The sequence below is a fragment of the Melanerpes formicivorus genome, unplaced genomic scaffold, assembly GCF_026170545.1.
Source record: "Melanerpes formicivorus ecotype bairdi unplaced genomic scaffold, bMelFor1.0.p_v2 SCAF_1, whole genome shotgun sequence".
Taxonomy (NCBI): Eukaryota; Metazoa; Chordata; class Aves; order Piciformes; family Picidae; genus Melanerpes; species Melanerpes formicivorus.
The window spans coordinates 29,589,206-29,661,294 of record NW_027142353.1 but is presented as its reverse complement, the minus strand read 5'-3'; the positions used below and the strand labels follow the sequence as shown (position 1 = coordinate 29,661,294).

General features: G+C 43.6%; 1 protein-coding gene across 2 annotated transcripts; it reads right to left on the bottom strand.

Moving 5' to 3' along the window:
• Positions 1-20,840: 20,840 nt before the first annotated feature.
• On the bottom strand, positions 20,841-58,959 carry LONRF2 (LON peptidase N-terminal domain and ring finger 2). Of its 2 annotated transcripts, XM_068138511.1 has the most exons (12): positions 58,018-58,959; positions 40,902-41,020; positions 37,167-37,289; positions 36,016-36,177; positions 35,324-35,549; positions 33,266-33,362; positions 32,795-32,909; positions 31,527-31,648; positions 30,569-30,727; positions 27,331-27,493; positions 25,137-25,286; positions 20,841-24,784 (listed from the first exon to the last, which is right to left on the bottom strand). In XM_068138511.1, exons 1-12 carry the CDS (start codon positions 58,772-58,774, stop codon positions 24,626-24,628), a joined length of 2,352 nt encoding a protein of 783 aa, XP_067994612.1. In that variant the 5' UTR covers positions 58,775-58,959; the 3' UTR covers positions 20,841-24,625. The 2 variants fall into 2 exon arrangements, 1 of the variants encoding a protein (XP_067994612.1); XR_010987360.1 differs by lacking the exon at positions 27,331-27,493 and having other exon boundaries at positions 24,698-24,784.
• Positions 58,960-72,089: the final 13,130 nt, after the last annotated feature.

Sequence of the window (72,089 nt, the reverse complement as noted above, 5' to 3'; positions counted from 1 at the left end):
TTGAACTTGGTTGGAGGGCTTGTTTGTTTTCAGTGTTATATTAGTTACATAAATCTCCATTTTATATTCCTGCATGAAAACTTCACTGTCGACTAAGACTGTACACAAAGACTGAGTCACTTCCTTTGAGGCACACTATGCTAAAACATGAGATGAGTGTCTGAGATCTCCATTTTGTTGTGAAGAGCTAAAATAAAGAAATCTTCCAAGAGCAGCTGGCAGAAAATATTTGTAATGAGAGCTGCCAGCTACTAGAGGAAAGTGGCTTATTTATACAGGGGCACCACTGAGACAAACTGAAGAGACAGACTGTGTTGGATTTAGAAAATGAAAATCACCAGAGTGGACAAGGCTGTGAAAACTATATAATATAAAAAAATTAATCTTGTAACCCAGCAGCACCTGCATCTGGCAATCATGCCTTCTGCAGGAGCTAAACCTTCTTGCTCTATCAAATAAACCCCATAATTACATTGCTTAAGTAGGATATTAAGTGGCATCATATTAAGCCATTATATGACCCTTGTCATCATCAGCTCTGCCAGGCAGTGAGGAGAGCTGTTGCTCCCTGCTGATTTCTCTGGGTATCTATCTAAACATACTGTGGTAATTAGAAACATCTAAATAAAGCCCTGCCCGGGATTACAAAGGCTGAATGGAAGAAACCTTTCTGAGCAGTGTTTACAACCTGCTGTTATGTGTGTGCACACATCCTTGCCAATATCCCTCCTTTGATATGATCCAAAGCTCTACAGGGTAAGAAAGTGAAAGGTTCAAGGGCAGCATCCTTTTCCTCCTCTGATTGATAGAACCTGTGCCACTGGTCAAGAAGATCATTCCGCAGGGCTTGAAAGACAAATCTGCTAATTCCCCCTGATTTACTCCTTTATGCCTTTCTCTGAAGAGAAACCTGCCGGTTTCAGATGCCAGCTTCATTCTAGGCATCCTTCCTAATTACCTGAGCCACTATCATTAACTGCAGCATGTATATTGATCACTATCATGCATGTTGCCTTTCTAATATTCAATGACAGTGAATCAAACTGTGTCGCAGATGTGGATTTCAATGACAAGGTATGTCTGAGTGCACCCCGCAGATTTCCTTTCCTTATAGTTGAATCGGAAGAAAGAAATAAATAAACCTCTCAAATTTCCATCTTTTAGCTCTATGTAAGGGAATGATTAGTTCAGGAGCACTACTGTGGACCTAGTCCTGTGAAAGATCTCAGCTTCAGGTGGGAAAAACCCCCTGCTGACAATGAAAGGTGTTTGGGAACATGCTTCCAGACTGGATTGCCTCCCAGATTTAGGGAACAGATGGCTTAGAAAGGTTTACGTTCATTTTTCAAAGCCCCAGTTCTAGCATTTGTCTTTCACTGAATTGTGTTTCAACAGAAAATGTCTTCGCTTTCCACAGGAAAACTGCCACAAAAGAATTTCCAACTCTGTGCTGTGCTGCCGTTCCTGCTCATCTCTCACTCACAAGATTTACCCTTGCAATGCCTTGGCTCAGATGCTTCTGTGCTTTCCAGTGGCTGTACAAGCAGTACTTCATGTCACTGTCAAGTAACGTTAATAGTGGACACAGTTCATAATGATGCCTTTCACGCAGAGAAAAGTCACAGATATCAAAGACCTTTGTCAAAAGAGAGGTTTAAAGATTTTAAGGTACATAAGGAAAAATAGAAGTTGTCCACTTCAGTAACAAAAGCAGCCTTATATTTTATAGCCAAGGGTGAAAGCACAATGGGTTGAGACATGTCAGTAATACAAAGGATTTTGCCTAAACTATTTGAAACAGTCACATGAAAAGGACTCTCTGAGAAATATTTTGATATTAATTAATTGTCTGTTAACAACCCATGCTTTTGTTCCTCTCCTTCATGAGTGGGTTGTATTCTAGATTGGGAGGGCCCACTTCTATCCATGAGATGGTCCAAACGACATATGAGGCACTACAACATTTGACAAACATCTTACCTTAGATACATAGTATCTGCCCCTGAAAGGAGGCTGTGAACTAGATTAATTGGTAATCCTCTGGCCTTTTTAGACCAGACTAGCTATTCCAAAACAAACAGACTGCAATAGCTGCTCTGGAACAGCTCACCAGGTAGCTTTGCTTCCCTGAAAAAGATTATTTCTCCTGAATAATCACAGACCTCTGAAAATACAGTGGCTTTTCTTCAAATAGCATGCCCTAGTGGGAACTACTTCCAAGCTGCTATTGGGAGATGATGTATTCTGCAGCAGTTATTATAGCAAATTTAGTCAGGTAGAGAAGGTCAGTGGAGGTGTTGACTAAAAATGCTCTTGGACCAACTTACCTGGAGGTTAAGGAGCAATTTTCTTTGGTATGGAGTGGAAGATTTTACCTAAGCACTTTTCATATGTGCACAATTGATGCTGAGAGAAAAGAACAAAATCTATTTTTGTCTTTTGTCATCTGTGCCTCAATCAAAGTATAAAATTACTCTGGTCCAGCGATTGCCTGCCCATATTCATTCCACCTCCAGGGTTTCCATTAACGCAGCAGTTACACTGTCATTTGGGCAGAAAGCCCAAGTCAAAGCAACTGCTTCATTTGATCTGCATCTGTCCTAAAGTAATATCCCTCTGCTCTTTCCATCGTGCTTCTCTCTTGAGGCAGCAGACTGCTGTTTTTGTGAGGAATGACTGCCTCCATTTGACAGAAGAATGCTTTGAAGCGATCATGCTAAGCAGACAGCACTGCTGCTACGAATTACTGTCTACAGCACATTATGGTGACCTCCCTACCTTTCTTTTCCATTTCATATGAGGACCTAGAAAGGAAAGGCACCCTTGTGTACATGGTAATCATTCAAATTGCTGCTTTTCAGCAATTCTTTCAAGGTAATGGTGAGCAATTTTGGTGAAAGAGGAGAACGCTCAAATAACTCAGATCCCACTCTAACCCTGTGTTTAGCAGAGTGGAATTTACAGGCAGCCCCTGTATTTCTGGGTGACTGAAAATTTAACATTCCTGAGGTCCCAGTGCAAAATTGGACCTTCTTTACTGTCAGAATATCAGGTTATATTTCACATAACCTCTCCCTCAGGGAATTTACAGATCTGATATTCTAATGCAGCCTATTACTTCTTATAACAATTTCACAGGTTTTCCCCAGTTTATGTATGTTTCAAGTTAAGAAAAGGCCCTAGCTAGGAGAAGGAATGTGTAACACAGCGAGGTTGCCTTCCCCTGCCAAACTAAGAAAGATAACATTTCACTGTTTGTTTATTTATTTAGATTTTTTTTTCCTCCTCTGCAGAACCCTGAGAAGCCACAGAACCGTGAGCACATCCTTTGGAATCCTTTTCATTAAAGTGTCTTGATTTGCAAAGGTCATGCTTTGACAAAGAAAAACTAGGATAGTCTCTGTATCTTTAACATCTAGGAACTTTATGACAAATTTAGGAATGAAAAAAAATTGTTATTGCACTGGATTCATTTTTTTGGAAGACAGATGAGGGAGAGGTTATGTGGGGAATGTTTATTCCAAATGACCTTAGTTTTTCTATCAGGGAGAAATTGTGCCAGCTCCCAGTCCTAGAATGAGGCCCATGTATCCGTTGCTAATGATAACAGTGACCTCTTGTGGAAATGTCAAAAATATTTTCTAACTCAAGTTGTTTTTAACCTGATTCGAGCTTTGAATCTCGTTTCACCATCTCTAATACATTTGTTACTGTTCATAAAAGAGTAACCAGTTTAAGATAGTCCCTTCTCCCCTGGCCAAGTTTAAGACCAGGCCCCTAATTCCAGTGAAGCAGATCTTAGAAGAAGTTGTTAGAAGTTAGAAAAGAAAATACTACGTGTATGTTGTTATTTTAGAAGAAATATATGGGCCCTAGGTTTAGTAAGGAGGGGGTTTGCCCCAACCCATTACACTAACCATCCTACCATACCCAGAAGTCACAAACAGATTTCGGTATTTCTAACTAAACTCAGGACATCTGTTTGAGCAAGAGAAGCTTCTTTGTGCTCCTTTAATTAAAAATGCCACTGATCGAAGCTGGTTTTGAATGTCACCAGTAACCACACCTGGGTTAATAAATTCAAAGTCTCTTCATACCATTCATTACTACAGATGCAAAATGTATCTTCAGACTATTGTCACAGGATATTTTGTACCATATTTCTCTCTTTGGTTTCCAGCTGGATGGCATGCCATTTCAGACTTGGGTTTAGCCCTCATGCCATGGCTTCTCAAAGTCATAGACACAGGTCTGATCTGCAGTTAGCAAAGAGCCTGAAGTTTGTACTACAGAAGCTGAGCTTCATCTACACTCTGCTAAAGGAGCTGGCAGCTTCTGTAGAAAGACAGGATTCATAAACACAGGCAACCAACACCTAATTGACACTGGAAGATTTGCCAGACATCTGTTGTCAAAACCTGACTACTTTGTAAAAGGTCTGCTAATAGCTAGGATTTTTTTTTTCTACTTCATCAATAGAATTAATAGGGGGAAAAAAAGTAACTAATGGCAAAGAATGGTGGAGAGAGGGTCCAGGAAAGGCCATAATTTTCAATAAGGATGTCGATATTTGCCAGAGGTAAAATGTGATACAGATAAGGGGACTTAAAACCCAGGAAAAAAAGTTGTCATGGATCTGTATTACCTTAACTACAGAGATATCAAATTACCTTACATTTGAAGACATGAATACACACTCTTTTATTTTTATAATGGATGGCTCAGTTTTTTTAACATATCTTTCCATTTAGGAATGTCACCTTCTGAAAACATTGTAATGTCAACATTTAAGAAGAGAGAGAACTATTTGGGTACACACAAGCCTATCAAGCTGACATTAACAGTGTGCAAGACTTTAGAGCAGTTATTAATTAAAGGACAACTAAAGACCCAGGCTTAAATGAAAAATGGGATAAAATCAACAGAGACTAATCAGATTTCTGCATCTATTTGGTCTAAAAAAATAATTAGTCTTATTTGGTTTTGACACAGCTCAACATGGGACCTTAGCAAGATAGCTTAAGGAGATGGTGATGAGTGAACAAATCATAAAGCTTACAGGATGCAGTAATGGCAAGTTGAAAAGGAATGTAGTGGGTTGAAATTTCCCATTACATTAACTAAGCATGACCAACTCAGTTGGAAGCAAATGGAAGCTGTATTTACAAAGCAAAAACTACACTCTACAATGGAATGCAATGTATATGTACAAAATGTACAGTATTTACAATATTATACAAACAGAAAAAAGCACAGAAACCCCCCTGGTCCCTTCCAACCCTGAATGAAACTATGAAACCAGGCAAGCTGCTCCACTGCCCCCCCAAACCCCTCCCCTCCCCCTGTAGCAGAAGAAAAGAGAGAAGCTGGAAAAAGAGCAGTGTTAATCTGATCTGTTTCTCAAGGCCAGCCAGAAAGTGGTTAGGTTCTCCCCAGCAAAGCAGAACAGCCAAGCAGCTAGAGAAGAAAAGAAGGAATGAGAATGAAAGTAAAATGTGTGAGATGTTTATAGAACACTTGCTCCTATACCATATATTCTGTCCAATGAAATTAATTTAGAATAATCTTTTGCTTTCCTTTTTACACCCAATTGTGAATCGTTTATGTTTTTCTACTTTTCTGCTTGAAATCTGCAGCTAACTTTTAAAGGCATAGCCTAAAACTGCCACAAGGAATGATGTAGTTAGAAATGGGAAAAAATACCTAGTGTTTTTTCTCAAGGATCAGTCTTGGCAGAAGTCTTTCCTGAGGTTTATGTAAGTGTAGGAGGGTTTTACAAAGTTGAAAGGCATCACTACAGAGGAGAACAAGGATATTGTGCCTAGAGACCCATAGGACTGAACTGAATGGAAATGAAACTCAGTCTTGCAAAATGTATTTGGGAACCAGCAATGAAAAGTTACCTGGAAGATAAGTGGTAGCCCAGTGCCACCCTCCTTTACCTGACATACAACAGTGCAAGTGCAGCCATCTCAAAACAATGACTGATGTCTTTCCAGGGGAGCTCACAGGGTACCTGGTGCAGAGATGTGCTCCTACAGCCACCAGATGAGAGGTTAAAGAGAGGTGTCTATGGTTTGGGCATCTAGGAGAAAAGTAATGGTGCTTACTAGACAACAAATCTTATGAGCAGTGGCTGAAGTAAATGGGGTTGTCATCCTGGCCTGTTGGGGGAGGCGGGATGGGGGTGGGTGCTGAGGACAGACCCTCTGGCTTTTTACAACTTCCTGAAAGGAGGTTGGAGCCAGATGAGGGTTGGTCTCTTCTCCTACATAGCAAGCAATAGGACAAGAGGGAACAGCCTGAAACTGCACCAGGTGGGGTCTAGATTGTACACCGGGAACAATTTCTTCACAGAAAGGGTTGTCAAACCCTGGAACAGGCTGCCCAGTGAAGTGATTGGGTCAGCATCCCTGGAGGGCATTAAAAGGTTTGTAGATGTTGTGCTGAGGGACCTGGTTTAGTGGTGACCTGGCAGTGCTGGGTTAATGGTTGGACTCTATGATCTTACAGGTTTTTCCCAACCAAAACTATTCTATGATTCTATAATACAAATTGGAACATAGAAATTATGAAAGGCAAGGAGAAAAAAGTGGAAGAAAAAGAAAAAGTGAGCTTATTATGACCCACCCATGACACTGGGATCTATTAAGGTGAAGATTCAGTCTTGAAGGAGGTATGTCCCATACAGGTGGGGAAATACTGGAATATAATACAGTGTGCATTTCTAGGCACACATATTAAAGACAAGGGAACTCAAAAGAGGATTAAATGCAGAGCTGGACCACTTTGACCTTCAGACAGACAAAAGGAATGCTGAAGAAGGTTATGATTACTCTGCACAATTACAGCTGGGCTGGAGGACATGGAAGCAAAAATCCACAAAGCTTACATCAAGCACTGCTGCTAGAAGATTTTTTAAGTCTTTGCTTTGACCAGTCCATGCCTACCACAGGACAGATGAAGAATCAAAGTCTCACCACAATGTGAATAGCCTGACAGGATTGTAAACAGAATATCATTAAGTGAAAAGATAAATAGCCCTTCCACATATATCATGGGGTAGACATAAGCAACAATTTGCATTTATGTAAAAGTGCAGTCTATTTCCTGAGCACCAAATAAAAAAAGAGCACACACTTGCCTGAAATGAGCAGTCATTTGAAATGTGAACCAGTGTTTGCTAATGGAGTTTTGGCTCATGCCAGCAATTTCAGTTATTAGCACTGGCTGAATGATACCATCACTATACAATAATTCTATAATCAGAATGCTTATAGCAGAGGATAGGGGACACAGCAAGCTTTGTAAAATGATGCTGTAGCTGTTTTTTTATCCAGAGGCTACTTATTAACATCAATAACGTCATCCAGAAAAGAAAGAAAAAAGGACAAGGATGTCATCCTCCAAAAAGAAAATAAAAACAATGCAATGAGTTTGTTTCCTCATGTTGATGGTCCCTTGTAGGTTTTTAAAAGAACCTGTGAAATTTTATTGACAGGTAGTGGAGTTTTTCTTTCCTTTACTTGTACAGTTACTTCATAGTGAAAATAGCATATATAGAGAAACACATAATCAGTACAGCAGACAGCTGATAAACAGCCTAACCACAACATACTCCTATTTGGTTTTGCACAAATTGTAATGAGCGTTGTGAAACTGGGACACACAGTACTTAAAGCATTATACTATATCAGGAGACCATATTCCATTACCATTTCACATGGGGGAGCAAGGAAGAAAACTGCTGTTCATTTTGCTTGTTTTGTTTTCTGTAATTATTTTTTGACATTCATTACTTTACAAAAATTCCACATTTCTACAGGTCTCAAAACCTCTCTCTCAAGTTTCAGAAAGAGTAGTGCAGCAGTATCACAGCCAGGGATATCATTTCACATAGGCAGTGTTACTGTCTCCACAGTTTTTGATCAAGCTCTCTTGTCATTAATCCAAGCCTCTGGCCTTCATGTGTTTAATTAACTTTCTTTAAAGTGATGCATGGTTGTTTACAGCAATATAATTGTCCACCTGAACAATGTTTGAGACACAAAGAGGTTGTGACACAACATCCCTGTGATTCCTGGGCTAAAATGCTCCAACAGTGTATGGTCAGCATCAGAGCACTGCACCCTCAGGTGACACTCAAAAAAGAGTAAAGGAAAAGCTGTCCTCTTCTGGGTGAGGGGGCAGCAGGAATGTAATGGTAGGATGTCCAGGCTCCTGCCTAAGAGCCCACAAAGATAAAAAGCAGTGCTGAGTAACTCACAAATCCAGATTCAGAGCTCTGGTCACATTGACCATCCCACAGACAACAAGAAAGCATCACTACAATACTCAGCTGCTGCATTCAGGTCTGAAATGTCTGCTGGTGCTCAGGGAGTCAGTCCAGCCCTGTAAGAGGTTGTCATGGGAGCAAAAAAGGGAAAACCTAGCAGAATTAGGGCAGAGGAAAATAAAAAGGGGGTGTTCAACTGTTAAGAGTTATAAAGGGAAGGCATGTTCAAAAGTATTGAGGTGTGGGGGAAGTGATGCTGCAGCAGTTATAAGGTCTGTGCTGCTTTTTGTGGCTCTCCACTTTAGTTTCAAATTTGTGGTACAATATTTGCAAACAAGAAAGGGTAGGTGCAGGGAGCACAGGGTCATAGAGGAGCTCTGACAGCCTCAGAAAAGGAAAGTGCCAACAGCCCAAACTTACTGCTGGACCATCTACCACATCCAGTACTGTGTCAGAGAAATGGCCAAGCCCTTGCTGTGTAGTGTAGGGATTAGTCATGCTCTGAAAGAACAAGATGACACATTGATTTACTACTAAACCAAGTAATTCTCAGGGTTTTCAGAAGAAACCCAACCCAGATTTCTCAGTATTTGTTTCATCTGATTGATCAGTAGCAAAAACCTGTGGATTTTTCCTTACTGGGAACTGAAATCAGCATTAAGGACATGTCTCTTCTCTGCTTGGCCAGCTATTTTCATCAGAGTTGCAAGAACTGAGGCTTCTGTATCACTGGGAAATCTTACTGAAATCAGAAAGTGGCCTAAGATTTTTGTTGTGGAAAGGATTGTTCCTCCAGCCGTGAGACCTTATGGAGTCCTACTGTTGGGTAACACTACTTTGGAGCCCTCTAGAAAGATGGGAGGGATTATTCCATGTTTTACACATTCTGGGTATATTTTAACCACAATAGTAAGTAGCATGTGCAACATAACAAAGTCCCTATCAGTAGCTGGTTGTGGTTCAGTTCTGGCATGTCTGCAGCACAGGTCAGGATGATGTATTTACCTCCCAGCAGCTGTAGGGAGAGGAAGCTGGTTTCAGTCACTTGGCACTAGGTGCTTACTGGTGTTACTGAAAGGTAGAGTCACAGCCTTGCACTCAGGCATGGTTTCCTATCTAAAAATCTGACAATAGAAATTAATCATTAGAAGGAGCCCTGGTGTCTCTTTCCAGAAGCAATCAAGAATCAAGTTCCTTCATTGGCTACTGAGAAGGATACATAGATGGAAGCAGGTTTGCAGGGCTGTTCCCAAGCTACTTCTGGGAACTCGTGAAGTATTCGTGGCTCAGATGAATTTTTTTCAAAATGCAAATATTATACTAAAAGCCCCAGAGGGACACAGAACATACAGGCAATAACTGTCTGCACAAATATACCCAAGAAAAATACTTGCATCTGTATAGCACTCAAAGACACAGAGTTAATGGCAGAAGCAGAGTCAGTGTGATATAGGGCAACCTTGGTAGGGTCAGGGTGAAGCCCTTGGGCTGGCTCAGAGCAGCACAGGAGGCAGTCTTTTCACCTGTGCAAGAGCCAAGAGCTAAGCAGAGGTGAGAGAAGACAGGGTAACCAATCAGCCTGGTGTTCCTGTTAGATGATATACAACAAGGGGAGCTGGGTGATCAGTGGTAGCCAAAATAAAGGCTCACTGTGATGGCCATAATGACAGCTACATTCAGCTCCCCTACACACAGCTCCAGGACCTCCTGTGCTGTGCAGGAGGGGCTGGAGCAACAGGAAGAGTATGATAAAACAGGTTGGGATGGCAGTGAGGGGTCTCAGCAAAACCACCCAAATTCTGGATTATTTTCAGACTCTCCCTGCTTCTCTCCTTACACTCCAACTCCTTTGCCTGCTGTGGTGGCTCAGGCTGGGTGCCCCCCTGCTGTGGCCACATGAGACACACCTCTGGTGTCTCCAGGGTCCAGCCCAGTGGGTGGACTCAGGAAGCTGCATATTTCATCCCACAATGTCCTGCTCTCTACAAAAGCCACCTGCAGGGTCCTGCACTTCCTCTTTCTTCCCTCACCGCTCTCTGGTAATGGGGAGAGCCATCTTGAGGCCTTTTGGGCCTGGCTAGGCCCAATGTCAGGAGTCTCAGATCTGCCCAGCTGAGATTAGCCTAACCGTGGAAGAGGGGAGGGAAGAAAGAGCCCTGGGGGCTTTGGTGTACCCTCAGGTGGGCAGAGGGAAGCGTTGGGATGGGTTTTGGGTATGCTTTGGGCTCTCTTTTGTCACTGTGCTTGTGGTTCTCTGTGAAACATTCTCTGCTTGTCCATTTAAACTTTCCAACTCTTTTGCAATCTGTTTGTCTGGGTCTCATCTTTTTGCCCGTGGTGGGAGGGAAGGGAGGATCGGCCCTTCAACCCACCGCACCTGCTAGTCCAGGGAAGAGAGACAGAAAAGGTATAGAGGTGAAGAGCAGGGAAACTCGGCAAACAATTGCTAGATCTAGATTTCAGAAGGAAAGCACCTGGATGATTCATAGAATCATTTAGGTTGGGAAGGACTGTTAAAAGATTGCCAACTGCATTGTTACACCATATCCTTTAGTACCACATCTACAAGTCTTTTAAACATCTCCAGGGATGGTGACTCAACCACCCCCCTGGGCAGCTTGTTCCAATGCCTGGCAACACTTTTCATGAAGAAATTTTCCCTAATATTCAATCCTAATCTACCTGGTGCTTATTAGACCATACATGGAGTACTGTGTTCAGTTTTGGTCCCTGCTGTACCAAAAAAGATGTGGACAGGCTAGAAAGTGTCCAGAGAAGGGCTATGAGAATGATTAAAGGACTGGAAGACCTGTCATATGAGGAAAGGCTGAGAGAACTGGGTTTGATCAGCCTTGAGGAGGCTTAAGTGACAACTTATTACCATGTATCAGTACATAAAGGGTGGCTACCAGGAGGATGGAGACTCCCTTTTTGAGTCATGAGGAAAAGACATGGGGTGATGGGTACAAGTTACTCTGGGGAGATTCTGATTGGGGTCCAGATGAAATTTTTTCACCATGAAAACAGTTAGACATTGGAATAATGCCCCAAGGCAAGTAGTGGTTTCCCCTACACTGGACAATTTTATGACTCAGCTTGACAGGGTGCTGGGCCATCTCATTTAAACTATGCTATTACTTAGAAAGGTTAGACCAGATGATCCTTGGGGTCCCTTCCAACCAAGCATTCTGTGGTTCTGTGAATTTAAACTTCCTGGCCCTAGGCAGAAGAGACCAACACCCATCTCACTACAACCCCCCTTAAGGTGGCTGTAGAGAGCGATAAGATCTCTCTCTGAGCCTCCTTTTCTCCAGGCAAAAAGAGCTCCAGCTCCCCCAGCTGGTCCTCACAATACTTGTTCTCTAGACCCTTCACCAGCTTTGTTGCCATTCTCTGAATACGCTCCAGCAACTCTGTGTTCTTCTTGTAGTGAGGGCCCTAAAATTGAGCACAGCATTTGAGGCGCGGCCTCACCAGTGCCAAGTACAGAGGCACAATCATTTCCCTACACCTGCTGGCCACACTATTCCTGATAGAAGCCAGGATGCTGTTGGCCGCCTTGGCCTGCTAAGCACACTGCTGGCCATGAGCAGACAGTTTGTCCAGGAGGATGATGTGGGAAATGATGTCAAATGCTTTACTAAAGTCCAGATAAACAACATTCACAGCCTTTCTCATCCATTAAGCAGGTCATCTTGTCATAGAAGGAGATCGGGTCAGTCAAGATAATGAAGGCTATTTTGACCAGATCTTATTCCATTGAGCTTTCCCTCTCATCCCCAAAGATATGGCTGTATCCAAGGGGAGCAGCCCCAACTTTGGGTAGGCTGGGAGAGAGAAGAAAGGTGTCAGCCTGCAAGTGGTGACAAGAAGTATGGGATCATGAGGAAGGGCAGAAGAAACAGCCAGCCAGCAAGATGGGTCTAGCTCTTGGCCACAACACAGCCAGGTCAAAGAGTGAGATCTGTGAGCATCTATGACTTTCTCAAATACTAGGTAACAGTCCTGCATTCCAACAGTGCTTAAATGATGACACACACTCAGCTACAAAAGCTCACAGCTGACCTCTCAGCTGCCACCAGTGAATTGGAGAGCATTGAGATGCATGGTTTTAGTCTGATTAGCATCTATTTTGTGGTCACTTTCCTCACAGACAGTAGAAACATCTTCTAAGTTGTTTGTGTGCTGCAGGCAGATTTCTCTCTGCCATATATTCTGCATTGCTAGCTCTTTGGCTTTCTAAAGCTGTGGGCAGACAAAATGGCAAAATTGTCTGTTGACTGAAAAAAACAAAAGAAAAAGGCTAAAATTACACTTTTATCACATCATGCAAATTCTGCTGCTAGCAGAAACATCTCTGACTTATTCTGGCAAAAGCCTGGATGCAAAGCAAATATTGGTGTTGATCCACCTGCTTTTAAGGTTGCCTGGCTGCTCAGCTCACTTGGGCCTCTGTGAATCTACCACAGACCTTTTGCATGGAGATACCTTTTCTCTCTTGGCAATGTTCTGTCAGCTTACCCTTAGCACAGTCTCTAGGCGTACCAAGGATAAGAAGGTCATTGGGAGCACTCAACATGGTTTTACCAAGGGGAAGTCATGTTTAACCAACCTGACATCCTTTTATGAGGACATAACCAGGTGGATAGAGGATGGTAGTGTGGTTTCTCTTCATCTCAGTAAAGCATTTGACACCATCTCCCACAGCATTCTTGCAGCTAAACTGAGGAAGTGTCTGGATGATCAGGCGGGAAGGTGGATTGTGAACTGTTTGAAGGAAAGAAGTCAGAAAGTTATGATAAATGGGACAGAGCCTAGTTGGAGATCTGTATCTAGTGGAGTCCCTCAGGGTTCAGTACTGGCACCAGTAGTATTCAATATATTCATCAATGACCTGGATGAGGTCACAGAGTGCACTGTCAGCAAGTTTGCTGACACAAAACTGGGAGCAGTGGCTGACACACCAGAAAGTTGTGCTGCTGCAGCAAGACAGGCTGGAGGGACAAGTGGGGAGAAATTTAATTAAATACAAAAAGCATGAGTGTAGAGTCTTGCCTCTGGAAAAGGACAACCCCATGAATCAGTATAGGTTAGGGGCTCATTTGTTGGAGAGCAGCTCTGGGCAATAGGACTAGGGAATCCTGGTGGACAGAAGGATGATCATGAGCCAGCAATGTGCCCTTGTGGCCAAAAAGACCAATGGCATCCTGGGGTGTACTAGAAAGGGTGTGGTTAGTAGGTTGAGAGGTTCTCCTCCTCCTCCTCTACTCTGCTCTGATGAGGCCACATATGGAAAATTGTGTCCAGTTCTGGGCCCCTCAGTTGAAGAAGGACAGGGAACTGCTTGAATGAGTCCAGTGCAGAGACACAAAGATGATTAAGAGAGTGGAACACCTCCTTTATGAGGAAAGGCTGAGGAAGCTGGGGCTCTTTAGCTTGGAAGAGACCGAGAGTGACATCATTAATGTTTATCAATATGTAAAGGGTGAGTGTCAGGAGCATCGAGCCAGGCTCTTCTCGGTGATGTACAATGATAGGACAAGGGGCAACAGGTGAAAGGAGATTCCACATGAACATAAGGAAAAACTTTTTCACTGTGAGGGTGACTGAACACTGGAATAGGCTGCCCAGACAGTTCGTGGAGTCTCCTACACTGGAGACATTCAAAACCCGCCTGGATGTGTTCCTATATGACCAACTTTAGGTGATCCTGCTCTGGAAGGGGGATTGGACAACATGATCTTTCTGTGTCCCTTCCAACACCTAACATTGTGTGATTTGGGCTTGTAATGGTCAACACTGATTATGAGGAATTACAGAAGGCATCTCAGAGAGAGAGTGGGACTGAGCCTGGACTCACTGGCCTGATAAATGTCTATGCCAGCACTAGCAGCACAACAAAAATGGAAAAATAGATTGTGGGCCTACAGGAAAAATCCTTTCCCTTGTTCAGCCTCTGATGTCTCCTGTTAGTGCTTCTTAAGTCCAGCATCTGAATAGGTCAATGGTGAGCTTTTAAGGCCACCTGCTCAAGACTTCCTCAAAAAGTCTACCTTCACTAGTCTATCCTCCCCTCACTCAAGCCCTAAACAGACCAAGCCCCTACAGTTTGCCTTTAAACTTCAAATAAAAGGGCCAAGGAGCATAACAGGAAGCTTGCAAGACTAGTCCAAAACCAAAAGTAGTCCTGCACACACCCATTGGTCAGACTGTGAACATGCTCGCCAAGCAGGACTTTGGATCATGGAAGTTCCCATGAGTTCAAAACAGTGCCATAAAAAATATGGAAGAGAGATGTACTAAGGGTTCAAAACCCACAGACATCACATCTGGCTCAGGAAGTCTCTTCAGTGCTGGAAGCTGGGGAACGAAGTATTATGCTGTTCTCCCTTGGGGTTTTGGCTACTGCTGGAAACTGGGCACTGGGCCAGACAGGCCTTTATTCCAGTCCAGACTGGTGGCCTTACCCTCCTTTTCAATGCAGTGTACTCCAGGCTCTTTGGTCATCATGAACCATGTGTGTACAAACCTGGGCTCGTATCCTGTCCTCATTCTTGGGAAACATGGCAAACAGACAAACTCTTTAGGACACTCCCCTGCAATTTCATCCAAAATTTACTGCCATTTCCCCAGTCTTCCACTCCTTCCCCTTCCTGCACACTTAGCCAACCAAGACCTTACACTCCATTTACAGAGATGAAGCCAGAGTACTGCAAGCCCCGGTGTACATGATTAGGAGATGCCTGCTAGGATTCCATGTGCCACTTAACAGCATCATATCTGAAGCCAAACAGCATCAAATGGTTTCCTTCATAGCCCCTCTCCCAGCAGTGCTCATCCCCTGCCACACACGAGTCTCTTGTGAAACTTCTCATTACCTAGAAAAACATGCAGTTTAAGAAGAGCTGAGAAAGGCGTTAGGCTCCTACCAGATAAAGTCAAAACCCAACCTGCACCCTCACATTTGTGGCCACAGCTCAGAAGTTAGCATAGTGCAGGGACCATTCCCAATAGATAGCCTGCGTGAAGCTGCACATATTGGGTGGGAAAGAGGGTTTAACACTGTGGACACACAAAGCTGCTCTGTGTCAAGCAGTGCTTGTGCCAGAGAACAATCTCACATGCAGGTTGTGAACAGAGGCTCAGCTAAAAATGTCCCTGCTTTTCCTGTGTTCCCTCTTCTGCCTCAAGTGAATGAAAGCAAAGCAATGTGGTATCCTTAGCCAATCCTGCCAGAGTCCTGTGCAACCCCTCCCCTCTTGGTGTGTTTTTATTTGCAGTGGCTGTTCCCTGGTTTCTGGCCAGGTGGGTGCATGTCAGACGTGAGCCATGCACTCCTGTTCCAGGACTAGCTTCAATCCCATACGTGCTTGCAAGCAAACCCACTCCCTACTGGGGACAGATGACTCAAGTGAGAACTCGGAAATATTTAACTCCTCTCTGCCAAGAGATCTTCCAGCACTAAATGCAGAAGGAACAGAGTGCTGAGAGAAAGGCAAACTGCAATCAGCAGCTGGCTCTCTAAGTGGGACTAGATATCTCTACTTAAAAACAGAGGTACACCCAGCCCAGGCTGTCTCACAACTGGAAGGACATCAACTATTATTGATGTCTTGGTAGGCACCATCCAGGAGAAATTACCTGGTTGTTACCCATAGAGATAAAAATCAGTAAGCCTCTGCACTGTAAAATTAGCATGTAATGACAACATCTGAAAAGCTCCAGCCAAAGCTGACACTTACGCAAAGTCGATTACTGCAAAGTAAACAAGAAAATTACTTGCTTGAAAGCACCATCTGGTAAGGAGGTACCTCTGCAAAACAAGGAGCCTGTGATTCAGACACACAGCATCTGAATGCAGTCTTGTAACTACCTACACGGCAAATAAAATATTCAAATGTGCAAAGAGTGGGAGGCACATCTTTCTTACAAATCCTCCATTCAGGAAAGTGTGATCGATTTACGCTTGTCTAGCAAAAGGAAACACACTAGAAAGAAGACATTCTGGGACTGGGCAAAACAAAATGAAACAACAACAACAAAAAATATTTTTGTGCACAATGAATTTGAGGAATTTGTTGACCTACTGTGGCACTGAGGTCACAACATTGCAGAGAAGGGGGGGTTTTACGAATGCCACTATACTCCACATTGCTTGCTAAAGCTTGGAGCTTCCCTCCAGCTGTGTACACCGCAAGTTTGGAATGCGGAAAGCTTTCCAGGACATACAGAAGCCTGACATAGATTTGGGGAAAATACCTTGCCAAATTCTTTTCCATTCTCCTGTTCAAGCATTTCTTTTGCTTTTCAAGTGCCTGGTATTAGTCTATATTGAGAAAAGACATTAAGTCACTCGGAACATCATCTACTTCCCACAGAGGATTTGCTACTAAGATTGAATGTGCTTAATCCTGAGTTTCATAGTTACATCTGGGGTTGGGAGAGAGGGACTAGAGATCTGATTCTTAACAGTAAGAGAGAATAAAAGCCTACTCTAAAGTTCATCTTTTCTGAACAGCTTTTCCACAGTCACTTAAGCTTTGGGGATGGTGCATTTTAAGCAAACCAGGTTGGATAATTCAGATCAGTCATTCTTCTGGAATTACTCTGGTCCCATTGCAGAGCACCAGGCTTGGGATTTGGGCGGTCCCTCACACTCTTGGACCCTCCGCTTCCAGCGGAAACAAAGAATCAAGAGGAACAGGGAAGAAGCTGGGAGAGAAATATATATAGCATCCACACTCAACTAATTCTCTGAGTAAGTAACTTCTGCTTTCTTTGATTACTCTGTTTGAACACCAGTCTCCATCGGCTATTAACCTTTGGGTCCAACTTCCACACAGAACTCCACAAATTTGCTTAAACATAAGTTGATCTCAGAGTGTCCCACATGAAGAAGCAGCCATTCATGTATCCACAGAGAACAGCATCATTTCCAGACACACCAGCACAGTGTTCGCTGGAAAACTGGCAGGACTCCAGATAGCTGCTTAAAGGTGCCAGCAATGGAGTCAGCCTTTATAGCAAAGACCAAATGTAACTTGGGCTCTGGTATCATGCACTTGAGTGCAGAAACCAACTTTAATTTAGCAGCCTTGTTAGACATCTTATTATAGGATCTGTTCTCTGTAACACAGAACATCACTAGTAGTTTAACTGGAACTGCTAGAAGGCAGGTATCTCCATTAAGCTTCCTTGGGATAGGTCTAACCTGACCATTAAATTTTAACAGAGAGTGTACGGGGAAATGACACTGGCACTCGGCAAAGGCCCTTGCTAAGTGGATTTTCTTTCAGGCAATGGATGATCTTGCCTCCTTCCGTTCAAGCCAAATAATTTCAGATACAAGAAAACAAAGCTGGGATGGAGAACTTACACATTTTCTAATACCATGGCTACTTAATCACAGGAAGTTCATCTGCTAGAACATTGTTAGCCAATGTCAGCCAGCCAGTGCTATAAGGTGCCCCTGTCACCAGCAGAGAAGATGGAAGTATTTGCCTCAGGGCAGGGCTGAGCCTAGGTTCAAAGCTGGGTATCTTTCCTCTTCGGATGGACATCACATTATGTATTAAGCGTAATGCTTTAAGTGTCTGCCTTTCTCTGCCAGATCTGCTCTGAAAGGACATGAGAAGTCCTGCTACCTGAACCTACTTGGACTACAGCATTGGTCCAAACCAAACTGGCTAGGGAAACTTCCACAAGCATTTGATTTCTTACCTTTTATCTCCTTCCTCCCTTCAAAAGAAAAACAGCACACTGCAAAGAGAACAAGGACTTGTGAAGGGCCTATGAATGACAAGAAAGACCCCAGCCACAATACACAGTAGGTCTCCCATAGGATCCATTAATTGAACTGAGAGTGAGAGGATTTCATGTTGTAACAAACACGAATGGGCTGAAGGTTATTGTTATGGTTAAAGAAAGTTATGCTCTTGAGCACCTGCAGTATACCACCCTTAAGCCTGCATGAACTCAGTGCATGAGAAGTTTCAGCTCTGTTCCTGAAATACACAAAATAGAGGAGAGGAGCATCAGAGCTGTTTCTCTAACTTAATCTATGGTGAGGTTAACTGGCCTGGTGACCAGCTTCTGGTCTGGGTTCTGTGTTCCAAATTCAGGTCCACCCAGGGGCAGGGCTCCTATGTGGCTGTTGTGAGAAAACAGTAGCAGGTATCTATGAGAATAAGCTGCAAGCAATGTTTGAAAGCAATAGTGTTTCTCCTATGTATGTATGAAGTCCCAAATTTAGTAAAGGCTGAATCCCACATATGGCAGAACATCACTATGAAAGCTGTCAGCAAGTGATACTAATCTCAATTTAGAAACAACTTGTTCCTACCATGTAATGTGAATGCAATTGAAAACATGTCTGTCTTTTAGCTGCAAGTGTAGTATACACATCCTTAAGAATAACTAACAAAAGGGATGGCACAGATCCACTTTTTTTTTTTCCCCATAAGGAGTCTCAGATTTTTCGGTCCAGATTACTCATTTTTCTTATTCTATGGCTCAAAGAGCCAACAACTTCCAGCAAGCACCAATCCTTCTGAATGTAGGTACTGCTGGATAGAACTAGGCAGCACTATTTCAAGTTCACAGAATCAATAAGGTTGGAAAAGACCTCAGAGATCAAGTCCAACCTATCACCCAACACCTCATGACTAACTAAACCATGGCTTCAAGTACTGCATCCAATCTTTTTTTTGAAGACCTACAGGGACAGTAACTCCACCACCTCCCTGGGCAGCACATTCTAATGGCAAATAACGTCTTCTGTGAAGAACTTTCCCCTCACCTCCAGCCTAAATCTCCCCTGGCACAGCTTGAGACTGTGTCTTCTTGTTCTGGTGCTGGCTGCCTGGGAGTAGAGACCAACCCCCACCTGGCTACAACCTCCCTTCAGGTAGTTGTAGACAGCAATAAGGTCTTCCCTGAGCCTCCTCTTCTCCAGGCTAGACAACCCCAACTCCCTCAGCCTCTCCTCATAGGGCTGTGCTCCAAATCCCTCACCAGCTTCATTGCCCTTCTCTGGACACGTTCCAGCTGCTCAACATTTTTCCTAAACTGAGGGGCCCAGAACTGGGCACAGTACTCAAGGTGTGGCCTAACCAGTGCTGAGTCCAGGGCCAGAATGACTTCCCTGCTCCTGCTGGCCATGCTATTCCTGATGCAGGCCAGGATGCCATTGGCCTTCTTGGCCACCTGGGCACACTGCTGGCTCATACTGAGCCAGCTGTCAACCAGCAGCCCCAGGTCCTTTTCTGCCTGGCTGCTCTCCAGCCACTCCAACCCCAGCCTGTAGCATTGCATCAAAGTTCCCACTCTGATGAAACAGCAAAGCAAAAGGTTTCCACGTTCAAGGAACAACATCACTAAGGTTCAGGGAAAGGGGCACAATTTGCTATGCTGCCCTCCCAGAGCTTGACATCAGCTAGCAAAGGAGATGTAGTGAGGGAAAAAACCAGAAAAAAAAATAAATCTGAATCGTATTAGCATTTACTAGCTTCAGCAGTTGTTTTGCTTCTATTGCTCTCAAAGCCTTGAGGCACACAATAACAGCAAAAAGGAAAGAGGGATCAGTCACATTTCCCCACCTTCCTTTGGTGAAAGAAGTGATGAAGAGTGCTGTTGTCTAGCATAACAAAACAGCTCAGGCACTTACATGTGCACTCCAGCACGCACTTGCAAGAACAGCAGTGCTGTAACTGCTGTTTGTTTGCTCAGACACTCATTAAACACAGGCACAAAGGCCAAATTCAATCCAACACCTGAAGGGAAAAACAAAAAAACCAAAACCACCAAAACACCCACCCAACAGTATTTAGAAAAGATGCCTCCAGAGTGGCTTTGCTTAGCTGGCAGCAAGTCACATCTGAGAGATATGCTTCCTGCAATCTGACTCAGCTTTGCCTTCCCACAACTGCATTTTGCTGCTGCCAGAGCCTGGCCAGCATCCCACTGCCCCTGCCACCAGGGCCAGCTGTGCCCAGGTCTCACCTCACAGCATCCTGAAGGTACTTCATTTCACTGGGCTCAGTCAATAAAGCATTTTCAGTTTTTTAATTGCAACGATATTTTTTTCAGAGCTCATTCTGTGGGGCCAGTTGGGTCACACTTAGTCCTAAAAACCAATCTGTGAATCTACAAAAGAACAAGCCCACTGTGTAATCCTCTCCCATCTTTGTCACGTCCCCACTTCCAGGAGAGCTAAGGGTTCATCTTCATTGTCCCACATCTGCTGAGAGCTCCTTACTCCCCAGCAAGCTCCACCATGCCTCACACCCTATAGCCTCCTCCCCTTCTTTTATGCTGGGGCTAAAACATTTGCTATGCAACTTATGAACCCTAAGATCTAGCCACTGATTCTAGGATGCCATTTGCCTCATAAAGCCTCATGAGGCCAATTCTCATCCCTGTGGTCTTGGTTGGGGACATCAAACCATCATCCCACTTCTGATAACAGCACACCTTGTTTCTGTTTGGTCTGTACCTACCATAGCTCCAGCTCTACCATTGCTCTAGCCCTCAAAGAGCAGTGAAGCTTTCCCATAAATCCACACTCTTATAAATTCAATCTGTTTTATTCCAAATATCACATAAATTAAATACATTTCCCATGAATATTGCAAATATACATGAAATGAACATTGCAATTTTTAAAAAAAGTTTTGGCTTTGCTTATGCAACAAAAATTGCCAAATGTGGTTAGAACATGAACTTCTCCTGTATTTACTAGATACAAAAAGGTGCAGATTAATAATTTATATTTATACATATGTACACACTCCATTTCATAACTAGCTTTAAAACAGTAAAAAATTGTTTCAAGTTTATCTACATTAAACATACTCATTTAAATCTGGTGAGAAGCCCCAGATAAGAGTTGATACAATCATTTCACAACTGCAAAATTAAGGCGCTACCAAAATACCAGTTCCACTAGTGTAAAATGTAATAGGAATAGAGAGTGTACAGCTTTCTAGTTATCAATTTAAAAGTGGACTGGAGAACGAGGAAAAAGGAGCCGTAAGAAACATGACAAGGTCTACAGGTTAGAAGTATAAAGAGATCTCAATGACTATCAAATAAACATATTAAAATACAGTAGATAAAAGGCCTCAGTGGCAAACAATTAGTATGCTTCTGAAAGACAAAAAAAGGTTAAAATATATATACTTTTGTAGCTTGAAGCTTTACAGGTGAACAACAGGTGTAGAGGTAGAGGGATTTTTTTTCTTTTTTATTTTTGGGCCTCTTTATGATGTATAAAGAAGGGCCACATTCACCACAGTGAAAAGACTCATCATATATCCCAGCATCCTTGCTTGGACAGCAAGCAAGAAAAGTGTAATGAGCTAGAAAGGCAACGAATGCTGTCTATCTCTTCCAGGAGCTAAGCTCCAATGCTTCCACATGTACCTTGGTGACAAGTTACACCTAAGCATAGATTGGTCATAATGTGGACATTTCCTCTAGAGAAAAAGAAACAGCTAGCTTTTCCCATGAGGTACTACTGGATGCTGTAGAGATTATATGGCAGAGATAATTTGGTAACAAGAAATTTGGTACTTTCCCTTAGAAAGCAAGTACCACAGGGCAGTGGTGATTATTTTTTTTAAATTATTATTTATTAAAGCTTTGCTATTTGATCAGCATTCAGTGTTTTGGAAGAAATGTCAGCTTCGGGCTGCTAATTACTTGCATCCATACACAGACAATTCCTATGTTGTTATCATTTTATCCAAAACATCAATCACTGAAATATTCACAAACCGCTTTAAACCTTGACTAAAAAAAAAAATCCCTCTACGGTTCAGCTTTCTCTTCCATAACTATCATTCTGTTAATTATGCAGGCCTTTGTGAGCACAGTAATGTCACTTTCCATGTAAAATGTCTTTGCACGTTAGAGAGCAGCAGTAAATAACCTCTCTTGTTCTGTAGGGTTTCCTCTCAGAAGTACCTCAAAAGTAGGTATCATGAAAATAATTACTTTTGCAAAGAAGAATATTCACATTAGTTACTGAGGCAAAGCCAAGGAGACACTAGCTAGCACCTTTTTTTTGTCTTTTCTTTTTTCTTAAACACACTCCTACGTGGAAAATTAAGCACATGTAAGATCAGGGACCAGCAATATACAAATACCATCGATGTCCCCTTGCAGCTAAACTAGTAATACTTAAAATTACGCCAGACACACAAAGGAGCAAGATGAGCAAGTCTAGAAGAAATACACAGCATGAAAAGGAATGGAAAGAACAGGAAGCTGAACAAAAAGGATTGCGAGATCAAATACAGTTCATCTTCCGGTCTGAGAATGAGTATGTAAAACCATCCTTCGGCAGCTCAGCTAACAGTGGGATAAAGACCTACTGACTGCTGATATTTCCTCCTCCATATTTCGAACAATCATTTTAAAATTCAGTGATGACTTCTTTATCAACTTTAAATCCCGGAGGAAATGCATCCAACTGGAATTTTGAGCATTTTGGTGGTGGTAGCAGGACTTGCAGAAGGCTACTGTAGAGATTATGACATCATTGGTTGTAAGTTATGCACTTCACAATTCAGAGAATATACTTATAAACTATTTAAATAGAAAAGGCGTGTTCAAGGTAGAGGCAGTTACAGTACATTCAGGGTATGTTACAGAAACCATTTGTGGTAGCCATTTGCTGAAAGGAAAAAAACCTCTGTATTTTTGTTTCCCAGACCACACAGGTTAAAACTACAATACCCAAACAGAGCAGGTAATAACTCAATCACTGCATTTTAATGCAGTCTTCTTCCAGAATTCATGTGCAAAGTGGAAAAAAAAAATAAAAATTAAATACATCTTCATTGACAAGTAAGAACAAAAGAGCTAAAAAATAAACCAGGCACTTTGACCATTTAGGTAAACAGCCATTTCTTCTTACCAGACTTCTGCACATGAACAAGTCTTTACATTGGTCTTGCTATGCTTGCAGCATATGAAGATTCAAGTCAAACTTCTTTTCCTGTTGGTAGCATCAGCTCTACTTATAGGTAACTATGCCAACTGAATTGGTAACACTGTTAGCTTTTTCATTGGCAGTTGAGTAAATGTTGATCATTTGACTGACAAGCAATCAATTCAATAGCTATCCAAGTTAGATATTAAGAAATCAATACATTAAAAAAAGATAAAAATCAAAGACATGTGAAGGTTAACACCTGACTTAAGCTTGCATTGAGACTTGCCTTTATAGGTTCAGTTTATGCCTCCTTTCACTGTGTTATTGTGGACTGATTTTCATCACATACAGCAACTGGTACTAAACTACAATACTTTTGGTTTGAATTGCGTTCAGTAGAGATCACCCCACTGTGATGGGAGGTTAGCATCACACTGCAGGCAGAAGGGAAATGGAATCTCCCCATGTTTCATCCTGGCTGGCTGGGCCCACTCACAGAGCAGGTGTTCACAGCAAACTGCAGCACGCCTCCTTCATACTTGGAGTGAAATCATTATTTCACAGCAGCATTTCTCATACTTTAGGGAGCCGGTTTGGTGTTAATTTAGTGGTAAGACCAGCTAAGATTAACTTTGATTTTTCTTTTCAAAAAAACCAAAGTACACCTTTCCAAACATTTTGCACATACTCTATTTTCTACAACACATAAATCACAACATGAGGGATTACCTAAGGCTACCAAATAATGTACTTACTCAGCAGCTATTATTCTTTCAGTTAAACATCTTCGATGCCTTGACCACAAACGGCTTACTTTTTTTCCTCACAGATTCCTATTTGCTGAAGAGGGAGAGGTGTGGGTGTATGACAGACTGCCTACTGATTCACTAACAGAGTGTACTGTCGGTTATAGTCTTCATGCATACTTCTGCCAGGCAGAACAACTCCTCTTCTGTTCACTACCTTCAAGAAAGTCTAGGAAGCACCTCTTCAATTCACTGTCCGGTTTCCTTTTCCTACCAAGTAGAAATCCAAATCGCGTACACGCCAGTGGTGCTACTCTAGTACTCAACTCTTGCTGACTAGAAACATCAACTCTATTATAGCACTTAGAAGCAATTATCCACATCTGTCAGCTATACTCTAATTGTAGCACAGCTTTGCAGAGGCTCAGATTTCACCAGGAAAACAGGAGAGAGTACAAGGTTTGGCGAATACCCAGGATAATAAACCGATGCAATCAATGGATGCTGGACACAGTCAGAAAGGGCTGTTCTTTTTTGAAGGAATCTTAAAAAACAAAAATGAAAACTCCCAAACAACCCCCCTCCCCCAGTCCCTCCCCCTTTGCTCTCCACTGTAACAACCCATTGTGAGATGTTTTTGGAGCCCACTCACTACTGAAGTCCATGTTATCTGGGTCTTTTGCGAGTAACAAATATCAATACACGTCTGATGGCGATAAGACGATCTTTAAGGGAGGTCATAGCCAATATAGCCAGCTGAGCTCTATTTTCCAGAGGCAAAACTGCCAAGAGCCACCAGTACCAGGCAGGACCACTAGGGTTGCTCTGCAAAAAGATGGGAAGACATGCGATCATGTATTCATCATCCATCAAAAACACCACCTTCTCTCCCACCTTGTTTGCCAAAAAAGCCACCAAACAGTTCAATCAACAACTAAACACTTAATTTTAGGTGCTCTCCTTGTCTATATACACCATTAAGACTTCTCTGCTCAGATACCAACCCACACTGATGTATTGTGTTCCATTGATTGTTTACCATGTTTCATGCTTATAGACAAAAATTGGTTAAGTAAGAATTTAAGATGTACAAAGCTACACAAAAAATCTGCCATAAAATGGTCTTGTGTAAAAATTCTGTATAGAAAAAGGCTGCTAAGTAGGAAGGTTTTATTACCTGTGGCTCTGGTTCTTTTCCTGGCATGGACCCAAAATGATTGAGAATTTGCACTTTCATATTGTCTTTAAGAGAAGTAAACCAGGCAACAGCTTGATCGTAAACTGAATCATGAAGACGGACAAGTTCTTCGTATTCCGGTCCTTCAACCTTATTGTTAAAGAAGGAAGATGGAACAAAACAGGTTTGATACCGTGGAGTCTACACGCTTCTCCAGAAGCCAGTGAAGCAAAATAATGCAGTGACTAGTTGTTCAGATGTCCTTATCTAATCAAAGTGTAACCAAGCCTCAAATTTCAAATTGGTGATGCAGAAGCCTCTTTACCCTCCCTTAGATGCTCTGAAGAAACATTTCTTGGAGCAGATACTGCCTTGTTAATACCCATTCCTAAACACTGGCACAAAGAAGAATCTGCTCTCTAATCCTGAAACATCATATTAAGCATCTCAAACCCACAACCCTGAATCCCCGTCAGCAGAAAGGCCTCTAAACATTGTTAAATTATCTGCCAAAACAAAAGGAAAGCCACTGCCACTGAGCACAGAGACAGGGGGTCTATGGTACTTAGAGACCAGCAGTATTTTATAGAAGTGTTAAGGCCATGGTAGGACAGTCATGGAAGAGGAGGAGGGCAGACACCCAAGCAGGCAGGAAGCAGAGAAAGTGGATTCTCTCTCAACACCAGGAACAGCCATAAAAAAAAAAAAAAAAAAAAAAAGCAAAAACAAAACAAAAACCACCCCCCCAACCACCTTACTGAGGCAAAGAGTGTCTTAGTTGCACAGGCCTGCCTATTAGCATTAGGGAAAATTAAAAAGCATAAGCAAAACCCACTACAATTGGTGATCTGGTTGCATGTTTTGATGGGATGGGGGCTTGGGGTTTTTGTGGTTGTTTGGGACTTTTGTGGTTTGGGGTTTAGTTTTGGGGTTGTAGGTTTTGGCTTGTTGGTTTTTTGGTTGGGTTTTTTCTTTGGAGGAAGTGGGGATGCTTTGGAGTAGTTTGGATTTTTTTCCCCTGTAAGTTGTACATGCCACTGTCCATCTGAACTAGCTGTTCTGGAATCCCTTTGCAGTCAAGGAGAAACAGATCTTAAGGGGAATTAATTGCATCTAAGACAGAGTGGATAAAATAGCCAGCTTTGGACTGAGATTTCTTACCCCCACACAGTACATGAATGTAGGGTGCTGAACACAGATGTCAGCCTCTCAAGTGAAACAAGGTAGATCTCTCTCTATGAAGAGGCGGGTCTCTGGCACCATCTACAAACAATACCTGTGTTCCACCACCCTTCACAGGGGATTTATACACAGCAGAGCCCTCACTCTGACCATTTGCAGGGGGAGGCACTTGCACACCATCTGCTTTTCCTTCCCTGGTAAACAACTGCATCAATCTGCACAGGTGAGAAAAGTCCTTTACAGACTTTCACTTCAACTGTGACTGTGCTGAAAAGCTTCATGACCACACTCAGCTTGACCAATTGGCAGGAGATTACTACTAAATCAACACTAAGAGACATCAGGGTTTTACAGACATGCTCTGAAGATGATCCATCATTAAGCATGACAAAAAATTCACCCTTTGGCCAACACACATCACAAGCACCTCACTTGATGCAGGTTTCAGAAGAGCACTTGTTTTTAAAAACCAGTCCTCTCCTTGCAATTCTCTGCTCTCAGCCAGCTCTGACAGATGTTTGTAGAAGCATGGTTAACTACATGTCGTTAAAATCTTATTTTAAGAGGGGACTCAAACATTAGTTTCAGGACCTGTTCTATGTATGAGAGACTGGAGGTCATATGAAGTCTGTTAATCTCCTGTTCAATGCAAGAAGAGAACAGTCAATTCTCAAACAAGAAGTGTGTGTGCTTTTATGAGGGTTTCAAGTCCCTGTCAGTTTTAAATACTACTGTGACCTCATCTACACATCAAAACAGATCTTGGCACCTGAGCCTCAAAAGCTATCCCTGAAGGGAGTGCAACAGTAAAGCAGAAATAACAATAAGGGCAAAAAGGAAGAAAGGGAAGGAAGAGATAAAGATTGTTCCATGGTTTTCAAAACAGAGCTTTAGTATTTATAATGATACTGGTTTTAAAATAATGCACAGCTAGTTTGAAATGCAACAAGGAAAGGCTATTTAAGTGAATCCAGCAATACATGGGTATGAATAACTTTGCACCATAGATCACCTTTTTATCTTCAAGATACTCGATGTTTGCTGTGTTATATCCATCTCGCTGGCCATGGCTTAAGACCCTAAAACGACGGACACCAACTGTATCAACAACTGAGCGCCCATCAGGAAAAAACTTTACGTCCCTGATCTCTAATATACAGCCATGATCTGCAAATCTGAAATGACAGAAGGGCATAAAAGTGGAAGTCATCAACAAGTGTTTATACACATTAGGACAAATACTGGGCCTAATTCACCACTTCATATTTGAAAGAGGATCCTGCTTTGGTGACAATACCTTTCTGCTTACTTACGTAAGCCACACAACCCCCACCCTTTCTGCCTTCTCTCAGAGATCCAGGGCAGCACCATTTTCAGAGTATATTTGCAGGGTGGGAGGGTCAGGAAGGGACAGAAAACTAAATGAAGTGTTTTTCATGCTGGGGGTTGCCAGCTACTCATGGCAAATTCATCTGGTTTGCAAAGAAAACAAGATGGATAAAGATACCATAAGAAAATCAAGAAACTGAGAAACAAATGCAGAGCTGGGAGGGCTGTCTCCCTACTCTGAGGTGTAAGCAGAGCATTACAGCTTTTCAAAGGAAAAAGCTTCTATATAGCAAGATTTTTCTTGCACTTGTTCCCTTTAAATTTAAAAAAAAAAAAAAAAAAACCACCAGAGAAAACCAAAACACCCCCCAATCACTCCCCCCAAAAAACATACCCCAAACCCTGCAAAACAAACCCATTACACTCTTTACAAAAGCACATTTGTATCTGTTATACTTTAAGTAGGCTCAGGTTTTAATGACACCCTGGAAACAAGCATGCAACATTTTTTGACTTTAAATTATCAGGCTTACCTACACTATATTTGTGCTGTAGTGAGTTCACTAGACAGGCTGATTGCACAATGACTCTTCACCATGATATGTTGATCTGCCACCATGTGCACCTCAGCCTACTGCTAAGCAGGAGAATGCACTCTATCCAGTCTCATCTCAAGATAACAAATCCCTGCAGGGTTCAATAAACGTTTTGCCAGAGAAACATTTGTTTTACTAGGGCTTAGCTATTTCTTACATTGGGGTAATGAAGAAACAGTGACACTACGGAGAAATAACTTGTGCTTCTACTCTGAACAGAAATCATGGGTTTCAGAGGGAAAAAGGAAAAAAAAGCTCACCACTGAACAACTGTTCTCTCCTGGCCAAGGTACAAACTGAGGAAGAGCATGAAGAGTACATCTGGACACAGATATGCCCTGTTGCTCTACCAGGGGGATCATGAAAAGTGAGTTTATTATAGCAATATTAGGCTGAACACTGTTAAAGTAACTGCATAGCGGGTTAAAATTATTTATTTTAATGACTTTTATATAGAAAATAATCTAGAAATAAAGGGATTTATTTTCTCCTTTATTGTCATTCTTTGAGAAGCTATTTCTGGATAGAAAGTCACTTTATTCACAGACAAAAAAAGCACCTGGAGATGAGTATAAAATTTTAGTGGGTGAGTATGCTCTACATTCTTCTCCCAGTTTTAACTTAAAATTGGGAAACAAAACAGAGGAAGATAATGAATTGCACATATCTTGCCATGGCATTCCTCAAGGGAGGTATGTGTCTGTGTTTTCATAGATGAGGCAAAACAAGTTTTCCCACTTTTTGTATTCCCAGCTGATTTTGCGATTTTGAACAAAAGAACTTCCTTCCTTGTGTAAGAAGCTACAACAATCTGCCAGGTGTCTACAGACGAAAGCTTCCTGCACTTCAGTGTTTGATTTAAGGTATCGTGCTTTAAAAAATTAATTCTTTTGGTAACTCAAAACAGATAGAACATAAAAATCTAACCATTCTTGTGGCATTTTTAAATACATTTCATGACACTATCACATAAACTAATTCTTGTGGCGTTGGAATTGTAGCCCCTCAGCACTCTGTGTTAGACCTGACTCCAAATAAGTCTGGCTTTTCCACAAGCCTCTACAGATGGAAGGAAAGTTATCACTGATGTCCCAGGGTCATTTTGTCCTCACTATTACAAATATTTGCTTCCAGAAAATTGGTAACAGGCCTGGAAGGGACTGTGGAGCATAAACTGTTGCTGGAGCCTGATCTCCACTGAGTGCAGCACTGATAACATGCCAGATGGCATGAAGCACAGTCACAGTTGACTGGGAAGCTGTAGCATCTCCTTTATTCTTACCACCACCTTACTGTCCAGTCTGGAAGGAAAATGAAAAAAAAAAAACAAACCCAAACATAAAACAACAAACCCACAACACTAAATCTGAACTGGACAGGGAAAGGCTGCTAAGCCCTGGTATGACTGCCCTCCTCTCATATCCAGTCATGATTACCTACAAAAATGCTGCTCCAGAGAATGCCCATCTAATGCATTCTTAAAAATTCCCATGCTCTCATCATCCATTCAACAGCCATGCCAGTCTATCTTCTGAAGTCATAAACTATCTATTAGATCTCACAAGGTAGACCTCTCTTAAGACCGCTTCACTTTTTTTCCCCCCCACAACCATCTTTTTATCACTCCCTTCATTCAAAAAACTTATTATCTATCAAAGGACTGAAAAACCTGAAGGTTTTCATAGTATAGTTTGGGTTGCAAGGGAGCTTTAAAGATCACGTAGTCAGTCCCTCCACAGGGAGCTAGAAACATACCAGTGTCAGAATTCACAAAAATAAATTGAAGATCATACAGAAAGACAATGTAAACCACTCACTGTGGATAGTCTAGACATTGCAACACAGCAGTAAAGACAAACAAAAATTTGACATTCAGCAGCAAAACAAAGTTTCAGCCAAGGGTATACTTAGTCTCATTTAAATGACAGCACCTATGCAGAAAAGCTGCAGATGGTTTGAATTTTTTTTCTTTTTATATTATCTTTTATTTTTAAAACTGAGTAGACAGAGGAGCTATCTTATCCAGACAGTTTCCACTAGAACAAACAGGCTAGAAAGTTTTCCAACCACATAGACAATTACGTGCTATTTCTGGAGCCTGTAGTAGCAGGAGGATTTGTATTCTTGCTATCCATCCAACAGGGGAGCAATAAAAATTAAATCTTTGTATCAAAAGAAAACTAAAAAGCCAGAATCTTTAGCATTAGTTCATACAGGACTGGAAGAACGTGCAGTGGTTTGGGGAGACAAGTATACTGTGCTGTAGTACTCCATTAGCATCACAACAGATGCTATAGCAACAGGACACTCAGCTCATCTCCTTACCCTTTTAATTCATCAGCTAAGCACATGCCAAACTGCTTGGTACCAGTTTCCATGCATCTTCTTATCATTAGACGGTAACGAGGTTCAAAGACATGAAGTGGGCAAGGGATGGTAGGGAAGGCCATGGTGCATACGAAGATGGGAACATCTTTATTCAAACTGTAAGATAATTACACAAAAATAGAAAATGCTTGCCGTAAGACAATGGTTAAAACCTGCTACGTTCAGCATAAACCCTTTAATATGACACTGACTCCAGCAGCTGCCTTCTCTATAAACATGTATCTGGTCAAGGTTCGTCAGTTTTACAAGACAAACACATTTCAGGACTTCAACGCCTTAAGAGAACAATCCCTCTAAACAACTTTCACAGAGGAAAAGTCAGGAAATAGCCAGTTTCCCAAAACTTATCGACACATTTAGCTTAAATACAAGTAGCAAGCTCTTTGTGATAACTACTCACAGTGCTATAGTACCCAAGAACTAGCCATGCTCAAAACAAGAGGGTAGAGAATTCCCAAGCTCAGTAGAGTCCGTTTATTTTGAAGAAGCCTACTTAATTTAACAGGCTTAATTGTATGTTTGATTTTCCTTTGTAAATGAGTTGCAGTGCAAGATCCACGAGTCACAAAACTGGATCCTTGAACATCTCCCAGCATTAAGTATAACCCATTTATAAATTGAATTCTACTCCCTGAAAGTGCCTATTATAACTTCTAAAGCTATTATATTGTTTCAGAAGAAAATATTTTTATTTTAAGAATACTGTGCATCTTTACCATCCAAGCATATTTTTCTTGTTTATCTGCCACTAACATGCCAAAAGTACAAAACATCTGGCAGACTCATTCACAAATTCATTCATTTTGCATGTTTTCATAAGCATATGAAGCTTCTTAAGTAATTGATATTGAAAAACATTTTTGTAACAGCTGTCAGTAGTAAAAAGGAAGCCTACTTTGACAATTCCTTAATTTCTTCCTCATAAACTTTCTTCCTTTCAGATAATTCCTCTGGCAAGTAACGGACTATCAATTCTTCTGTGAGGACGGTCTTCTTGTAAGTTCTGCTTGCCAGAAACTGCAAGAAGAGTCAACTCTTAAGTCTGGTAAAGAGAAGACAGGCAACATCTCTTCCTACCAACCCATCCCTCTTCTAAGGCAAAACAGCACATTAGTCAGAATTGTACTGTTTCTTCCTCGTCAGCTTTCAGGCATCAAAGCTTCCACTTTAGGATACATAGTTCAATCCAGTGCTCATTTAATTGCAACTCCTTGCCCTGTTTCTGGTTGAAGTTGTAATAGAGCAAGAAGCAGCAATCCCTCCTCACTTTTCACCTAGAGCTGCCAGGTTACTGGCAAGAAGTACTCCAAGGATGAAACATATTATACCTGCTGGAGCAGAAGTGTTGACCAAGGAGCAACAACTTCTTGTTCACTGCAGGTAGATACACAAACTGGAGATACAGTACGAGCAATCCCCACTTCTCTCACAAGGAATGACAAAGCATATTCTGGAGCAAATGAGGTCTGTACCCAGCTTGATGCTGCGCATACTACTGTGCTGTTCTGGTTTCATAGAATCACAGAATAGTTTGGGTTGAAAAGGACCTGTAAAAGTCATCTAGTCAAACTCCCCCTGTGGTGAAGAGGCTTATTTTTAACTAGATCAGGCTGCTCAGAGCCCTGCCCAACATGACTTTGAATGTTTCTGAGGATGGAGCAACACTTATCTGGGCAACCTGTGCCAGTGTTTCACCACCCTCATTATAAAAAAATTCTTCCTTCTGTACAGTTTAACCTATCCTCTTTCCATTTAAAACTATCACCACTTGTCTGTTACAATGGGCCCTGCTAAAGACTGTCCCCGTCTTTCTTATAGGCCCCCACTAAGTATCAAAAGGTCACAATATGGTCTCCTGGAACCTTCTCCAGGCTTCATGAACAACCTCAACTCTCTCAGCCTTTCTTCATAGGAAAGGTGTTACAGCCCTCTGTTTTTGTGGTGCCCTGAGCCTGTTCCAACAGGTCCACGTCTTTCCTGTGTTGAGGACTGCAGGCAGGGTCTCACTAGAGCAGAGCAGAGAGGAGAATCCCCTCCCCTGACCCGCTGACCATGCTGCTTTTGATGCAGCTTGAGTAGAGAGCATACAAAACCTTCACACAGATGCTTTCAGAAGAATACGGCTTTACACATTTTTGGTAATTGGGGCAAGGCCATACTTACTTCTGACAGCTTTTCTTTGCAGAGTGGGCAATGCGGATTATGGTCAAGGCAACGCTCAAGGCATTTGAGGCAAAAGGTGTGTCCACAGGGAGTGGTAACAGGTTCGTAGAACAACCTGAACATGAAAACATGGAACAGAAAAGCTAAGCTGCCAACACAAACACTGCAGATTCCAAAACCATGGAAAGCAGTGACCACATCTAGCCACCTCTTCCATTCCTGCTTTATGTAAAGCGTAAGTGGCAGTGTTATTTAAAGGTATTTAAAAAAAAAGCTTTTCATTTTTAGAAGTAGCAAACAATGGAGAATACCATGCATAACAGAGAAGAACACCAGATGCACCAGATGCAAAACTCAGCAAGAAGGAACACAGAAATTACATAAGACATTGTCTGGCGGGTTTCCCTTCTGACACCATGAAAACTCTTTTCACAAGCTAGAAAACTTAATGCCAGGTCAATGCAGTCATACCTCATGCACAGGGAACACTCAAAGTCCGATGCATCCACCAGGGTTGTTGGTATTTCACTTGAAGTGACAGTGGTGTTTTCAGATAAAACATCTGCATCTAGACAGTTAGGAAGATGATTCAAGCATTACTGCCATTTCAGATGCCATTTAAGTTAATTTTCCATAAACAGTCTCCTAAAAACCTAAATAATCTCTCTTATTTTTTGAAATTTTGTTCCAAACAAATGGGTTTTTTTTTCATTGAAGTTTTAAGACTTTCTGGCAGGAAATGTTTTGAAGTGCAGAAGATGATTTCTATGGCCAGAAAAAGCATTTTAAAGGAGAATACCCATGATTTGCTTCTCCAAAAGTGGTTGGTTGGAGCTTTTTTTAAGTCTAGTTTTTAAAATACTTTGCTACTGCTTTCCCACCACCATCACCACTCCCACGTCAGCCATGCCAGATGTTTGAGAGTACATTAAGTCCAGAATTTAATTTGTTTACACACAGCCAAACTATTTCATCACTGTTTATTATAGATTTCTCAGCAGGAGTGAATTTTCTTACAAGTATTAAAAAAAGCTTACACTCTTCCAGCCTAGACTGCTGTGCAAATCTCAAGTTTCAGACAACTTAAAGTTTAAGGACTACTGGAACTGCAGTCACTAATATTGATTTCACTAGTTCAGCACTCTGCAAACACAGGGGCAAAACACTTCACTTTTGACCAATCTTGGTTTTTGAGGGATGATGTAGTTCACACACTTGAAGAGTATGGGCTTCAAACTCCACAGCAGCAGCAGCGGTTTAGCTCAAGAGCTATCAGCTCAAGCTTAAGATTCTGTATCCACATCTTTATGGCTCAGTGATGAGTTGCAGCAGAGCCATGAATGCTGCCCCCACATACTTTCCATTAACTAAATTCTTGATTGTTTAAAAAATAGATTTTAAAAAAAGGCTCAACTTTTTTCACATGGAGCTAAAACACTAGGATGTTTTGTTAAAGGGTAAGATATGCTCAGCATCTGTTTCATCTCGAGCACAGATGGGACAGGGAAGAGGACAGTGGCCTACAAAGAAAAACAGCTTTATCTTTAACCTACATCTCTCATGTTAGCATTTAGTAATAGTAAGAACCTAACTGTTATTTCTGCAAATAGTAACATGGCATGAGGATCTAGCACAGAGCAGAAATTAATGGTTATGGGCAAAATGTGGTCTCTGGCCTTTGCTGTGAACATACAGGCAGCTCAGATTTCACAATCTATTTACCGAGTCTGCACTTCACAGGCAAGTACAAGGTTTTCCCTGCACAGCAGTGTGATCAATGAGATTGGCCATACCTTCATCATTTGCAGACATGGGAAACAGACAAGTAGCACTTGAAGATTTTCATATTTCAAGGCAAGGAGGTGTGGGGTTTGGTTTGTTTTTTTCATTTAAGGGGAAAAAATGCACACTGCTGTGGTAACATTTTCAAAATCCCTTTTAACTAGCTATTCACTACTCAGTGCCATACATTTCCTTCAGGCTTTTTATGTTGCAGTATTAAAACCACTTTGGAGATCTCTGCTAGAAGCTTGAGAAGCATACCAATCATAAGCACAGCTATCAAGTGACAAAAAACTGGGGAGGCTTATTACCCTTCAAAAGGCGGCTTTGTTTGCTTGGAAAATTTCATGTAAAGTTGCATGTGACTGTTTCTGATGCCAGTTAAAGATTAGTTTCCAGGATTACTACATCTTTCCTTCGTATAGAAAGACAATGAAGTTCAGCTATACCTCCAAGACCCAGAAAATGGAAATAGCTCCATCAAGACAGACTAAGCTGTTAGTGGATTACAAATTGGAAATGGCCCATTTGAGAGAGAAAACTACAATGCTCCTTGAATGAACTGAAACTGCTCTTGTGTAAGGTAAATAGGCTGTTAGAGCAGAAACAGGCATGCAGAACAATAAAGTATTATTCCAATCCCTGTAGGGAATGTTTCACTGACACCTATAAAAAGGGAGAAGGAAGAAAGTTTATCATTTTTCAGTATATGCAAAAGAAATACCCTTCCTAAACCACAACACAAACCTTTTTTAGGAATCTTATTGGGGGCATCCAGACTTTGTAAATCCCTCGTATCACTGGACAGTTTTCTTTTTAAGCTAACCCCAGGTAAACTGGAGAGAATAGCTCCCAAAGACTTCTTGTTGTCTTCAAAATAGAAATCCAGAACATGATGGGAAACAGGAGAATCAGTGCTTCTAAACACATCAGATTCTTGGGACGGGGTTTTTGTTAACCTGAACACAGTATCCTAAGGAAAAAAACAAACAAACAACAAGAGTTATATACAACAGGGAATGATTTTGCCTTTTTTTTTCTTATTAGTTGCATACATCAGCAATAGATCATGTCCCTACACTAAACTTAGCAAGGGAAGAAAAGGTTCACAGCAAAGATGGACATCCAGTTGCACAAAACTGGGCAACTTCCCTCCCTACAGCTCCCGTCTCTAGAAATTATATTCCTGTCATACTACAGCTCTGAGAGGGGAAAAAAACCACCCACAAATGTAAATGACCTGCACGTGAAGGCATCATATTGTTTTCTAAAGAAAGAGCTTCATTCTCTTCTGAGGAAGTACAACTCAACAAGAAATCCAACAGGAATGCTAAACACAGGCTTACCATGAAAGTAGCTACACAAGTATAATGTCATACAGATCTGACAGGTCCTTGTGTTACTTTTGTCATTTTTATGTTCAAGGATTTTTACTTTACCTTTGAGGACCCAGCAACAGAGCTATCTTCTGCAGCTGACTGTGTGTTTATGCTACTCAGAAACGCAGGCTTCAATCTTGTATGCGATGTTCGACTAGAGAAAGGTGCCGTTAGACTATCATGCACATTTTCAAAGGCTGGGAAAAACATCTCACACATAATCTAGTCAATTAGAGAGAAAACAAAAATAATCATAATTACAACACGGACATTTATGTTGGTATGAACAGAGACCTCACAGCTTCTGGATGCCAAGAAACTTGCCACAACCAGGACATCCTGCATTCCCCAATGCCCACGGGAAACCTGAATGGCTGTCCCTACCAGAACCACAGATGCATCCCAAGGTGCTCTTCTGGTACCCACCTCCTTCCCCAAAGGCGGCTTTTCCCCACAAGCACTCAGGAGCTGGGGGCATACTGTTGCATCCTTCTGCCCCTACCCATGTCCACTATGGCCCACAGACCCCTGCCTCCAGAAGTCTCCATACTATGCTCTCCTACCAAAAGCAGTTAACAGAGGAGTGTTTAAGCTCTCTTCCCATTCTGCACCCAGTTTCTTTATCCTCAAGCAGATTTAGCTAAAAGCTGTGTAGAGCCTGTTCTTTTTCTCACCAGTCCTCAACAAACACCTGGCCAAATCTCTCTTTCTTTTTATAAAAAGCTGCCTGTATGGAAGGTCCTGAAGAACCTGACCATGGCTGGCTAGCATTAAGTACATGTCACTTCCAATAAGAGACAAACTGATACAGAAACTGCAGGATTTTTCCAAGACAGGACAGCACACAGCTCTCCCTTCTCAACTCTCTGCCACTTCCCACTAAAAAGTGGTTTTCTGATGGGCACTGAAATTTGCAGCCTTGAGCCTAGGAAATCCAGCCAATATATCACAAGTGTATCCTACAAACAGCAGCAGCCAAACCTACAGATTTGCAGAGGAATCCACAAATATGCAATCCCTCTGGCTGAAGCATCAACCAAACTAAACAGGCACCTTGCACAGCACAGTATTAATAAGGTTTATTAGAGAATCTACTGAATCAAGTTACCCTTTGGCTGTTTAATGTCACCTGGAACAACATGAATTGTATGTGGCTGCAGAAGTAAGAACAGCTTTATGGCCAAGAAGTGGCCAATAAATATATTTTATACCTTTTGGGCTTCTTTCTTCATCGAGCTCCATTCAGGATTTAAGGCAACACAATAGAGAAACTCCTTCAATGCTTCCTCAGTCCTTTCCAATCCAGAAAGAGCTTTTGCTTTCACATAATGGCCCTGTTCACACAAAGGAAAGATACAAATCTAGAGATCATTTCTGAAGTGGGAGCAAGGCAAACTTGGAAATTCACACCATTCTGCAGATGAAGATATTTTGGGTAACAACCTCTCTGATACGTGTGACTGAAGGAAAAGTTAGGCCTCTTGTGGTAGTTTAAGGCTGTGCCTAGAAAATTTTCCACAGTTCTTGAACAGAAAGTAGTAGAATGTAAATAGAAAAATAATGATGAGGTCTAAATAATCCCATTGGTCTGAAATCAAACATAAAGTTAGTTTTGTATACTAACTCGTTCTCTTTTTGGCTTCCTTCGCTCTAGCAGATACTAGCTGGCTTTTGCTTAGCTGCTGCTGACCTTGGCTGTGTTGCTTTGTTGTAGTTAAGTACTAACAGCAACTCTGCTCTTTCTCACCTGGTGTACAGAGGGAGGGAAGGGAGCAGAGAGGTGGAAGCTGTTGGTAGTCTCCTGGTTTTGTCCAGGGGGTTCTTGTGTTGTTTATAAATTGTAAATATATGTATATAGTGTCTAATTTGTACATATTAATTGCATTTCATATTTTAGATTGCAGTCTTGCTTGTAAATACAGCTTTGTTTGCTTTCTTCTGAGCTAGTCATGGGAGGAGGTGGGGGTGGAATTTTCAACCCACCATACCCTTTTTCTGAAAGATCATCTCCTGGGAACCCACTGCTGCATCATTCCCTGCCAAAGTCCCCACTCTTTCCTCAAGGGGGATTCTGATGTAGAATGAGATGCAGGTCTCTCCAGGGACCGAGACTACTACGTATCCTATCGGGCTCAACACACCACAGAATTGTTTCACACACCAGGGCAAACTTCATAGAATGATTTGGTTTGGAGAGAACCTTGAAGATCATCTAGTTCCAACTCCCACCCCTGCCACAGGCAAGAACACCTTCCATTAGACTAGACTGGTCATGGCCTTATCCAATCTGGCCTTGAATACCTCCAGGAAGCAGGCATCCACAAACGCCCCGGATAGCCTGTTCCAGTGTCTCCCCACCCTTACTGTAAAGAATTTCTTTCTAATATCTAGTCTAAGTCTACCTTCCTTAAGTTTAAATCCATTCCCTCTCATCCCATCACAAGCCCTTGAAAAAAAGCCCCTCCCCAACTTAACAGTAACAAAGCTGCAAGGGAAAGCCAGCAGCAAGGGGCAGGCTGGAAATAACAGCTGAGGAAGCAAAATATTTTAGGCTCAGGATCCTTCCACTTCTGAGTGCCTTACCAGGACAGAGGTGATTTTTTTCACCAATTTGGCCAGAGAAGAAAAACACTATGAAATTAGGGCAATTTACCAATCCTTAACATTCTAGCCCATCCTACCTCTCCTATATCCTAGAGAAACACATCCATAGCCATGGATGGGGGTTAGCTTAGGGACAAGTCCTACTTTGTTATTCGCAGCAAGAGAAAAATGCCTCACCTTTGACTTTCCCTGGAGATATTGATTTGTAATTAAAATCTGACTACAGAAGTTACTTCCTCAACAACAAAAAGTGTGGATTTAAACATTTGCCTCTTGCTAATGAGCAAATGTATTTATTATAAAGTGTGCTGTGCAAGTCCATCTCTGATCCATATGACTATCTCCAGGCTATGCTGAAAGTACAGTTTCACTAGTCTAAGAGATTGGTTAGATAAGTAGATACACTTTTCTATTTTTCAGATGAATACCAAAAGATCTGGTATCACATAATCTTCCTGTGCATGCACCTCCCTCACTCTCTCAGTATAGCCTGTCAAGCTGACACTCGTTAAGATTTTTAACTGTCTGCTGTCAGATAAAAAGGAGGCTTAAAACACAAGCAGGTAATGGCCACCGCATAGGACAGGTTAACAAGAATCCAACGGAGAAGCACAAGGATGATTAAGGGACTTGAGCACTTCCCCTATGAAGAGAGACTGAGAGACCTGGGGCTGGTTAGTCTCGAGAAGACTGAGAGGATCTCATCAATGTGTATAAATATCTGAAGGGTGGGTGTCAAGTGGAGGGGACCAATCTCTGTTTGCTGGTATGCACTAATAAGAAGAAACAACAGGTACAAGCTTCAGCATAGAAGATCTCACCTCAACATGAGGAGAAACTTCTTCACAATGAGGGTGACGGAACACTGGAACAGGTTGAGGAGTCTCCTTCTCTGGAGACTTTCAAAACCCACCTGGATGCATTCCTGTGCAAATTACCCTAAGTGATCCTGCTTTGGCAGAGGGGTGGGACCTGATGGATCTCTGAAGGTTGCTTCCAACCTCTAATGTACTGTGATACTGTGACCACAGGATGTTAGGGGCTGGAAGGGACATCTGGAGATCTTTGAGTCCAACCCCCTTGCCAGAGCAGGGCCATACCATCGAGCATGACATGTCGCTTGGTGACCTGAACAAGAGGTCTTAGCCCACATCAGTCTCTCAAGGTGAGATACGTTTTCCTTTTCCTGAATGCAGTAAAGAGAGGCCTAATCCTGACCTTCTTAACATTTGCACAGCCTCTGTAAAACCTTTTGAGAGAGGTCCAATATGCCCAACAGCACTGTGGCTTACTCCACTCAAGAAGTTTGGCCTTACTGCCTTCAAATAAGAAAGGTTTTAATGGGTGACAAGGCAGATAGCTTTCAGAGACAAATATGTAACTTGTCAGAAACTAGATGCTTCTGACAGCACCTCTCTGTTTGCCCCACATCTTCCCCAGCTGGAACTAGAGAGCTAGCCTCCCATACTGAGGCAAGCCAAGAAATTCATACATCTCATCAGTCTTCACAGGAAAACCAAGGTCTGTCTAAAATCCTTCCCCAATTCCCTGTGCTACCTCTTCTCCAGGTAGTACCTCCGGGGGCTTTATCTGGTCAAACCTGTGCTGCAGTTTTGCCACTGATGAGTGAGGGACTGACTAGAGGCGTAATCCTAGGTGGGGCAAGCTGTCAGACACCCAGTCTAGCCTTAGGCAATCAGCATTAACAACAGGCACCACATGCTTCTTCCAATTTTCCCTCATGACATCTCTGATACTTGCTTCAGACTGCTTGTGAACCAGTGCTTCTTGTAACAATATCTTCAGTTATGGGGAAAAAAAAAAAAAAGGCAAAAAATAAATCCAAGCCCCCTCTATGAATCACAATGATGCAGGAAGGAATCACAGAAATGAAGTCTTAAGTATTAAAAGGATAATAAATAAATAATGCACTACTGCCTGAGGTGTTCCTCAGAAAGGCACACTGGCTAGCACGCCATCAAAGCCACCCACTTCTTGGGAACACACCATCCCAGAGACTTTGAGCCATCCCTGGTCACCACAACCTCACAGGCCCTATTTTGCTGCCAGGCTGCAGCACTGGCCCTAGCAGATCAATGAGCATCAGCACAAAACCGTATTACAAGTCACCCGCCACTGAAATCCCACTGGCTGGAGACACATTAAGGACCTTCCAGACTTGTCCTGTGAGTAATATAGCATTTAGCAGACATTTCCAGCCCTGTTAATGTCTCAATGTTCTCCCAGCAACACCCTCAGCAGCAGTGTCCCCAGCATAGAGAGAAGCCACCCCAAGAATAGAGAGTTTTCATTTGTATCTTTATAGCATGCAAGCACTGTACCGCAGGCCAGTTGGGTTTGTTTCGGCAGAGGACATCCGCATCATGAAGAGCTTGCTGGTAGTTCTTCATCAATGTACAGAGCTCTGCTCGCTGTGCTATTAGTGAACACTTGCAAGGAGCTGGAAAAGAAAAGCAGTTGCAAGAAACTCCATTAAAAGATTAAAAGCATTAGGATGTGTTAAATACAGTAACCTAGTTTCCAGCCAGAGTAGCTTTAAAAGCACTGTTGCACAATGGTTACATACATACTGTCCTGTAATAAGAAAAGGCATTTTCTTCCTTCTTTCTTAAAAGGTATTGCCCTCACCCCTATGTTTTATCCAGCAGAACAGATTTCATACTCACACACAGCATGTCACTTGCTCTCTCTCTCACCTTGCCTACAGAGCACTATTAGTAAAAAAGAAAAAAGCTCTAAGAATTTTTCCCCACAGTGTGGCTTTAGTTGAAAGGAATAACAAAATCAGGACTTCAGCTAAAACAACTCCTGTGAAACAATCATTAAGAAATATGCATACAGCCTTTGAATTTCATATTTACTTCTCCACCTTTGGCCTCCTCCAGGGAGGCAAACCTCTCATGATCATACACATTGCCTCAATATCCACACATTCATGAATTGTTCTGGTTGAATAGATTATGAACACTTCACCAATTATTTTGTCCTTTTCTAAAGTCTCTGTAACACATTTTAAGATTGCTGTATCTTCCTCCAGCACAAAATTCCTTAGAACCACACAAAAACTTTGGCTGATCCATATTCAGCTTGCCCAGGACCGCGACACCCAGGTCTTTTCTACAGTGCTGCTTTGTGGCAGAGCCAGTCCTACTGCACAGGGTTATTCTGTTCCAGGTGCACTTCCCTTTGCTGAAGCACAAAAGATTGGTCAGCCCAGGCCCAGGATGTTAGTCTGAACAGGAGCCCTAATCTCCAGAACATCAACTGCTTCTTCCTCCCCACAGTCTGGTGTCACTGTCTCCTGACAGTGCACTCTGCTCAATCATAGAGGATTTTAATAAGGTGCTGAACTGTCACCCACACTACCAGCACCTGAGCAACACCACTAATGCAGACCTCAAGCCCTTAGCCATCACCCCATGTGTCTGATGATCCAGGGAATTCTCCACCCTTCCCACCTCTGCCTCCCTATTTTGACCAGGAGGATGCTGCCACATCAGCAGCCCTTCAAAAACACAGTAAGCCCCAAACAACACCCTGCCTTTGCCTGGTAAAGCAGTTATCTCATCTGAGGAGGTGAGATTGAGGTGTGATTTGCTCATACAACCTTTATATGCTTGGATGGTGGCAGCTAAATGCAGTAACCCATACAGAATCATGAGCTGGTTAAAGCTGTCATAACAGAGATTAAACTTTAAAAAGGCTGCAGTGTGCTGAGAGACATCACTGCCTTATTTCTACAAATTTTAAACAGCTCCAAGCTAACTTCCTCAAGACTGCTGCTGCAAGTGTCATCTCCTGCATGTACCCACACAGGGCTCTTGTCTTCATGCCTCTCCTGCCCTCTCTGCTCTGGCTTCACTGTCTACACCTTGCTTCAGCATAAGCATCCTAAACCTGTTCTCAGTAAGAGCACATTTCTCATACAAAGCCTGGGAACACATGTACATGAATACAGATGCACAGAAGAGGAGGCTGAGGGGAGGCCTTATCGCTCTCTACAACTACCCGAAGGGAGGTTGGAGCTAAGAGGATGCCAGCCTCTTCTCTTTGATGACAAGTGACAGGACTAGAGGAAATGGTTACAAGCTGCACACACCACAGGAGGTTTAGGCAGGGTATTAGGAAATACTTCTTCACTGATAGAGTTATCAAACATTGGAATGGTCTGTCCAGAGCAATCGAGAAGTCACCATCCCTGAGGGTGTTCAAGTGGTGTGTGGACCTGGTGCTTAGAGACATGGTTTAGTGTTGACCCTTCAGTACTGGGTTAAAGGTTGAGCTGGATGATCTTCAGGGTCTCCTCCAACCAGATAGATTCTGTGAATAAGCACATAATTGCTGCAGGTGCTACCACTCATTAAGTTCAAGCACCCACCAGAAGGGATGACCCAGGATCACACCTCCCCCCCCCTTCCTTGAGCTGGCACTAGTTCTGATGCAGAAAACCAGGCTCATGTGGTTGCACAGAGAACCAGAGCAAGGAATCAATTGTCTGAAAGCTAATCCAATAAAAACAAGCAAATAAAAAGGTCTAAGAGGATCAGTTTCCCCTCAAGTGTTTCGCTGTACAGCCACGCTAACACAAGTGCCAGGACATGGGATGAGAAAGAAAGCAGCAGCAAAGACTGATGCCAGATACACTAACTGCAGAATGACATACTGGGGGTGATGCTGCCCCACTGGTCCCGACTGTGACAGACTGCTAGTGTGATCCATAGTTCTAAATGGCAATTCTTAAAAAGAAAGCTAGTTAAATGGAATTGAAAACAATTAACTTAAGATCTTCAAAATCCAAATCCAGCTTTTTTTTTTTTTTTTTTTTTTTTTTAGTAGCTGCTTAAATATGAAATTATTTGAGCCTCAGCAGCCAGGGAGAGTGCTGGGTGAGGTGGTGGGGTTTTTGTTTGGTTTTTTACACCCCTGGAGAAAAGAAGCAGTGGGAGATTAGTGGGAAGACAAGGCAGCTTCCTGTTTCTGTTCACTACTGCACATTTCATGCTTTTCACATAGTTCAGACTCATTGGCTCTTTTTCAGGATCTTGTCTCCACCTGTAAAATTTTAAGCAAAAAAAGTCACCATAGAACACAATGGTGTGGCAAAGGCTGTAAGTTCTCCCGAAACAAAAGTCAAAGGCTCTCACAACATGAAGGGGAAATGACCTACTGAAAAAAGCAACCCCAAGGCAAAACAGAAAAAGCTATGTGTATTCACGACTTGTACCTCTTGTTCATTGAGTCTCAGTCAGAAAGTCTAAGGTGTGGCCCATTCTAATGAGTAACTGGCAAAGAATGTTTAGATGGGGGGAAGGGGGGGGTGTAAGAAAAGGGCAAATGACAGCTTTACTAAAGAGCAGTATTTGAGACTATAGTATAACAAGCATTCCACAGGAAGATGACTTAGCAAGACAATGGCAAATCACTCCTCCTGTAATGAATTTCTTTCTAACATCCAGCCTAAACCTCCCCTGATGCAGCTTGAGATTGTGTCCTCTTGTTCTGCTGCTGGTTGCCTGGGAGAAGAGACCAGCCCCCACCTGGCTGCAACCTCCCTTCAGGTATTTGTAGACAGCAATAAGGTCTCCTCTGAGCCTCCTCTTCTCCAGGCTAAGCAACCCCAGCTCCCTCAGCCCCTCCTCATAGGGTTTGTGCTCCAGACCCCTTCACCAGCTTTGCCCAGAGAGGTGGTGGAGTCACCATCACTGGAGGTGTTTAAGGAGAGACTGGATGGGGCTCTTGGTGCCATGGTTTAGCTGATTAGATGGTGTTGGGTGATAGGTCGGACTTGATCTAGAAGGTCTTTTCCAACCTGGTTAATTCTATTCTAAGATGCCATTGCTGCAGTGGTGCCCAGCTGCCTCCATTCAAACTAATCTAACTCAGAGACATGGCAGCCCAGCCCAAATGCTCACAAGGTCTATGCCCAACCTGTAGTCCCATTGTTCCCAGCCTCCTGCTGCTGGTAGGACCATCCCAGGATGGCACAGCTAGACACGCTGAAACCTCATACTGCGTATCTTAGTGGAACCCCGGCATCAGCTTGCTGACTCCAACTTAAGGCGCCTGTGGAAGTGAATATCCAACTACAGCCTAAACCACAATATTTCTGTGAGTACTGGTATGTTATATTGTTCACCAACACAGGTGCCATGGTGAAAAAACAATCACAGAAGGTAAATGAAGAGAGCTTGAGGACAGAAAGTTGTGAACGCTGCTATACTGCGATAACTGGCAAGTTCATTTTAAAACAAACCAGTGGCTGTTGTATGACTCCGTCTCCCCCCAATAACAAACATTGTTTCTTCTGGAGGTTAAAGAAAAAAAAAAATTAGAATTTGACTAAATTGCTTATTTTAGACCTAATGTAAAAAAAGTATAGAAAATTTTGTTGTTTCTACAATACCAGCAGATGGCATTTCCTGATTAAAACTCTTGTGGGAGCCTGCAGCTGCACAGCAAAATTTCTGTCCTGTCCGCATCAGGGAACCAGCTGCTGAGGCTCCCAGAATTTGTGGCTTCAGGCAGCTGGGACAGAGATTTCCTCAGAGCTGCAGGTCCTGAGAGCCTTCCTATGCAGCTCCTTCCCTCCAGCCATAATCACATAGCACCACACAAATACCAGCCAAAGCAGTGCCCAGAGGGGAAGGCTTGGAATCTCTACACCACCTGGATTGAGGGGCCTGGTGGTTCCCTACCTCCTGGGCTATCCTTGGGCCCACCAAGTATTGCCTACCCTGAGTGTGGTTGTGAGCCTCATTGTCTCAAATTCTTTACCTTTCCACTCATACCACCTTTGCACTTCTCTGTAGATGTTTGTCAGATTGAGGTTTTACTGATGCAGAAGTTAACATCCAAAATTCATCTTGCAGATATGCCCACGCATTCAACCTTTAAAAATAAATAAATAAGCCCAAACAACTTAGAATCACAGATGGTCTGGGCCAGAAGGGAACCTCCAAGGGTTATCTAGTCCAACCTCTCCACAGTCAGCACGAACATCCTCAACTAGACCAGGCTGAACTTGTGCTGCTTCCCAAAAATCACTAAGTACCAGGACAGCAATTAGAGCAGTTAAGAGGATTCACCATACTGATCACAGATGGTAAAACTTTTACTGTAGCTACCATCTAGAGTTCTTCCAGGAACTCAGCATAGAGAGACCAAATTTGAAGTTGCTAGAACTATTTCTTATTGGACACTTCTTCCTTGAAAAGCATGTTTTATTAAAAATAGGTTCCTATCCTACAGATGTTTTCTGAGTGCCTGAACAGAACCAAAGCAGCGTGATCATCACAAAAACACCTGTCAGCCTCCCTTGGATGAGTCAGTCCGCACAGCACTTTAGGGGAAATTTTCCCCACATTTTAAAGGAAGTACTGCCCCTACAAAGAAATTTGGCTTGTTTTGTTACATTATGCATTCAATTCTGAACAGTTCAGTAGTGGAAGTCTTTTCAAAAGCTTGAAAAATAAAATATTTATTTCAATAATAAATTAGCACAGTTTGGAAATTGACTGAATAGCAAGCTACTTTTTCTCCTGCAGACTTCATGCAAATACGACAAGTTCACACACAAAAACCGGATTCACAGGGGTTGTTTGGTTGGGGGTGGAAGGGTGTAGAAGGAGCACACTTAATAGAATAATTAACAGAAGCAGTAAGGAGTTCAGGCTTCATTCCACAGCAAAGATGAAAACCAGAGTCAGTTCCTGAAACTGATTAAGAGGGACAATGAAAATGACAGATGTCATGGTTTAACCCCAGCTGACAACTAAGCACCACACAGTTGCTCACTCACTCCCTCTGTCAACAGGATGGGGAGAAGCAAAAGAGTGTAAGTAGAAAAAAACCAAACAAACTTGTGAGTTGAAATAAGGACAGCTTCATAGGTAAAGTAAAAGCCTTGCACAAGTGAAACATGAATTCGCTTCTTCCCATCATCAGGCAGCCATTAGAAGCAGAAAATGCCCTGACTTTATGAGCACTGCTCAGCAATATGGAAAACATCCCTACGTTTTGAGCACAAATCCAAAACACAGCTACATATTAGCTACTGTGTTGATAACTGATTCTATCCTAACCAAAACCTGCATCACGGTGTATAGTTGCAATCAGCAAGCCCAAGCGTCCTCAGTTACCAGACCACTTTAACTGGATTCATAATGGGATTTAAAAACAAAAAACTAAAACAACAACAAAATAAAATCTGAAAGTCACAGCTTTTCCTCCCTACATTTACATGACAGGCAGTTTTCAGAAGAAGTAACCTTAGACACCAGAGGAGTTATGCAAGAAGTTTTAGCGCACAAAGGATGCAAGGAAAAAGATGACTCTTCCTCCATAAGCCCACTCTTGCAACAAAGCACTCCTCCACTATGACAACCAAGCAAGCACCTGCTAACAGTACTCCGCAGACAAATGCAGCAACTGTTTCCACCAGTTGATCAATGCTGGCAGACATAACAGCAAAGTTCAGCAGCTCTTGAAATAAGCTGCAGTAAGAAGGAGGGTAGGGCACCACCAGTCTTCTGCTCACAGCCTGGATCACCTTGAGTACTGTGTCCAGTTCTGGGTCCCTCAGTTTAAGAAGGACATCGAAACACTTGAGTGTGTCCAGAGAAGGGCAACAAGGCTGGGGAAAGGCCTTGAGCACAAGCCCTATGAGGAGAGGCTGAGGGAGCTGGGATTGTTTAGCCTGGAGAAGAGGAGGCTCAGGGGTGACCTCATTGCCCTCTACAACTACCTGAAGGGTGGTTGTAGCCAGGAAGGGGTTGGCCTCTTCTCCCAGGCAACCAGCACCAGAACTAGGGGACACAGTCTCAAGCTGCACCAGGGGAGGTTTAGACTCGAGGTGAGGAGAAAGTTCTTCACCGAGCGAGTCATTCGTCATTGGAATGGGCTGCCCAGGGAGGTGGTTGAGTCATCGACCCTGGAGGCGTTCAAGAGGAGATTGGACGTGGCACTTGGTGCCATGGTCTAGTCATGGGGTCTGTGTTGATAGGTTGGACTCGATGATCCTCGAGGTCCTTTCCAACCTAAGTGATACTGTGATACTGTGTGGATCACCAGGCAAGCAGCTGGTTTGTGCTCTTTTCTCACCCACATTCACACTGCCTGCCGCCAGGGTAGTAAAATGCATCACCTCCCCTGACAGAATCTGCCATCAACCTCTATTTGGTTTATTTTATCTTCATGCAAATATTAAGTGGTTTATTTTGGTTTTCATCCTTCAGAAATGTCTATTGCCAAAGTCTTCTCTTCTATCACCTCCACTAAGAAGATGATTCAGGCAACACCTCAAAGCCCCAGTATCGCTTGCACTGAGCAGCTAGAGGTGATCCACGCCTGACTACACAGAATCGAAGTACAAATCATACCAAGATGAAAAGAATTTGAAAAAAAAAAGGAGGAGAAAGAAAGAAAAATAAGAGGCAGATAGGCAGAGAAGACCTATTTAAACTAGAGAGGACAAACTGCAGCCACCACTTCACTAGCAGAATTGAAGCTGCAGTGCTTCCCCTTGCCTTCCCACCCAAATATAAAGAACCTTCACCTACTTGCCGCTTTGCCGTGCAGCAAGCTTAACTAGGTGCTCTCTGATCTGGGGGACATCAAGAAATTCCATTGTATTATTCACTTTGAAGAAACACACATTGGCAACACATCAGATGGATTATTCTTAAGAACATACAATTTTAAGATTGAAGTTAACTTCTGTCTGCACCTCAGTATTTTGCTGTTCAAAAGCACTGACTTAAGAACACAGGTTTTTACATCCTACATGTTTAGGATTTTCAGCAGTTTTAGTTCAGATTCACCAAGTTCTGAGCTAGGAAGCTCCTATGCTGGAGCTGCTATCTGTTATAAACCTGGACTGTCATCACTGCTAAGCACAGGTAATCACTACTCCCCTCATCACTCCAGAGAAACACTGGAAGTTATATACTACCTGAAGTAAGAGCTGTAACAAAAAAGGTGAAGCTAACTTTGTGCCTTTGCTTTTGTTTTCACCTCTAGCCTCATGAGGCAGAGGTACAACACTTGGTCTCATGCCAAGACCAATTACGGTAACCTACAGTTTAGTTTGCATTTCCACAATTGCAGAGCCAGCGATAACCACCTTTACAAATCCACTGAGTAATGAATTGCAAAAGTCCTTGATTCAAGAACAGCCCAGCATAGAGCTAAATGTAATTAGATCGTATCCAAATCCTAATCTTTCAATACTTTGTATATGCACGCTACCCTTTCCAAATAAAATATCATGAATCCTCCCCATATTTTCAGTTCCCACTCTACCCTTTGGACACTTGGGCACTGCTTCAGGTGACATACACTGAAGTCCACTCATGGCTGCTTGGTATCAGTATAATAAAACTACTGAGTACACAAACGTGACTCATTTTCAATGCTTACTAAGTTTCCCAGCATTTAGTTCAGGGTTTGGGTAAGGTTTCTTACCAAAGCCTCAGTCAGAGCTGAAGTATGCTCTCAAACAGCAGGTACAGTGACTGTCCCAAATCAGGGTGCCTACAGACTGAAGTAGGAACATATAACAGGCAAGCTTCAAAAAACAAAGCGAACCACCCCATGAGGTCAGCCCCTTGCCTGATCTTCACAGCACCCTCCTAAGAAATGTGCAGAGATGTGCCAGGTGCACATGAACCTGTGATTGCAAAGAGACTCCAAGGACTCCCTTGACAGCCAGGTGGGGCCAGACAAGCAGGTCTGCCATAATCATAGTTAAACAGAATCATTTTTACAGTCAAATATTCTACCACAGTATAATTTGACAAGCGATAACCTAGCTATCATATTTGTCATGAGTACCCAAACTACGCTCATACCAGTTACTGTTTGCATCTCTGTAACTTTCTCTTTTTCCAGTTAAAGCTCATTTCAGCTCAGAGTTTCTGACTCTGAACAATGCAAGAAGGATCTGTTTCTCAGTTATTACTTCACTACTGTCCTCAAATACTTAATGTGTTTATAAAAGAGAGGAGTGGTGCAGTATCCTACTAATTTTAAGATGAAGTGCAAGTCAGTTCTATAAATGTCATCTTCCAAAAGCAAAAGGCATCCTGTTATACTTCAGAAGAAAAGAAAAAGAATATGCTGTTTGAAGAGACTTCAAAAATTCTTCACTTTCTTATACATAGGTAGAGTTTGTTCCCTAGGACTGCTAAAGTAGTTCAATTATTTATAGGAAGTTACATCTGGGTTACATACATGCAGGGGTATGGGGAAGTGTCACCCTATCTCAAGGAGTACATAATGAAGTTACATGTGCAATGCTAACTAGCTAAATATCTGTCTACTGTACAGCACGATGCCTTCTCCCCTTCATACCCATGATGGATAAGCCTTTTGTCCACCACTGCCCTCATACTGCAGCTATATACAACCCCCACTTTCAGGTGACCCTCTCCAGAACTTCCAGAGATCCGACTACAGGATCTAAGCTTTCCACTGCAAGCTCTTTACAGATCAGGAGTAATACACACTTCTGTTCCAAAGCACTTGACACATTTCCAGTGGTGTCATATATGAAGTATTTACTACTATTTTCAAGTACTACTTCACTAAAAAAGGGAGGGGGGTGAGGGACAGAAATCTGCAAACGATTTTAAGTTTAAAAATAAAACTCAGACTACTGCCAACAGTCTCTAGCCTTGACTCCTACTTCTACACATTTTTCTAGCCCTGTAAAACAGAACAAACAGGTTTTGAAGACATGCTGCAGGCAGATTTCAAGAGGTACTTTTACAGAGTTGCTTTTTTAGCACAAATCCTGCAAAGCAGCAAGCATCCACAATATTTTGTGGCATGTAATTTCAGAAAGACTACTTCTCATTCTCCACTGGAAAGTCATGCTTTCCTTCAGGAGCTACAAAATTAAATATTCTTTTGTTAAATTATTAAAATGAATGAACCATTTGCTGTTCCAGGAGCCATGACAGCTTTTCGTTTTTTTAATGGTTGGTACAACATCAAAGACTTACATCTTTACTACTGGAAAACAGAACGCACTCTCAAGACCCCATGAGGAAGAAAGATTGGGTCACTCATTTTCACCACACCACAAAAAGACAACTGACCTTATCTTTCAGTGACAACGTTCTAGAAATAAAGTACAAAAGAAGAGAGTATTAAAGCGTATGCAACACACACAATTCACACATAGGTGTATGTGGATGCCCTCTGGCAGTTTTCTTTAAACACGACTTCTGTACAAGTCCATCGCTAATGAGCACAAGTCCTTAAAAAACAGCAGCAGGAGGACAATGAGGGTATGGTGATTCCAAGCAGGTGAATCCCCTGCACACTACCTGTAACACTCCAGTGAGCACAACTGGGGAACAGGGACCACCACTGACACTGTCCTAAGAGGCTCCATCTGCTTGTGAACAGACACATTTTGGCCTGAGACCTCATCTTTCCACACCTGATGCTCCCTTTACAGCTCTTTTCTATTGCCTCCTGGCCTGCCCACCCTCTTAATTCAATTCTTATGGAAGGAGAATTTGGAAGGTGCCAAGTAAGTTCCCACAAATTGCTTGACCACAAAATAAACTAACGCTGAGTAGTAACATTAGGCTTTCTTTTGGATCAGGCCGGTTTATGGTGAGAAAACTCTCTCTGCAAGGTCTGGCTAAAAGAGGCAGATCCTCATCCTCCCATCAAAGCTCAAGCAAGTTTTTACATTTTGTTTTAGCAATGCTCCAAACATCACCCTGTGGGTTGGTGGTCAGCACATGGTTCTCCACACCAGCAGATGTGAGATGGAAAACCTCCAGCACCCAGACAGCAGTATTTTCCTGCAAGCATACTAGCTCTCATACTATGTCAAGTTCAATACAAACTCACCTCCTCTCTTTGGCCTTTTCCACACCATTCCTGCCCACTGGAAACAGATCCATGCAGACAGCTTGGGAAGAAAAGCCCCCCACTTTGCACATGTATGCATCTTTAACTCCACTGTATAAAGTTCCTTTTGAGCTTACCTCCTGCAAGCTTTTTCTGAACCCCTTGGGGAGGACTTAAAATACTTACGCAGCTCCATGTATCAGCTATAACCCACTCCCATGGGAAACCTGTTTCTGCTCAGAAACAGCCCATCACACCAGAAGTAAACACAACCACTTCAAGGAATCACTGCAGCTTTTACTGTTCTCCAGGGACAGTTATGCTCCTCAGGCTTTGCTGATTCCAAAGGGGGACTGCAGCAATGGGTCATTACAGGCAGATGCAAACGTGTCTTACGCAGAAACAAACTATCCTGACATGCCAGTGTCGATACACAATGTGTGCCACTATGTTAGGAGTCAGCCAAGACTGCACTCTGCATAGCAGACAAGTGAGCACCTGCTTCACTATGCCACAGGAGTTGGGGCATAGCCATTCCTCCCCACCTGAAAAAGCTTATTTTGAGTCAGGGTTAGGTGGATGCATCAGGTGCACGGCCCTTTCCCAGCTGCAGAACTTACAGAATGCCCAAGACCTACAGGTGCTGACACAGCTCAGGAACCAGAACCACTACAAAAACAGCAAGAGGAGCCAGAGGACTGCACCACTGGGCTTTTTATCTGAGCAGGCATCTTCAGGCTTATTTACAAGAAAGGTATGGGACACTAACAGGCTGTCTCAGTAGAATAATAGCATTGTGGGAAAGGATCTCTAAGATGGAGTCCAAATGTCAGCCTAACACCACCATGGTCATTAAACAATGTCCCTGAGTGCCATTCTCTACATGTTTTTTGAGTACTCCAGGCATTGTGACTTCACCACCTCTCTGGGCAGCCTAATCCAACACCTGACTGCTCTTCCAGAGAAGAGATTTTCCTAATATCCAGTCTAAAGCTCCCTGCCACATTTTCAGGCCATTTCCTCTCATCCTATTGCTCGTAATTTTGGAGAAGAGACCAGCACCCACCTCACTATGACTTCCTTTCAGGTAGTTGTAGGGGGGAAAAAAAAAAAAAAAAGAAAAGTTATACCCCCTCAGCCTCGTCTTCTCCAGACTAAATCACAGTTCCCTCAGAAGACTTGTTTTCTAGACCCTTCACCAGTTTTTGTTCTCTTCTCTGGACCCACTCCAGCACTTCAACATCTTTCTTGTAGTGATGTGCTCAAAACTGAACACAGATTTGAGGTGCAGCCTCACCAGTGCCAAGTACAGGGGCACAACCACTTCCCTACTCCTGCAGGCCACACTATTGCTGGACATCAGGATGGTGTTTACCTTCTTGAACACCTGAACACACTGCTGGCTCATGTTCAGATGGCTGTCAACCACCACACCCAGGTCCTTTTCTGTTGGGCAGCTTTCTGCCCCAAGCTTGTAGCACTGCATGGGATTGTTGTGGCATAAGTGCAGGACCCAGCACTTGGCCTTATTAAACCTTATACAACTTACCTCACACAAAGGAGGGCACAGAGGGATGTCCACTGGAGACATGAGCCACTGTCACCCAAACCCTTTAACATTCCACACATGTGTCTGCTTACAAGTGAGCCCTCACTCCAAGGAATGGTCAGTTTTCTTCTGAGCTGTACAGCCTATAATTTCAAACCCAGAAGAGTAGCATGACATGTACAATATGCTCCTACTTTACATGCATAAGACTATTTTTCTGATAAATACTGCTCCCAAAGAGTGACTTTGTTGTTGTACTCCAACCCGTCATGACACACTCTTTGTGAGTATAAAGTTACACACTGTAGTTGTGAAAAGCCCTATACAGACTTAACCACATTGGAAAAGACCTTTGAGATCGAGTCCAACTTAACACCCAACACTATCTAATCAACTAAACCATGGCACTAAGTGCCTCATCAAGTCTTAAACACTTGCAGTGATAGTGACTCCACCACCTCCCTGGGTAGCCCATTCCAATAGCCAATCACTCTTTCTGTGAAGAACTTCTTCCTAACATCCAGCCTAAACCTCCCCTGGTGCAGCCTGAGACTGCGTCCTCTTGTTCTGCTGCTGGTTGCCTGGGAGAAGAGACCAACCCCCTCCTGGCTACAACCTTCCTTCATGTAGTTGTAGACAGCAATAGGTTTCCCCTGAGCCTCCTCTTCTCCAGGCTAAACAATCCCAGCTCCCTCAGCCTCTCCTCATAGGGCTGTGCTCCAAACCCCTCACCAGCCTTGTTGCCCTTTTCTGGACACCTTCAAGTGTCTCAATATCCTTCTTAAATTGAGGGGCCCAGAACTGGACACAGTACTCAAGGTGCGGCCTAACCAGTGCAGTGTACAGGGGCAGAATGACCTCCCTGCTCCTGCTGGCCACACTGTTCTTAATGCAGGCCAGGATGCCATTGGCCCTCTTGGCCACCTGGGCACACTGCAGGCTCATGTTCAGCCTACTGTCAACCAGCACCCCCAAGTCCCTCTCTGCCTGGATGCTCTCCAGCCACTCTGTCCTCAGTCTGTAGTGCTGCACGGGGTTGTTGTGGCCAATGTGTAGAAACCCGGCACCTAGATGTGTTAAATCTCATGCCGCTGGACTCCACCCATCTGTCCAGCCTGGCAAGGTCTCTCTGCAGAGACTTCCTACCCTCAAAAAGATCAACACCTGCCCCCAGCCTGGTGTCATCTGCAAATTTACTGGTGATGGACTCAATGCCCTCATCCAGATCATCAATAAAGATATAGAACAGGATGGGCCCCAACACTGATCCCTGGAGGACACCACTAGTGACTGGCTGCCAGCTGGATGTGGCACCATTCACCACTACTCTCTGGGCCTGGCCCTCCAGCAAGTTCTTCACCCAGCTCAGAGTGCTGCTGTCCAAGCCGTTGGCTGCCAGCTTTGCCACGAGTTTGCTATGAGGGATGGTGTCAGAGGCCTTGCTGAAGTCCAGGTAGACTACATCCACAGCCTTCCCCACATCCACCAGGCGGGTCACCTATACAATCTTTCTCATGAAGCAACAGCCACCAGTTCCTCTGTAACTGGGAACTGCTTTCTAGAAAGAAAAAACAACAAACCAACCCATGCACTCTCCCAAAAAGCACATCTTCAAAATACTTATGTTAATTTGTCACTGAAATCTAGCTCTCTTAGTTTAAGCCTGGATACAGAGAAACAACTGCATGCCTCCCAGACACAGTCCCTCCAGTGACCATCTCCAGAGAACAACATGTGAGAGGAAAATGGTACAGAAAGTACCCACTGCACAAAAAAGACCCAAACTAAAGATTAAAAACACCACCCATCCTCAACCAACAACAAACACCCCCCCCCTAAAAAAGCCCAACCAAACCTGCATATAATATATATTTCAGTTTAACTGACGTAAGAGTTCACATAATCTGAAGACCAGTTAGAAGTGATGGCAGAGAGAAAGCCTACCTCTGATACCCCAGCTCTCTGAATTTAATCTGTGTGAGGAATAACCCTGAGAGCAAAATTTGGACAGTACTTGACATTATGATAGCTCGAACAGCAAAAAAAGCTTGGCACAAAGGGCAATCTGCTGCAAACAAATGCTTGCTTTCAAGCAGCTTGACATGTGCTTGCTTTGAAGCTGTGGTAATCAGATACCTTGCAATAATGAGGGATCTATTCCAATATCTATGGCAACAAAAAAGCCAGCAACTTTGTTTAAAAATAGCAGAGATCACCAAGCTATGAGCATCTCAAGAGGACTAGAATAATCAAAGATTAGAGCTGATTTTCTTAAAAATAAAAAACCCACACACAACCACACTCCATAGCAAAGTCTATCAGAGCAAACACAGGAGCAGCGTCAGCATTGTAGAACCAATAGTTAGGCGCAAAAGATGGAGATACTTGCTAAGGGTAAGTTTTTGCAAGAATAACTAGTTCAACTGGAAAATGTTGACAACCTGAAGGAATGCAGACCTCTTCTGAGAGCTGAAATTAGAAGCTGATATTCTATTAGGCCACTGGAAAAAAGTGTACTGGCTACATGACAGGAGCCTTTTATAGTTTAGGCTTCAAGCACCTTGAGAACTAAAACACAAATCAGAAGACAGAAAGCTGCAACCAGAAGTGACAGGACTGGAAAACTTGCTTTAGTTATTACGTCACACAAAGCCGCTTGTTACAGACAGAGCAGAAAAGTACTCAACAAGGAACACCAGTAAAAATTCCTCTGATCTGCACATCCTGCCAAGAAGCCTGGAGTTTTAGCTAACCTTACACAGTAATTGTATAATCAATGTGTTCACATACCTTCAGTCTCTAAAAAGAAATCAAAGGGATACTCAAACCCTTGACAATTAATAGTAATACAGAGATATCTGGAGGTAAAAAAAAAAGGAGTTATGGTCTTACACATAAGAATTCTTAAATACCTGCTTTTCAAGTTGCTCCTATGCTAATGCTTAAAAAGTACTCAGCTATTTTTTTTCTTCCTATTTACTATGATACTTGGCTTGAAAGCAAGTAAGCAACTCCAGCAAGCCAAGAGTCAGTACCTGACGAGCATGTAGTAAGAACTTCAGAACATGAGGCTCAGACACCAGTTCAACCTGTGAGAAACTACATGTTACTCTGTGGTTTCAGGATTTCAAAAACTAACAAGATACCATACCTGCTACTATTTTTAATTAGATTTTTTAAAGTAAGTTTTATTAAGCCTTTTTAGAGTCACTGACAGAATCAGGAGTTTCCAAAAAGATTCCCAGAGTTCTTGGGAAATCACAGAAGACTGAAAGGACACTGTAAGGGAGGTTTATTTTAAGACCATAACACAGCAACCACAGCTGGACAGGGACAGGAGTGGTAAGGACAGGCTGTGCAAGAACACTAGCAAGACAATAAGCACGATACAGGCTTCCCTCTCCTTCCACCCCCTGCAGACAGCAAGAAACAAGTAACAGTGAAGGAACAGGTCTCTAAAAAACACATGAAGGACTTTCATTGACAAGATACTATTTCTCCCATCAGTGAGACTCTGAATCCTATACATTACTACTCTACTACTGAAAACTTGCTGTATCTACCACTGACCTACATTGAGCTTCTCCCCTCTGCTTCACCTTCTTTCTTGGGCTCTCCGTCCTGCCCTACTTTAATAAGGATTATTTCAACTAAATCATGTAATAGTTTTACAAGCAGACTCGGTTAGGACTGAAAACTTGTCACATCTATCTAGAAAAATGGAATAAATAGCACAAGTAATGGTTTCCACTGCCAGCATCAACTGAGAGGCAACTGTATGCTGTGCTATCCCATACTCGCCTAGTATGTAACTGCAGCAAAAACTGAAAGCGAATCAGGGACTACCATTAACAGTGGGTCTTCCTCCACTGCAGCCAGAAAAAGACAAAAAACCCACACAGCCGTTTATCCAAAGTAGTGAAACTAGGTTCAAGAAAAGCTATGTTACTCAATTTAGGGAAGAAGCTCTTCCACAGAATAGAACCAGTTTTCTACGTTTGTCTTCCGGAGAACTTCACCCACTGGATTACATCCATGCTAAGACAACCGAGCCTTTCTCCCTCAGTTAAACCGGACATCTATCCCGCTCAGACTGGTGTAGTAGCAGACCCCTGGGGATTTGCTGAGATCCCGGCTCTATGCCTCTCTCCAGGCATTTCAGACACTAATGGAGTTGTACCACCCCCACCGCTTGCAGAGCAAACAAGCACGCACGCAGACAAGCATTACTATAAGGCTACAACTGAGCGAGCAGGATCCACCTACTACTCGGCACAGAGACTGAAAACAACCTAGCTCAGACAAACTAAAGCTGCCAGCGGTTTGGCAGAGGAGGAAGACAGACGGTGTCATTTTTATTTAAAGCCAGACTCTTCAGAAGATATTTTGCACACAGAAATACTGCATGCCTATAAAGAGATTACACTCAAAACACGGACATGCGATCTTCACAAGTCGAAATGCAGATTTATCTTGAATATTACACACAGTGCAAGATAAAAAGTTCCCTGAGCCTGTATGTGTATTTATATTTCATTAAGTGTTCTCAAAGGCTGTGTTTTGCTGAAGATTCGACTACGTGTAGCTGAATGAATCCGATCCACACACTTAATTCCTTCCACGATGCCGGGTTCGTGTTTAACACGGCCACTGCTGCGTATCCATTACTAAAAGATGGTTTCCCCACAAATAGGAAAACGGGTTTTCCAGAAATACTGCATAATGAGTCATCGACTGCAGGCAGCTTAAACGCCAGGCACCTTCTGAGCAAGGACAAAAATAACAGAGGAACGAAAATAGCCATTCACTTGGCGGGGGGGCGGGGGAACGCACTGGGAGGATTCATTCTCAAACCTTCCTCCAGGTGCCCTCTCCCACCACTCACGACAGATCCCTCCCCGCCCAACTGCTGAAGGGAAAGGGAGCAGCCCAGGGGCCAGCAGGCAGTGCTACCCCCACCTCGCCCCCTCCTCCTCCTTCGCCACCGCCCCCTCCGGCCTTCCCCCGCCGTCGCCGCTCACCCATTTCCAGGGCCTGGTTGTACTTCTCCAGGGCGGCCGGCAGCTCCTGGCGCTCCCGCAGCGCGTCGCCCTCGGCGCGGAGCCGCTGCGCCCGACTCTCGGCACCGAACCACTTGTGCAGCAGGTTGCCCAGCACCACGTTGACCCGCGGGCGAGCAGCTGCTGATGGCGACGAGGCGGCGGCAGGAGTCGTCTCGGCAGAGCGGCGCGCTCGGTGGCAGCGGCCGCAGTCGCCGGGCTCGGCACAACGGCGGCAGTGGGTGTGCCCGCAGTGCAGGGTCACCGGCTCGCACAACAGCCGCCGGCACAGAGGGCAGGCGAAAAGCTCGGGCGGGCGGCAGCAAGCCGGGTCGCCCAGATCCTCGCCCTCCGCCCCGCCGCCTCCAGTTCCGCCGCTCCCCCAGGGTGGGAGGCGAAGCTCTTTGTCACGGATGCTGAGGGCGAAGCTCTCGGCGAGTTCCCGCAGCTCCTCGGGCCGCAGCCGCCCCAGCCGCGCCGCCGCGCCGTAGGCGTCCAGCGCCTCGGCCATGCGGCCGGCCCTCGCCAGGGCGTCGGCGCGGCGGAGGCACAGGCCCCGCTCGGGCTGCGGCAGCCCCGCCAGCTCCGAGCCGTAGATCTCGGCCGCCAGCTCGAAGTTGCCGCCGCGGAAGGCCTCCTCCGCCACCTGCAGCATCTCGGTGCAGGGTCCCCCCGCCGCGGTAGCGGACCCGGTCCCAGCGGCGGGGGGCAGCGCGCAGGGCCCCGGGCCCAGCTCCATGCCCGCACGGCGCCGCCGGCCACGGGTTGCCCTACTCCATGCCGGGCCCGCGGCGCTGCCGACTCCGGCTTCTTCCTGGGAGGGGAGGGGACGGCGACGGAAGAGAGGGAGAGAGGGGGCGGGTCACATCGCTGCAGCAGGGGGGCGGCTCCCGGGTAGCAAGAGGATGGGGAGGGGGGAGGGGAGGGGGCGCGGATGTGGGAGAGGGAGAGAGAGGGAGGGAGGAGGAGGATAGTGGGCGACGCACGGCACGCGCCGCCCCGGCGGGTCCCTCTCCTGTTTTATGTAAGGGGCTGCCGGTTGTGTAAGCCTTCTCAACCGCCCTCCCCCAGGGCGGCGGCACGGAGGGAGCGCAACTTCCCTGCCTCCGGGCCCGCCCGGCGGCTGCCGCCAGGTGCCGGTGTCGCACGTGCCTGCCCGCTACCGCCGCCGTCCCGCCCGCCTGCACTCCCGGCCGGGCCACCGGCGGAGGCTGCCTGCATCTGCGGGATTGAAGGGGGGTTTCCGCTGTGCGACTCTTGTTGGGCTCAGCCTCTTCCTTCCCGTTTCCTAGTGCCCGGCATTAACCGCTTGCTCGCCGCGGTTGCCCACCCCTCACTGCTTCTCTCCCGCCGGGCGCGGTCGCTGCTGCTGCTGGCGCTACAGCCGAGACCCCCTCGGCGCTAGGCTCCTTGCTTCAGCGCTGCCCGGTTGCCGGGCGCGGCACCCCCGCACAACACTGCACGGGGTGCATCGGGAGTGTGTTATAGGTTATTATTTGGTTGTATTTCTCTGTCCTCGAGAAACCAAAACACGCGCGCTCTCTTAAATAATAATAATAAAAATAAATCCTAAAGTTAACAACTCTTAGGAAAAAACAAAAACCTTTTCTGTGAGTGGCAGCCTTGCCAGCTCAGCGTGGGATCCGCGAGTCGTGCTGAGTGCTGGCTTGTGCATCAGCAGCAGCAATAAAGATAATGCAGCTGGAAGTTAGTTAATCATGCGTGAGTCAGAAAGGAATCCAACTTGCTCCGCAGGAATAGCAGGAGGGGAAAAAAAAAAAAAAATAGGCAACTTTTATTTTAGGCGCAACTGTAAACAAAACATTCAGAGGAGCAGAGAGCCTGCCAGGTGAATGAGGAGGTACCTGTGCCCAGATGCTTTTTGGACTGTAGCTGGGCAGTGGTGGATGTTTTGGTTTCTGTCTCTCTCCCACTAGGCATTAAGTCCCCAGATGATGACCTTTTAGCTCATGTTAGGAAAATCTCATTCTTTAACTATTGTACCAATTAGTCTCTATAGTATGAAAATATATTTACTTTCTTAAGATATATATAGTTTATATCATGTACTGGATAGTCATGCTTAAGTAAACATCAGTATTCATGGTGAAATAGGCATGACCAAAGGACCCCAGTTCATGGCAAGAAGCAAGACAGTCCCTGTCCTAGAGTTTTGCAGTGAGGGTAGTGAAACACTGCAACAAGTTGCCCAAAGAAATGGTAGAAGCCCCATCCCTAGAAACACTCAGGGTAAGGTTGGATGGGGCTCTGTGCCCCTGCAGAGTCATTGGACTAGATGAACTTTAAAGGTCCCTTGCAACCCAAACAATTCTATGGTTGTTCTACGATTGTCTTCAGCTCCAACATTGTATCTGTGACAGGTTACTGACTTCAGCATCCTGTCACTAGTTCATAATTCTTCATATTTTCACTTAGAATTAGGATGGGATTGAATCCTATTATGTTTTTATCAAAGTCATCTAGAGATGTGATTCATAACATGAGAACAGAAGCAGTGCAGCTAGTTCTGCTCTGCCACAGCAAGGACAAGCCATAGGATTCTGGACAGCTGATGAAAATGTGGACTTGCTGCTTGAACCATCCCTCAGTGTTATACCCTGTTCCTGGAACCCCGACAAGGAGCACCAGGTTTTTGCTGATTTTTCCTGTTCTGCTTCCCCAGCTATTAGTCTCTTTCGGTAGGGAATCCCCAGCTGCCCTCCTTGCTTTCCTGTCAAAGAGAGAGCAGGCACATCCATCTTGCTACACATTTCCCCATGCATCTTGGGATTGCTGCATGATGGCCCTTCAGCCACAGTTGTCCCTTCTGATGGGCAGCTCAGTGGGCACTAGCTTAGGTGGTGCTATTGAAGGTGGCCAGTCAGCCCCTCCGTTTGTTGCTGCACTTGTGTCATGCCAAGCCAGCATGCTGGGATGGCTGCAGTCCTTTCCTCATCACTGCATAGCAGGTGCTTCTAAAAGGTCCTTCCATGGAGTGAGGTTACTACTTTATTTAGCAGCACGATCAATAACCTCTTGGCATGCAGCCTCTATTTTTTTCAAGACATCTGTTTGCAAGGGAACAAAATTACCTTGCTGCTGTTCAAACTGACTCAGCATGCTATGTTTGTCCTTCCTCCCATGTACAGAATTACTTGCCACTGATGTCTGAGCACACCTGCGTTGCTCTTCTCGATGCCTATTTTGGGGGCCATGTCCTTTCACAAGTCTGCTTGCTCCAGAACATAGTTCATTTGTATAGCTGGCCATGGCATTACTCTATACTTGTATCTACCATTCTCCTATCTGAGCAGCAAAGCACTTTGATGCAGCTCCCTTTTGTGACACTGGTAAGAATTAGCTGAGCCATGGATCTTGTATGGATGGTGAAAATGTGGGCTTGCCAGTTGGACCACCCTAAAGTATGAATACTTCACTGGAAAGAATGATAGCCTAGGAAACAGAGGGAAAGAAACTAAAGTATAATTATTCATGATCTGTACTTAAGAAGCTCATGACTCTCACTGAAATTATCAGTATTGTGCCTACCTTAGCAAATATGACATAGGAGACTTCTGCCAATAAGTTCAAATGGAACAGGTGGCACATGACATGTTTGTGTGCTTAATGTCTTCTTTTTGGGTGAACTACGATCAAAATAAAATGAATTTTCATAAAGGATCTGAAAGCCAACTGAAATACAAACGTTGATTTATAACTTCTGTTAGAAGAAAAGCTGTAGTTACTGTGTAGGATTGAAATGTTGCCTACCAGAGTACCTCTTGTACTCACCAAAACCATGGCAAAACTTTACCTAGCTTCATCATCTTAAAAAATAATTGTCCCGTGACCCAAAATTAGCCACTATGTGGCAGGTTGTTAGAGATGCTCCCTGTTAGCAGTATTATTTTCCTGTTAATAGTATGCTTCCACTTAGGAGTGGCTTCGTCACACTCGCTCAGGCAACACGCAGAAGTCCATCCGCTTTCCAAAGGGAGAATTACAGGTGCCTACTTCACTGGGTCACTGTTACATGCTTCAAAGCTGACACAAGGTTTCCTTTAAGTTTGTAGGCTAATTTTCAACCTCTTCCAGAGGCTTAGCTTTCCCAAGGTTCTCCCCAGGGTAGAATTTTACTTGAAGTTTGAAGGGTGAAGGAAGGCATGAAGCAACTTTGAAATGACAGCACATACATATTTGAAAGGCATTTTTAATTCCTTTAACACTTCTCTATTCCAAGGTAGTTTGAAGTGTTATATTCCAGTTTGTGTTGATGATCTTGTAGAGGAAATCTCTCTTTTATTGTTCTGGAATAAGTTAATTAGGATATAATCAGTGCATAGGTGTACACACACATACCACGCTAAAATGTTACAGAAGCTGTAAAATCAAAGACATGGAAATTAAGATACAGTCTAATTAAGGCTGTGTATGCTTATTTAATGTCTCCTTCATGCATTAACCTGACACAATTTTAATTAATCACATACTATTTTCTTTACAGGATGCATGCCACAGGAAACAAGATACTCAGTAGGGATCCAAAGAGTAATATTCTTCCTGGTTGCTGTGCAGTCCTCTTGCACCTTTTAATTTGTATTAGTTATACCTTCCTTAAAGAAGCAGAGTTAGAAATTTCCCCATATGCTTTTCTATAAAATTGTCAGTACAGCATTGGAATACTCCACAAATACATACACATTTACATTTTCAACAGGAGAATAGGGTGAAAGGAAGAATAGTGCTCCATTTAACAGTTGGGCATTTGAGGTACAGGTACAGGTGGCCACTAACATTGGACACTCAATTTAGCAAATGAAATTTCAGAATAGGATTTTTCAGATATGCAAATTATGTCAGAAATACAGCTTCCTTTGGCTGAGCTGCAACTGGACGGTGGTGCTGAGACTTCGGTCTCAGTTTGGACCTCAGTTTGAGCACTCTGCAGACAAGAGCTATAAGGTTAGTGATGCCTCTCCCAAGGCATAGAACAACTGCCTCACATTATGGCATCAAGAAAACACATGCCAGAGCACAGAACACACTTCTTCCAGCCAGGACTCAGCTGCTTTTCTCCTTCCCTAATCACTGTCTCATTACAAGCTTCCCACCTTTCAAAAGAAAAGGTCACTGTATGATTATTACTACAAAAGTATTTGTCAGCTTAATAAATTTGCCTCAGATGAAATAGAAGAATTTTTTTTTTAAGAAAAGCTTTTGGTTTGTTTTTTTTTTCCAGAAAAATCATTTTAATAAGAAAGTTGCAGGGTAATGTCAGTGATGAAAAAGTTGCTAGCTAAAATCCATTGATGTTAAACATCATGAAGATTATTTTTTTTCTCCAGGAATACATGTAATATATTAATCCAGCTGCTCTGAATTGCAGGAGCTAGGACTGTTTCTGGAGGTTCACGTGCTCCCTTGCAACACCCCAGGCAGGGGGACGGATCTTGTCTTTTCAGCATCACACACGTGCATCATGTACAAAGGAATTATTCTTAACTACATCCTGCATGGACTGACTGGAAGATTAAACATTTTAATAATTGTCAAACAAATCATTAACACATCCTATGATGCAAAAGGAGACAATTAAAGTGTACTACTGGATTCCCTTCCAATTGCTGCAAGTAGCTCCTCACTCAGAGATAATCACTCTTTAAAAAGTCCCCTTCCCTATCAGTCTTTCTAGTATGAAAGTGTATTAACTTTGTTTTATATATATATTAGTTCACATTATACGCTGTAATTTAACAAGGTAGTGAAATTTTACTGGAGAATCATATTGTTCATATTTAAATAAAAAACAAATAAAGGAAAGCCCAGCCCAGCCCTGGAAAGAAAGACTTTGCTTCTTGAAAACTTAGAGCTGTCAGTAAATGATAAAGGATACCCCAGGACAACCAAGGCGCCACCACCATCCTGCCCATTTCTAACATGTCTTTGAAAGCCTCACAGCATTGTCTAGACTTCCAGGTAAGTAACTCTAGCAAGGCTCACTATAGGGAAGTTTAGATCAGTAGACAAACAGCAAGAACGTTACTTTGTAAACCTTTACTGTGATTAGTAATTGGTAGCGTGGGTGTTAGTAACTGGTCAAATTGTGTTGTACTTGAATGTTTGAAAGACATAAGAACCCTGCATGAAACCACATGCAGAGTGCCACAGTTTGTCTGGCACACCTTATGCACATGAATAAATACATACTTCAGTAATTCTCTACATCACGTTGGAGCCTCTCTCCCCAGTCAGCACAGGCCAGTTCCGAGTAATCATGACAGCACCTCTTTCCTAATTGGAGGGCTAGAGGGGAGTGGATGCCAGCAGCAGCATCCAGTGGGCTGGAGGGTGGCTGCCATCCTGATACATGCAGCTGTGGACACAGCTCATCCAAAGAAAGTCTCTTTCCACATCAATTCTTTCGCTATTTCCAAGCATGACTGGGGAAATTCTCAGTCTCATTCAGTAAGCATCAGCTTGGATTTTCAGAATATCACTAATGTTTTCCATATTGCTGTTTTGCATGCCTGAAGAAATAGCAAGACCAGAGAATATCTGTTGCTGACACCGTCAGGGCTTTTGGCAGGCACAGGATTGGAGTGGGTCCTGTCCTTGGGTGTTGATCTCTAACCACCTTACGATACCCGGGGTAATTTTGCCTGCCAAGTGGGAGGGGGTTCTGCAAGCAAATCCCTGGTGAAACTGGGCCAAGTTACACATGTGCTGTGATCCTTGTGCTTTAGAAACGCCCCCCTCACACCCCTCTGGATTGCTTTACATGCTTGAGTGCAGCAGCACCTGGACCATGATGAAAGCTAACAGCCTCAGCATTTACCCTCTATAGGTGAAAAGTGCCATTGACCAGGCTCACATTGTACCAGGGCAGCCTAAAGGTCAGAAAGATGTGCACAGCATGGCAAAGGGACCATTCTGGCATCTGACACTGAGCTAATTTTTAAAAAGGAGGGTAGCACACTGCAGTTGGTGGCATCCCAATTTCCTTCTGGTGTCAGCCACTCACGTGGGTGTTTGTCCAGCCAGATGGTGGGCACAGCAAATGGCATCTCCGTGAGTATAGGAGACATCTATTATGACCCAGGGGCCTCTCCTATTTCTACAGTACTGCACAAATATTTTTAGAGAGATGGACTTCCTTAGGATTGTGGATGGTGACCAGCATTTCTCAAGGTATGCTTTCTCCTGTTCCTCCTAGGACATCATTATCTTCTCAGATGTCTCTTTTCACATAACATTTTTTTCACTGAGAGATGTCTTGTTTTTCAACTACTAATATTAGCAGGAAATGAAGTTGAAATGTAGCCTCTTGCACCATTTCAGAAGGGATTCCTCTCTAGTTTTGCAGTATCCGTGTACCACTAGCAAGTTTCTCTGAGGCTGTGCTCTGGAAAATCTTTTCTAGGAGACTGGAGGACATCATGGTGGTGTACTTCCCATAGTTCATGTGCTGCAGCACAGGTGCTACCCTAATTAACAGGGGTGTGGGGGCTTTTTTGGGAGTGTTGCCTCGGATTCACCAAAGGTATAGCAGAAGCTCAGACATGTCTTCCCCCACTTTAAAATTGTCAGTCAGTTGCAATCCAACATGAAAAAGGCAAATAACATCAGATGCACATGTGAGATACTGCTTTGCCTGTAAAAACTTTCTTGTGCTGTTTTGATGACTTCTTTGGTGTGAGTCAGCCTATGACACATTTTCACAAAACTTGCAGATATTATGCTTACAAACTAAATGTGGGTCAGATGGGAAAAACATCTTGAAGAGCTGACTGTGTTAAGGCAGAAAAGGGATCATGTTTCTACAGGTGGAGATCACTGCAATGTCTTATTTCTCTTGGAAATAAGGCCCTCGGAAATCTTCAAGACCCTACTTGAGGAATACTCTGGTAGTCCATACTGCAGCAATCCAACTTCAATTAAAAAGTGATTGCAGGTGAGGTGTTCTGTGTCAGCCCCTCACAGGGCACCTGTCACCTTAAGCCTCACTATCACCAGCTCAAGCATTAAAAACCTCCCAATGACATCCCTGACCCTAAAAGTCTAGCAGCGTATAAAACACGTAGGCAGTTTGAAAGATAAAATTAGGAGAGAACACAGCAAAATAATAATACATCTGTTGTCCTTTGCTAGTCAAGTGCAAACAAGTTTCTACCACCTCCTAAACAATAAGCTTTTTTTTTTTTTTTTTTTCCCCTTTGGCAGGGGCAAGTATTGGAAAAAGAGTGTAGTGTTTTTTCATATTTTGATTAAACACTGATTTTGGGTCACCATAGCAGAGCAGCATGCTTCAGCAGAAAGGTCAGCCATCCTGTTCTGCAGGGTGTGGCTGAGGGGATGAATTTTATCAGCCTGTACAAGTAAGGGCATTGCTGTTTGAGCCAGAGCTTTCAGTTTTTCCATTCAGCAGACCGTACTGTGGAAACACGTGCTCAGGAACCATCACTGGATGGACTCTGGGGGTCTTGGAGAGGGCGCTGGCTCCGTGCATCTCAGCAAGAAGGCATAATGCCTGTTTCCTGCCCCAGGAATGAAAACCTGTGTGCTGGGACTCTCTTACAGCACAATGAGGATGCCAAAGTCAAGATGAAGAGAGATGCGCGGGGGGGGGGGGAGGGGGGGGGGGGCGGAGCAGCAGAAATGACAATGTTGGGATGGTGTCACCCAGCCACGAGGTGTGGTTGCACACATCTGCCCACACTGAGCCAGCAGGTCACATGCAAGACTACCTGCCTCCAGTGCCACAGGTCAGAGAGAGTGGTACTGTGACCATCTTTTCCACAGCAGAAGTGACCTTCACCAAGAGGAACATCCATTACCTCAGAAGCCAAAAAGCCTGTGGAGGAATCTGCAGAAAGTTTTTGCTTATGCAGAAGTAAGGCAGACAGAGGACCAGAAGAAGGAATAAAAAAAAATGAACAGGATGGGATCTTTCCCTTGAAGGCTTGAACAACTGATTAGTGAATGGGCACTATCAGAAAAGAGACCAGAAATGGAGAGCAGCCATTTCAAGTCATGTGGCAGCATCATGGCTGAGACTCAGAAAATAATACAGAATATGAAGAGACATAAAACTTCATCTGGAAGAAAAAACAGTGCATGCAGGAATAGAAATATTCAGCCAAAGCCAGAGTATTAGGGTCAAACCACAGTAAACCACGATTACAGGTCTGAGTAACAAGTACAGTGGTATGGATGGTTTGGATCACGTGCGAAAAGATCTAGCCTTTTCCCATGGCTAAGTAGCCTGCAAGGGCTGTGAAGAAGATGCATCATGACTTATTTTAGCTGTAAGGAGAAAGAATATATTTGCTGACATTGCTCAGAGGGGTGCCAGAAAGGAAGGCTCTGAGGGACAGCATCCTTCTGCCCCAAGATGGAATGGATTAGGACCTTCAAGAAAGGACAATCAAGAGGCAGTGGCCACAAAGCTTCCATGAATGAGAATACATAAATGCAAAACATATTAGGTAGAGAATAAAAATGGATTGGAGAGGACCTGAAGTAGAATTAGAAGAAAATAAAAGAAAAAAGATAATAATAATAAAAGAAAAAAGATAATTGAACTCTCATTATTTGGTCAAGCTAAGAGGGGTAGCAAGAAGACCTCCACTCTGGATTTCCGGAGGGCGGACTTCAGGCTACTCAAGGAACTAATTCAGAGGGTTCCTTGGGATAAAGCCCTTAAAAACAAAGGGGTCCAGGAGAGCTGGACCTACTTCAAGGAAGAACCGTTGAAGGCGCAGGGACAGGCTGTGCCAATGTGCCGGAAGATGAGCCGCCGGGGCAGACGGCCAGCCTGGATGGTTAAAGAACTTTTAATGGAACTAAGGGAAAAAAAGAGGGTGTATCACCTTTGGAAGAGAGGGGAGGCAACCCATGAAAAATTTAAGGATGTTGCTAGGTCTTGCAGGAAGAAAATTAGGGAGGCAAAAGCACATTTGGAGCTTAGTCTGGCCTCTGCTGTGAAGGACAACAAAAAGTCCTTCTATAAATACATTAATAGCAAGAGGAAGGGCAGAGACAACCTCCACTCCTTGGTGGACACGGAGGGGAACGTTGTGATAAGGGATGAGGAAAAGGCAGAGATACTTAACACCTTCTTTGCCTCAATTTTTACTAGCAGGACAGAATGTCTTCCAGACAGCTGGCCTCCAGAGCTGGCAGAAGGAGCCAGGGAGCAGCATAGTTTTCCACTGTTCCAAAATGGGGTAGTTGGTGATCTGCTCAGCTGCCTGGATCCCCACAAGTCCATGGGACCAGATGGGATCCATCCTAGGGTGCTGAGGGAGCTGTCAAGCCGCTCTCCATCATTTTTCAGCAGTCCTGGCTCCCTGGCGAGGTTCCAGAGGACTGGAAGCTGGCCAACGTGGTGCCCATCCACAAGAAGGGCCGGTTGGATGAGCCAGGGAATTATAGGCCTGTCAGCCTGAACTCAGTGCCAGGCAAGATCATGGAACAGGTCATCCTGAGTGCATTAACACAGCACTTAGAGGATGGCCAAGGGATCAGGCTCAGCCAACATGGATTTAGGAAGGGCAGGTCCTGCCTGACCAACCTGATCTCCTTCTATGATCAGGTGACCCGCCTGGTGGATGTGGGGAGGCCTGTGGATGTAGTTTACCTGGACCTCAGCAAGGCCTTTGACACCATCCCCCATAGCAAACTCCTGGCCAAGCTGTCAGCCCATGGCTTGGACAGCAGCACTCTGAGCTGGGTTAGGAACTGGCTGGATGGCCGAGCCCAGAGAGTGGTGGTGAATGGTGCCACATCCAGCTGGCAACCAGTCAGTAGTGGAGTCCCCCAGGAATCAGTGCTGGGCCCCATCCTCTTTAACATCTTCACTGATGATCTGGATGAGGGCATTGAGTCTATCATCAGTAAATTTGCTGATGACACCAAGCTGGGGACAGGAGTTGATCTGCTAGAGGGTGGGAGAGGCTTTGCAGAGAGACCTCGACAGGCTGGACAGATGGGCAGAGTCCAACGGCATGAGATTTAACGCATCCAAGTGCCGGGTTCTGCACATTGGCCACAACAACCCCATGCAGTGCTACAGGCTGGGGTCAGAGTGGCTGGAGAGCAGCCAGGCAGAGAGGGACCTGGGGGTGCTGGTTGATGGTAGGATGAACATGAGCCTGCAGTGTGCCCAGGCAGCCAAGAGGGCCAATGGCATCCTGGCCTGCATTAAGAACAGTGTGGCCAGCAGGAGCAGGGAGATCATTCTGCCCCTGTACACTGCACTGGTTAGGCCACACCTCGAGTCCTGTGTCCAGTTCTGGGCCCCTCAGTTTAGGAAAGATGTTGACTTGCTGGAACGAGTCCACAGAAGGGCAACGAAGTTGGTGAGGGGCTTGGAACACAAGCCCTATGAGGGGAGGCTGAGGGAGCTGGGGCTGCTTAGCCTGGAGAGGAGGAGACTCAGGGGTGACCTTATTGCTCTCTACAACTACCTGAAAGGGGGTTGTAAACAGGCAGAGGTTGGTCTCTTCTCCCAGGCAGCCAGCACCAGAACAAGAGGACACAGTCTCAGGCTGCGCCAGGGGAAGTTCAGGCTGGAGGTCAGGAGGAAGTTTTACACGGAGAGAGTGATTGCCCATTGGAATGGGCTGCCTGGGGAGGTGGTGGAGTCGCCGTCACTGGAGGTGTTCAGGAGGAGACTTGACAGGGTGCTTGGTTACATAGGTTAGTTGATTGGGTGGTGATGGGTTGGACGTGATGATCTTGAAGGTCTCTTCCAACCTGGTTTATTCTAATTTTTTTATTCTAAAATAAGAAAATAATGTGCTCTGGGTAGCACATTAACAGCATTTGGAGGTGAAAGGGCAGGCAGGAAGGGTAGTGCCCTGTTGTGTGACAGCTGCAAGGGACATTTTCCATGTAGTTTGGCGAAAAGCTGAGGGGAAGAATGAGGCAAAGGGTAAGAGAATGCAGAAGGTGAGAGGCTACTGTCTCTAGGGAAGGAGAGGCTGAAGACAGAAAGCAGCACAAAAGCTTTCACAACAGCAGTTCCATGAGGACATGAAACACAACAGGCACTTTCAAATGGCTGGAATGTCTTCTCAAATATCATTTAGCTTTGAAGAAATAAGCAAGATTCTATGTGGGGATGATTCGGAATAAAAAATACTGAATTCAGCTGAAGGACCAGAAAGAAGGAAGAATATAAGAAAAAAGATAAAATGTTTGCTTTGTTTGATTTTTTTTTTTTAATTTTCTTTTACCTTGTGTTCCCTGATGCATGCATTAATTACTGAGGAAAACAAGATCACTTTAGGGATTTGGCTGCCGAAGATAAGGTTACTTGTATGTAGGCTGGCTCAGACGCAACAAAGATAATCCCTTATCCTTATTCAAGGTCCTCATCCTTGGGTATTATCCAGCCAAGAACTGATCAGTTTTAAGATGGATCCAGATTTTAAGGAAGCCAACAGTAAAAATTCAAAGGATTAGATCAACCTTCACATGAAATATCTGAAAGCAGCTCTGCCTATCAGAAGGACTGTGCAAACAAAATGTAGGTATTGTCTCTGTCACAAACAACTGGCAGGATATTTTGTGAATCACTCTGAGAGCAAGAGAAGAGCAATGGAAAGTGAATGCCTGTGCAATCATCACCATCTCCCCCCATAAAAACTAGTTATTTGGAAAGAAGCAGGACAAGAAGGAAAAATACACTCTGTGATTAATGGCAATTGCAGTATGTCAGCTAGCATATAAGCAAACCTTTCAGAAATGCAGAGTACAAAAATAGGCATAGGAAGTTTGTTGTAGTTTGATTCAAAATACATTTTTATGAATGCAGCAGTGACTAGAAGGACTAAAACCACATTAAGAATATCTCTGTAAGATATTTAGAATGGGTTCTCTTAAATCCATTAAAGTTTCCAGCAAAATTTACTTTGAACAGCTAGCAGGGTCATGCAGAACTAGATACGGCTTTCAAATGTGCATGAAGGTCATATATAAAGCTCCTTCTTCTACTCATGCAACTACACAAGCTAAGATTTTGTTGTTTCTCAGTCACAGAAACACACTGTACTTTTGCTTAAGAGCTACAGGAAGATGTATTTTAAATGGCTGTCGCTATAAAGCGCTGATATGGAGTAGCCACAGCCAGCCATTAAGGCTGACCATTAATTTACATGTTATCACATGAGTAAGCCTTTTTCTAGACTACTGTCAAGCAGCCTCTGCACGATACATAGTCTACAGAGACTGTCTTTATTCTCCCTGCTTACATACACACTAGTAATCAGCAGACTCCACATCACTGTTGCTGCTTCTAGCAGTCTCTTCTCTCCAGATTGCTTGGCTCAGATCCACTATAAACATTATTTAGATGGTGTCTTTCAGCTTCCTTATTTTCCTAGGTGGGGCAGCAAGCCCAATCCTTCAATAAAGTCAGCAGATTTTACGTACCACAGAGTCAATGCCAGGTATAGTAATGCAGGCAGGTGTCACTGATGACTTACAACTGCATTCAAGACTAATTAGTTCCAAGGTGTGCTATATCTCAGTAAGCAGTCAACTGGCTCACTTCAGACTGAAATTCAAACTGGCCACTAAGTGTGGTTTCCAGACACTGGAAACCTAATCCTCACATCTCTGGTTTGTCAGGTCAAAGAGAACAAACAACAATGCCATCAAGTGTGAATAGATGCAGGTGATTTACAGAAAGATACAGACTGCTGCTACACAGCTACAAAATTAAATGTCTTCTGGATACCGTGCCAGGGGTTTAGATTTACACCATGAGGGAATAAAAGAGCTCCTAATACCTCCCTCTTTTATTCCAGGCTCAGTCAGCCTGATTTGGTTCTTAAAGCAAATTTCTGGGAACAAGGACTGAGAAATAAAACAATGCCTTTTCTTTTGTTTTTAACATTTCTTGCTTCTTGCTTCTCTTGAGCCTATATATCATGGAACTGACATACAAGGTCAAAAAAGTAAAAAAGCTGACAGTGCTTTTGCAGTGCATACCACGAACAAAGCCTTATTCCATGGAGGGCTACAGGAGTGGTGATGTACATAAGAAT

Coding starts and splice junctions, on each gene's coding strand:
- LONRF2 (XM_068138511.1), bottom strand. CDS start 58,774: ATGGAGCTGGGCCCGGGGCCCTGCGCGCTGCCCCCCGCCGCTGGGACC. Junction 30,728..31,526: donor GAAATTAAGGAATTGTCAAA/GTAGGCTTCCTT, acceptor ATTATCTTACAG/TTTGAATAAAGATGTTCCCA. Junction 27,494..30,568: donor TTAGCTGATGAATTAAAAGG/GTAAGGAGATGA, acceptor CTGTCATTTCAG/ATTTGCAGATCATGGCTGTA.